Here is a 72,089-nt window from a genome sequence, read left to right on the forward strand (position 1 = left end):
ATTTATCAAATAAAAAATACTTCATAGTAAAGAAAAAAATGTTATAGCAAATTATCATCTATGAACATTTCAGGAAGATCTATGTTACCTAAAGTCATTCTATAATTTTATTTATATCTTTTGTGGAATTCACATCTTTTTTTTTTCTTACAGCAAACATAACACTGTAGGCCACAAGAAGCTGCAGTACTATTATTGTTTAATTAGCAGCAAATTAATATTTTAAATTTGGGAATCTGGCAATAAATAGCCTGCTTTTTGGATGTGAATGTTTTAAAATGTGGTATCACTGCAGCTTCATAATGTGATTGCTATTTTACAGAGTTTGTACACACACACACACAGAAATAGGATCTTTGTCTATATTTTATACAAATACAACAGTAGTTTGTGAATACATTTTAAGTACATGATATACATGATAAGCCACTTGATTTCCCAATATAACAGAATAGTAATTTTAAATGCAATAAAAATATACAAAATTCAGTCTGGAATGCAGATATTTTTCTTTTCTATTTTGATTCAAAATTTTACCATTAGAACATTTTTTAGAGTACTAGTCCAAACACTTTTTCGTTAACTAAAAAATACAATTTCAGCAGTCCAGCTTATGTTCAGGCACGACGTAATCCACTTCCTAATGGATTCCCAGTTTTTCTTAAATTCAAAGGGCTGTTAGTAACGTACAGCATGTTCTTCACTCTACACCCCATTTTCAAGCCCACTGTCCATTCTGAGTTACAGTCACCTTGTGGACAAAAGCTGGGTTTGTTCTGGTAACATTTGCACATCCAAGATCTCCTTTTGCAAGTGCACATGAATACACTGTGGTGGTGTAAAAGCTTGTTAATGACAAATTAAGTCACAGTATAAAAATATATTGTACACCTTTACACCTAATGTAGTCCTTTTCCTATGGATAAAAAAAATACAACTGAACAAGACAGAGAAGTTTGTAGCACCATGAAGAGTTGTATCCCAAGTTACATTAGCAGCATGATCCAATATAATATGGAAGGAGTGTTTCTGAGAAGATAAGACATTCATTCTGGTTTGTCTGTACCACTGAAGCTTATGTAATGAAGTGTTTTATACATTAGCAATAGTTCTGTCTGTTTCATTTCTAGACCTAGATAATTTATCAAATGACATTGCCTTCCACCCTCAGAGGGTTAATAAACCTTGTAGAAGGGCTTAATGGCATCCTAAGTGTGCTATTACCAAGGTTAGCATTGTCTTGTTTTATATGACCTAAAAGGAACTCTCTATGGGCTTTTAATCACAAACTTACATGATTGTGGACTGATGTAATCAACACATATGATCTGTGTTGTAGCTCTGGCAGTTTAAACAAGACACACACAACTCAGGCACTCATTTGTCAGAGGAAACAGTCTGCCATTGCTAATGACAAATACTCAACATTTAAAAGATCTCCTCCGATGTCACATGGATCTCAGTAGGCTAGAAGCAACTTGGGTGAACTGGTATTCTTTAACTTACAGACTGGGAAGACAGTGTGCTTTGAGACACGTAAACCTTGTAAAAAAATAAACCATTGTAAAACCTTATGAAAAGACACACACTGATTCTGTGCAATATAGCAAATTGATAAGAAAACACTGTAAAAATGTACCTGTTTAAAATACCATCTACCATTTTTGTACACAAAGCATTATATATCAAAGGCCTACATATATATCATCTAATGGCACTTGAAACAAATTATAAGTCTTAAAATAAAAGGCATACCTATAAGAAAGTTTCTGTAAAGGCTTAGATTCATTTTGAAAGTGCTATATCTTGTAATATGTGTAGTATAGAGGTTGACCAAGCTCTATTTAAAAAAATATTGGCCTATAATAAGTGTATTGCTCACTAGATGAATGATCCTGAAAATATGTACTCTATAACATTCATTATTAGCTTAATAAAGCAATCAGCTCTGGCTCATGTTTCAGTCAGTATATGGTTTTTAAAAACCGCTACTGTCCAAATTAACACAATATATCACTATATTCCACAAATGACTAAGAAAAATAAAGCACAAGCAACAAATAGGCAAACGTACACAGCTTGAAACACTAAACGAAATAAAAAAAGTTGCACACAGAGTGGTGCATGGTCAGCCAGGAAAATCAAAATTAAAAAAATGAACTTGATAACAGGATTTTAAAACAAAAGTTTAAGTGACCAGTTACTATACAAAGATGGTAGGTATTTGAATAAACGAACGGATAATATTGCTTACAGTGCCAAGATGCTTCCACTTACACTTCTGTGACTGGTGACCTAGTTTGTACATACATGTGGAAGTCAAACTGAATGAGGTTCAATATCTTGTCTGAGGTCCAAATTCTATACTAATAGGCTTTTATTTAATGTTAATACCCTCCCCCCCGCCCCCCGTTTCTTCCCCAAGCTAAGGCACTACCAGAAATGTCAAGAATGATGATTCTGGGCACTAAAGAATCAAAACAGCCTTGGCAATAACTATTTTTAATCATGACTACTTCAAATAAAAGCAAATGACAATTTCCTAAAAAAAAGCCAATTACGTGTTATATCCTTAATAGAATATCGTGCAATTAAACAAACTTGCCTCATCTTTAACAGAAATTCTATCAAAAAGGGTTTAGTGACCACTTCAGTCAATCTAAAAAAAAAATTAGCTGATTTCTCTTTTACTGTGAAGTGCTATTTCAAATCTGTGGGGCAACAAGAGGCAGAAAGGTATAATTAAGAAAATTAAGACTCCACAATTTTAATTCTGTTGCCCTGAAGATGACTGTTTGAATTCTATGTCAGTGAGAATTAGGAAAAAAAGTAGTATATATAAATATACATATATGGAGCCATTCCCCACTTCCAAAATGCTCTATTTCATAAATCCAGGTACTCCCTTTTTCTTTTTAATTAGCAGTAAAATACAGCCTATTGAAGGCCAACGTCACAATTCACTTATTTGACTTCTTAAGCAAAATTTAGGCAGAACAAAGTAGTGCTTTCACACTTGCCATTTGTGATATCTATTTAAAAATAGGTTTTCTATGTACTTGTGCTCTGTCACCAAATTTCTCTTTTCCTTTTTTTTAAAATGGTGATTAAAGCAATATTGAACACTAATCATTCAACTGAAGATTTAGGTAAGCAATCTGTTTCATAGAAACTAAAGAAAGCAGTAATGAAGCAGAGCAAAAGCCTACTTTCCATGTAATATTCTCCTAATCAAAAGCTTAGGAGCAGTTTGAAAATTTTTTAAATGTATTTAATGTATTTCCTTATTAACATATATAATTTTAATGCCTTTGGAACACACTTTTTTAATAAAATGTAATTTTTCATAATAAAATTTAAATACATAAGTATAAAAACTACTGCTCCTAAGATTAAAAAAATAGGAGCATGATAAAATATCAGGAGCCAAAGCTCCTTCAGAGAGCAACTTTGATTCTATGAAGTGCGATAAACTTGTGTGTGTGTGTGTGTGTGTATGTATATATATATATAAAATATAATATATATAGTGAAACCCCCATTTACATTACAATTTACATTTTCTTCACAAATTATACTACTCCCAAATATTTTAAATAATGTATTACGATCAGTAATCTGCACTCATTTTTCAAATGCTTGGTAAACATTGCAATCTGCAGTGATAAATGGCCCTACCAAAGGGAAAGAAGCTCCATATAGGGCTAATGAGTGCTCAGAAATATTTTTTCTTTCTTTTTTTTCTTAGGAGAATATACTCTTCTATAAATCTCTCTGTTTTGTTCCTACCCCAACAGATGGAGTCCAAAAATAAGGTGTTAACAAGTGCTTAATAGGTAAATTTCCTAGGTTGATGTCCAAATGATCCTTGAAAAAATATAACTGGATCTCTCAACAGATGATGGTGGTTATCAAACTGAGGAAAGCCTATCACTATTTTCTTTAGTGAATACAATATTGATTGCTGTTTTCATATTAAGATAATATGTGCTTTATTTTACTTTGTCTACAAAATTCAACTGATTTCCAACATATCTCCCATTTCCTAGAGATGTGTAAAGGTGGGGTTTTACTGTATATTTTTTTAGTTCTGTAAAACGCTGCAGTAATTCCTCAAATAGTTTTCTAATGCATTTAAGTTTCAAATTCTCCATTTGAAAATAACCAGGGAAAGCTAGATTCAAACTGAATAAGAATACATCATAGGAGCAAGACTGCTGTTTTTGTCTTCTGCTTCTGGCTCTTAAGAGAAAAATATATCAAATTCAGCAAGAAGTGATGGAAGTGATATGGTTTTACTTTACTCCTAAAGGCTCCAGTTTTCAACCCTGGCAACACCAGACATGATCCCTAGACAAATTCCCAGCTTTCATGAATGCTTTACATCTACCTTCCTGCTTAAGCATCTGTCACTCTCAGAGGCTGAGAGGAATATATCCCAGTCCACTCTGGGATTAATGTATCTACTGCCCACAGTTCCACAATGGCTCTAGATTCTGGAGTAACTGTGGACCAATGAGCAAATAAAATTGCTGGTGTGCCTGAGCCACCCTCTGGCTGGGAAAGGTGGAAAAGATTAGAGAGCTGTCTATATACTGATGCTGAAGATTCCAATGTTATAAACTAGTATTATCAAAAGGAAAGATAGTAAAAGGTTAAAAAGGCTTAAACACAGCAAAATCCCTTGTGTACTAATTAAGGGCCAACTATCAATATAGAATGCTATATTACCTTACTAAGAGCTGCTTTTTGCTACAAATACTGGCGCTTTGTGTTTAAGTTTTGTTTCTCTTATTATGTTCATAATATTGTAGCAAATACTTTAGTCAGACAATAGCAAGTCTTCAAAATAGCTATTGATCTGAGTTATAAAATATCTAGGAAACATCTGTTAGCTCCCAAACTGTATTTAAAAACATTTGATTATGGATCCATTTAGTGGCTAGTAAAAAATTTAAAACTGAGTTATTCACACAGATTTTAAGAAATTTACATTCTACTGTAGATTTTTTAAAAAATGAGCCAAATGTCAAAAGGTAAAGCCATTGTTATTGGGAAAAAGTAAAAATTTTAAGGTCTAAAATAATTTGAATATGGGATTTGTAAAACTTTATTAATAATAATGGCTTTTCTATATGGAAAAAAAGCTTTTAGACTCTGGCAACTGGCAGTGAATCAGGATAAAATACCCAGGTAAACATAACTGTACATGAATGGTTCTAAAACTCATTGAAGAAGCTAGTTTCTATTTTATACTGGCTTAATGAAACCTGGTATTATACAATAGCAGAAAATTTCATATTGTCTTAAAGGAGGCACTACAAGTAAAATGGTCACCTAAGGCAGGACTATACATACATTTCTGTACTAAGTCCACGTCCCAGAATCCTACTGAAAAGCCTGATGGAAACGTGGCAGGGTGGTACTTGTGCTTAGGCTACTGGTGAAGGCAGCTGAAAGTGAGTGCAAAGACCCAAGACCTATAGCGTTTGCAGGATCCTGAAGATCCTGTGATTGTGAGGGGATCTGGGAAACAGAAGAATGTGCTTCATCCTGGGAATAGCTCATTCCAAGGCTGCCCACCGATATGGGGTTATAGGGTGGACCATTTAATGGTATGAAATTAAACAACTGAGAAAAATCCAACGCTGGTGTGTTGAGGGGGTCACTGATAGAGATAGAACTTTTCGACAGGGAAAGGTCTCCTGCACCATCATCTAGGGACCCACTCTGTGGGTCCAACCCTAGCTTAGATGATGATGCTTGAGAATCCTGGGATGAAGAGGGCATGCCTCCTTGTAATTCCATCAGGTAACTCTCAATTTCCCCCTTTAATGGCTGATCTTTTTCAGGAATAGAAATTGCATATGAGGTAGAACTGAATGGATATTTGAAAGAAAGGTGGTGAGAAGGGTGAACAGTATCCATATCTATTGGGCATGTCATTCCCAAAGGTAAAGTTGTGATCATTTGGTGGGCAGATCCCGAGCTCTGCATGGACTGAAATGGAGTGTTATAGAGGTTTAGCTGCAAAGTGTTTGTGAATGGCTTTGATAACAGTTCACTGGAGGGTAAGGACATGACTGGAAGGAGCTCATCTTTTATAGGCACAGACACATTACAGGTAAATGGATCCAGGAAATCTACTGGTTCGGTTTTGACCTTCAGAAGCTCTTGATTGTGACTCTTCTTCATATGTCGAGTCAGGTGATCCTTTCTTCCAAATCTCTGTGCACAGTACTGACAGAGGAAGTCCTTTCTTCCTGTGTGCACTACCATGTGTCTCCGGACATCCTTCCGGGTGTAGAACCTGCGATCACAATGCTCGCACTGGTGCTTTTTTTCTTTCACCCCCCCGGATGACTTGCCTGCATGAGATTTAAGGTGCTCCAGAAGCACTCCTGTGCTTTCGAAAGTCTGCAAACATACCTTGCAGGTAAGGTCACCGCTGGTTGCGGCATGCAAGGCCAAGTGCCGTTTAAACCCAAGCTTGGTATTATAGTTCTTGCCACATTCTTCACACTTGAATGTCTCTTTGTTGGGGTCATGGGTGTGAAGGTGATTCTTTAAATGATCTTTCCGGTGAAACATTTTCTCACAATAATTACACTTGTGGCTTTTCTCAGGAGAGTGGGTAGCCATGTGCCTTTAAACACAGATATATTCTGTTAGTGATTATCACAACAAAATCGGTATGTATTCAGTTTTCAAATGGGCAACTAAACTATCATGCTAATATAGAACTCCCTTAGTAACAGAAATTGCTTAACTTAGTATGAACCATGAGAACAGTTAATATCATCTAAATACTGCAAAACTTGAGCCATTTAAGTTGCCACATTAGTTTTCTGCTGGTTCTTAGCTAACATTACAGAAACAAATGAACAACACTGAACATACTCACGTAAATGTCCATACCCTTTTCTTGTCGCAATTTCTTTCTACAAATGGAAATTCTACTCTCATTAAGCATTTTATTTAAAAAAAAACAAATCAAAGACATTAATACATAAAAGTATGTGACTTAGAATACTAAGAACTAACTAAAGTCTAATCTACTTAACATTAACTCTGCAAATCAGCTGAGAAATGTGTATACAGATACATACGCTTACAATGGCTTCAAATGGCCAACAAAAGAGAAAATATAATCTGAAAGACAAATAGAGTGTAATACCTTTGTAATTTGTACTTAGAAACAAAGGCCTTGGTGCAGTCCTGTTGTGTGCACTTGTAGGGCCTCTCTCCTGTGTGAGAGTAGGAGTGAACCTTTAATTTCTCAACACTGTTAAAGGCCTTGTCACACAGTTGGCAAGGAAAGTTTTTTCTTGGTTTGGTTTCACCACGCTTACGTTTCCCTGAAGGGACTTTCTGGGTATCTCTTACTTCTGACAAATCACCAGGAATGACAGTGGCCATCGCAGCCTAAACCAGGCCTTCTTGTTGGACACTGGGAACTGCCCAACTCCACTAAATGATATAGGTTTAGGTGGCTTCTCAAGTTTCATGTGGTCGTAAAAGAAAGCAAAAAGGGACTGGAAAAAAAAATAAGAAACAACTAGTTTGTAACTAAACTCCATTTTTAAAAAAAATTATTTGCTAAGTGATGCTTTTGAATTAAAAAAGAAACCATAAAATGGATTCAGCTGGTCCAATGTAATATCTGTAGGTTTCTTTATATTAGTCAAAACACATATAAATGCATTGCTCAGAATGAACAGTTTATACATACCCTGAAATTCCACCTGACAATGCTGTACTTAGGTATAGCAGTAGCAGTTTCAGAAATTCTCAGGAAGCATCAAAATATTATTCTAAAAGTGGCATTATTAAGCTTTCATTTTTCACAAAGAGAACATAAATCTGACTAAAATATAAAAATGTTTCAGAAAGTATTTTGTCTAAAAACCATAGTAATCCATGCATATAACTAGCCATATTGCATATTATATGAAAAACACTATAGCACTGAAAACTTAATCATTAAGTCCATGAAAGTACTTAAGACAAGACACTACAGGCCTCAAAGAGCTGAATGTACCACCTAAAGTACAAATTTAGTCTTTGTAGCACTGTATTCACACTGCCAAAGATCTCTGAATCCAGAGTAGATTGATTTGTCTACATAACAAATATACATTATTATTATTACTACTATTATTTGTTGGTCCTGGGACTTGAACTCAGGGACTGGGCACTGTCCCTGAGCTTCTTTTGCTCAAGGCCAACACTCTACCACTAGAGCCACAGCGCCACTTCCAGCTTCTTTTGTTAATGTGATACTGAGGAATCAAACCCAGGGCTTCATGCATGCTAGCAAGCACTCTACCACTGAGCACATTCCCAGCCCCAACAAATATACATTCTTGAAATTGTAAAAGCTTTCGATGGCATATTCAATGAAGGGCATGGCTAATATTTGATGAAGGGCATGGTTACTTATCTTGGAGGAAGAATATGCTTAACTTTTCTCAACTTTTTTTTTTTTTGGTCAGTTGTGGAGCTTGAACTCTGGGCCTGGGTCCTGTCCCTCAGCTCTTCAGTTCAAGGCTAGCACCTACCACTTGAGCCACAGCCACTTCTGGTTTTCTGGTGGTTAATTGGAGATAAGATTGTCATGGACTTTTCCTGCCTAGGCTGGCTTTAAATCACAATCCTCAGATCTCAGTCACCCAAGTAGCTAGGATTACAGGTGTAAAGCCACTGGTACCCATTTTTAATACCATAGAAAATGATTACATTCACTGGGTACTCTACAGTTGGTAGATAAGCCAATGCAAATAAGAGCTGGGGAGGAGGAATTAGCCTTTGAGTGCGAGACACCTTTTTTTTTTTTTTGGTCGGTCATGGGGCTTGAACTCTGGGCCTGGGTGCTCTCCCTCAGCTATTCAGCTCAAGTCTAGGGCCCTACCACCTGAGCCACAGTGCCACTTCCATAAGACACCTTTTGGGACTTCTCACTGTAAACAATATCTATGCAATCAGATGGGTAAAAAATTATGTGAGAGTTTCAATTCATTATTTGTGCTGTTAAAAAAGAATGAAATGTTTACCTTGTACCATGCAATGAGAAGGTCTTTTTTCATTTAAATAAAAAAGTTAAAACCTACATAAAGGAGAGATAAATAAAAACTATCAACTCTACTTCTCAGACTACAGAAAGCAACTCTCCAAAGATTCAATTGTTCCTCAAGGTAGTTTAGTGAGGTACTATCAAGAGACAACAGAAATGACAACATCTACAACCTCTTTTAAAAAGATCTGATCTTTTAACTGAAAACTTGAATATGGACAAATGACTTTTATTAATTAATTAACTGAAGTTTCATCCTATCATATACTTAAAAAAGGAAAGCCAACTCCCTTATCTCACTTGTGTTCTGGTTTTAGACTGACACTTGCCTTTACAAGCTAGGTCTAGACCCAATGTTGGAAATGAACTACACAACTTGGGGAGGGAAGCTGATAGGGGAAAAAGTGGGAAAGAATGAGGGAGGACGTGACACAGTTAAAAAAGAAATATACTAATTACCTGGCTAACTAAACCCTCTGTATATCACCTTTACAATAATTTTTTTTTTTTTTTTTGGTCAGTCCTGGGGCTTGAATTTTGGGCTTGGGCGCTGTCCTTGCACTCTTCAGCTCAAGCGCTCTACTGCTTGAGCCACAGTGCCACTTCCAGTTTTCCTAGTGGTTTACTGGAGATAAGTCTAATGTACTTTCCTGCCCGGTCTAGCTTTGAACTGCGATCCTCAGATCTCAGCCTCCTGAGTAGCTAGGATTACAGGCGTGAGCCACCGGCGCCCGGCTACAATAAAATTTTAAAGATTAAATAAATAAAAATAAAAGTTAGGTCTATTACCCTCACTTTTACAGATTCCCGTTTTACTTTTGTAGGAGCTCTAAATAGCTACATTTTCATGAAATTTAAGTGTATGTTACAGTAAGTCCTCATATTTTAATGTAGAGGCTGTCTCTAAACAGACAAAATTCAGCAATGATCTGCTAATTGACTACAGTAGTAAAGCACAAGGGTTAAGTTAATCAAGTATTCTTTTTTCTTTATTAGGCCTGCATTGTCCTCCTTGCAGCTTAAAAGTGACAACAGATACTGCCTATGCTAATCATAAAATCTAAAACACCAAATGATTCTTTCTTTCTACTATCCCCCAAGAAAGATCAAACCTGTATTTAATTTCCCTTGCCTTATTTTGTAATCTAAACAACACAGAGCTGTTGCTACAGTCTAGCAATCCTTACCACAATGCTTAAGTATATTCTTGGCAGGTATTGCAGGTAACAAAAGTGTGGCTCTGAGAAGCCCCAGTTGAACAAATGTGTACAATATGGGTGGGAGCACTTTGGCTTTAGATTTTCTGAATCTCAGACCTGTCCTCTTCCTATTCTCTCATTCAGAAGAAAGCTTCTTTGCTTCTCTCACAAATCAGATCTGAACAGCTATTTTGCTGTAATTAGTAATAACTATATTCTACATTCTTTCATGGCAGGAAAAAATAACTTCCATTATTTTATTTCCTAACAAGATGTTTTCACTTACCTATGTAGATTATGTGCAAATTAATCATGTTCCAGTTGAAGAATGAAAGTATCTAAATCCTTGTATACAACTAAAAGCTGATACAAATTCTAACTGTTGTAGTTGTTACAAAATCTAATTGTGATGCAAAGAATTCAATTAAGAAAAATAACTTTGGTGTTTGAGAAAAAAAGTATTAAACTTGCACCATGAAGCAATATACAAACATTTGACTGTGCTAAATTGGTGATACTCAATATGGAATAACAAATGAATTATCTTTGTATGTACATACTGAGCAATGAAGAATTGCACTGATTTCAAATATTACACTTTTCTAAGACCAGCTGAAAGTTTTTCATGGCTGATAATATCTTTTTAATCATCATTACATTACACAACTCAAATCAGTTAGCATAGGTGCATTTAAAACTATAGGATTAATATAAGGTTGTGAATGCAATATCTAATAAAAGACCATATTCACAATATGTATCAACCAAATACTTCAAAAGTGCATGCACAGAATTACAGTGATTTTTGTTCAGTACATACCTGATTACAGATGGTAAAAGCCTCAGACTCTGATCTTAGCCAGTCCCATTTACTCTTCGTGGAAGAGAGTAGAATCCAATCCTTCCCATTTTGGCTGACCTATGGGGGGAAAAAAAGAATGGACTATACTCTAAATGGAAGGAACATGTAAATGATAGAAAATAAAGCATGGAGGAGTTGCAGTTTCATGACACATGCTTACATTCCATACTCCACCGGAGTCATGCATTACTTTTCACCAACTGCACATGTTTATTAGTCCTAAGCAGTTTTACATGAATAAATAAATGCAGAAATTAAAAGCAAAATAGCATTACCTAGATCAATGGCAATTTGTGATGCTGAATGACTCCTCATTTCTCAAGTTCAACGTAATTAAAAAATACTTAATTGGCGTGCTATTAGGGTTACGTTTGTAAATAAAACTGATCAAAGTGATATTAAATTTTAATATTATGGGAGAGATAACTCAGTTTTCTGTAAGAGAGTACATTTGGAACTATACCAAAGTACCATCATCTATGTCCTATAACAGTGCTTTCACCCATATTGCACACATTTGTGCAACTGGGGCTTCTCAGAGCCACACTTTTGTTATCTGCAGTACCTGCCAATTTATACTTAAGAACTGTGGTAAGGATTGCTGGAATGTAGCAGCAGCTCTGTGTTGTTTAGATTACAAAATAAGGCAAGGGAAATTAAATACAGGTTTGATCTTTCTTGAGGGATAGTAGAAAGAAAGAATCATTTTGATTTTTAAGATCACAATTTTAAAGTATTTTAAAAATGCTTACTATCAGTATCTTTAGTAGACTAAAAGTACACATACAAAAGTGTGTTAATAATTCAAACAAGTAAATGGTCAAAAGACATCTAAAATGATTATAGAAGGGTACGGAGATGAGTAGATTCTAAGTATTTGGATACTATTGGGGCTTGCTTGGGCCTTTCCACTGGGCTGCTACTTAAGCCATAGTTCCAGCCCAGTTCTGAGAATTTTAAAAGTAACTTACAAAAACTTGAGAGGGGTAAGTAAAATAGCTAAAGTACAAAAACGATATGTCAATCACAGATTAAGTAAAAATAACTTTGAAATTCAAAATACCAAAATATGTTTACTTGAAACAAAATATTCAAATACTTTCAGATTTTGTAATATATATTACAAAATAAAATATTTAGTAGACATTCAAGCACCATTACAAAAATACCAAAAATATATGTGAAATCAGCATTATTCTCATAGTTTAAAAGATAAGAAAAATTAAAATTTAGACCAATGGAAGTTAAGAAGGTAAAGCAAAAGCTCCATTCTTTTGTAAAGCATAGGACATGCATAACATGGAAGAACTGAATTCTGCACATCAAAATTGCAAAATAATAAAATTAACTTTTAAAATACTTACTTGCTTATGGTACATACTGAGTATGGTGGGATAGTTAGGAATATGAAAGACCATTTTCTGTATTGTTATTTTAATACAAATAATATATCTTAGAAGTACAGTGCATTTTTGTCTCTACTGTCTTTCCTGAACTCAATAAATCTGGAAGGTGGAAACATTTATCATCACTGTCAAAATTTGATGGCATATACATGATAAGAAAGGGAATTATGCCAAACTCAATCTTCTATTTCATTTTTATTCAATTGTATTCTATGAAAAGGCTATGTCAGCAAACCAATGTGAAAGTGGATAAATGTTGTCATACTCAAAGAATCAGAAGAGGGATAAATGCCAATTTTCTTTATTAGAGTTGTCAAATAAAAGCTCCAAAAGGAAATAAAATTAAGATCCAAAAAAACAGCTTACTATTAAAAACTGTGAAAATAAACTAGAATATCTGAGTGGATAAATATTTTAGAAACAAATATAAAAGCAACCAGTAAATAACAAATTTATATATATTTTCTTATCTACCTAATATCAACTTATTAGATCTTAAATATATTCATGAAATATTCCTCATTGCTAACTATTCAATAGCAACTTATAATAAAAATGCTTTAATATCCTAAGTATTTCAGTAGTCATGTATTATATATCTTGTTTTAAGATAACTCCAATAGTCAACAAGTTAATGCTGCTATATATCTTATTATAATCTAAAATAATAAAGTTGTTATTTTAATTTATCTTCAAATATGCCACCCAACTTATGCTTAATTTCCCTACATTCAACCTATTTTGAATTCTTACTAGATGCCAAATTAATAATTTCAAAGAATTATTTCCTAAAACAAAGGAAACCAGAAACTGATTAGAATTAATCATTATTTAGATAAAATAAACATATAAAATATATGTAGAGCTTGTATTTATATAATCTTAAATTGTGTGTGTGTGTGTGTGTGTGTGTGTGTGTGTGTGTGTGTGTGTGTGTGTGTGTGTGTGTTGGTATTGACAAACTCAGGACCTTGCATTCTTTTTTTTTTTTTTTTTTGTCAGTAGTGGGACTTGAACTCTGGACCTGGGCGCTGTCCCTCAGCTCTTCAGTTCAAGGCTAGCACTCTACCACTTGAGCCATAGTGCCACTTCCAGTTTTCTGAATGGCTTATTGGAGATAAAGAGTCTCACAGACTTTCCTGCCCCGGCTGGCTTTGAACCATGATCCTCAAATCTCAGCCTCCTGAGTAGCCACCAGCGCCTGACATGGACCTTGCATTCTCGCTTGGCTTTGCACTTGAAACTGGTGTTCTACCACTTAAGCTACACCTCCACTTCCAGCTTTTGCTGGTGAATTGGAATTAAGAGTCTCAAAGAGTTATTTGCCTGGGCTGGCTTTGAACTGTGATCCTTACATCTCAGAGTCTTGAGTAGCTAGAATTATAAGCATGAGCCATCGAGGCCCACCTTTCTATGAATTCTTATAGGTTCAAGAAAAACTTCAAAAAAGTTACTTGAATTATTGTTCTAAAAGTCAATAATAAAATTTATACTCATTATTTTCTACTTTTTTGGAAAACTTGTTAAAAGTTTTGTTTCTCAAGTGATGAGATTTCTTCTTTGCCTTGGTATAAAGAACTATGAAGGATGGTAGAAAATACATTTTAAATTGCTCTAAAATGAGCCAAACATCAGGATGTAAGCCGGTAATCCTAGCACTCTGGAAGCTGAGATAGAGAGATCAAAGGTTTAAGGCCAGCAGGGGATTTTATAAGCAAGACAAAGGAAAGAGATAGAGAAAAAAGATGAAGGGAAGGAGAGAAGGAGGAGGAGAAAGAAGAAAGGAAGGCGTTTTCTAAGATGAAATAGTGTCTTCAGAATGTGCTTCCAGTTTCTGTTCTGATAACAGAACAGGCTTTCTCCCTTATTCCAGTGTGACTTTAACTACACAAAACAGTAATTAGAGGGAATATTCTAAGTTCATGCACACAGGCTTATTTTCCTGTGTTTTACATTGTTTTTCTGCCTGAGTCACTATTTTATGTTGAAAAAATTTTAATACAGCTGGGCAACAGTGGTTTATGGCTGTAATCCTAGCTACTCAGAAGACTAAGATCTGAGGATTGTGGTTCAAAGCCAGCCTAGGCAAGAAGATCCATGAGACTCTTACCTCCAATTAACCACCAGAAAACCAAAAGTGGCTCTGTGGCTCAAGTGGTAGAGCACTAGTCTTGAGCTAAAGAGCTCAGGGACAGTGCCCAGGCCCAGAGTTCAAGCCCCATGATCGACCAGAAAAATAAGTTAATATAATTTTATTGTTATCATTATTAAGATGTTGTACAGAGGGGTTACCATTTCCTAAGTCAGATAATAAGTACATTTCTTTTTTGGACAATGTCACTTTCCCCCAGTTTCCCCCTCCTATCTCTGCCCACAAATTGCATAGCTCATTTCCCATACAGTGTATACTGAATACCATGATTTCATTTGTTCACTCTTTTTCCCTCTCTTGTAGTGTGCCCTTTGTCCCCCTTAAAAACAAAACAAAACAAAGAGCCCAAAGCAAAAACAAACAACACCAATACCACTACCTCAATTAAAAGAAAACAACAAACAACCACCTGTGCTTCCATTTCCTGGAATTTGTTGCAATAAATAGTATTTTGTATGTTCAGAGTAGTTATGCCTTTGGATTCCTCCCCTATAAATATCATTCTTTAGACTGCTGAGTCTCTATTTTAGAATAACAAGCAAAAATAATCATATCAGAAGGTCTACTAAAACTAATTTTTATGAGATGCCAGGCAAAGAACAAGACCATATTGAAATCTCTTCTATATTATAACTTCCATAGCTCTGATGGTTACTTTGCTAACAGCTGTGAATTTGTGCAATACTTACCTGTATTAGTAACTCCTTTATATTTAAAAGTCAAAACAGATTTTGCTAAGGGCAAATGCTATCAATCATCAAAGCTTTATTCTCCCTTATACTAATCATAAAACACCATTAGAAAACATTTCAGAAAAAAATGTCAACATTTGTCCAGAATATTTTCCAAAGAGAAATACAGAGTAAATAGGTAGATTACAAAAGTAAACTTACCAGTTGTCAACATTTTAATCTATATGAAATACTAAAAGAATTTTGAGTAACAGCAACTGCAATAATAAAAATCTGTTTAAAGTATTTATTTACTTCAAAAATAAGCATTCTTGGATCTTATTTTTAAGGAATTAAGTAGCAAGAGTACATAACATTAATGGTGCCTCATTTCTAATAAAAATTTCCAAAGTGAAAACATGTATGGTACCGACATGGGTATTTGGCATGAAGCAGGAAAAATGGTGAAATGTCTGGAAGGGGCTGCTTATCCCTACTGAGAAGGGCAAGGAGCCAGAGTGCTCACCAAGAAGCAGGAAGCAGAGATGTGCAACTAACTCACCTGATTTAAAGTAGGTCCTGAGAGAACTCAGTTAATAACTGGAATATGGAAAACCACAACACTTATTTTCCTTCACTAGATGTAATAGTTACAGATATCAATACAGAGATACCTTTAAAAAATACTGTATTTGATATTTTCAATTTATTTTAAGCAGTTCACTAAAATGTACTTCTAAGATGATCTTGAAATTTGCTACAAAATTAACATGGTTTTTTTAAGAAATGGCTTATGTTCAATAATATAAAGACATGAAGGGAAAGCTAATGTATTTATTTTAAAGAATAATTTGGAAAATACTGACAATTTTCAAAGCTGTAATTCCAGCATTAAAAAAAATCCCATTATCAGTTCTGTTATTCATCTATCTGGTTATGAGGTTCCTTTTCAAGGCCATGAGTTCTTTAGAGGGCTCAGCTAGATAAACAGACACCTGATGAAGACAGAAGAGTCACACATGTGATCTTCCAATTCAGAAGAATTTTCCTCTTATTTATTTCATGGAGCAAAAATGGCAGGTCAAGTTATGGAGTTTTTTCTTCTTTATAAAGCTCTCTCTTAATGATCTGTAACTTAGAAGCTAATATTTCCTTTTAAGTTTAGTGTGTGGAGGAGATGGGTGGGTTTCTCTATGATTGAAAGTTTTTATGAAAATAAAAACTGAAAACCACAGATGAAAACAATGGAATATTTTCATTTTCTTCATAGAGGGTAATGAGTATTTGGAAATAGGAGAGGAATTGTACAAAACAGAAGCAATGATGCTCGAGAGTGGCGAAGGCAGCACTGTGCAAAGAACTTACGACTATAATAATTTAAAGTAAGATTTTCTTTGCTTCAAAACATATATGAAACATCTCCAAAACACTCTGACTTAGCTATTTCTATGAAATAGGTCACTTTCAGGTCATATTTCCCAAACTGTTGTAAGCTCTTTGTCTTATTACCAGTAACCATTTAAGGTTCTGGGGTTACAACAAAGATATCTGATATCAACTATAAAAATGTCAACAGTGAAGGACCTTAAAGATTTGGAAGGAATTCCATCATTCTTGAGTAACTTCTTAATGCTATTAAAATCACAGATTCCTCTGTACAATGTAAGCTAATTAATTTTTAAAATCAGATACACAATAATACAGATTTTATGTATAAACTCTTAAGTACCCATACTTTAGCTGTAAATTCAAATAAAAAGATAGGAGTTAGAGCTAAGAGAAGTGCTAAAGAAAGGAAGCTCTACTTTTACAAAAGCTCAAGCAGAGAATCAGTTTTAAGCCATCTCAAAGTACTATGTACTTCAAATATGGGCTCGTGTTATATATAAGAAGGTATAAATGTGTAATGCGTGTGCTAGTGCTAAAACATACAACTTCAGTCATACTAACAATGCAATGAAAACCGAATCTGCTCTTGGATTAGACACTGCACAGGTCATGAAACCTGTCCTCTCTATTATGCCTATGTGGCTGTCCAGAATAAAATCACAATGAAAACCATTTCAATCCATTCCTAAATACTTGAAGGTCAGAAACTGTCAAGAGTAGGCACTCTTCTGTCTCCAGAGACTCCCTGTGTCCAAGGAGAAGAGGTCTCCAAAGGATCTTTTGAGCATGAAGAAACCTGTTGGGTACTTAGCAGACCTATATTTCTGGAACATTTCTGCCTTTAAATGTTCTGTTCCAATAATTCTTTAAGCACATGTAACTTATTTTGATAATGACTGGTATAAAAACAAACAGCAAAGTTCTATGGGAAGGGAAAATGAAGTAAAATTCTAATATATTTTTTTCTGAGGTCCTGGGATTTGCACTCAAAGCCCAGTCCTTGATTGGTCTACCACTTCAAGACTTTCAAGTGGCTTGCCACTTGAACCAGATCTCAAGCTCTTTTTTTTGCAGTTATTTTGAAGAAGTCCAGCAAACTTTTATGTCTGGACTAGCCTGAAGCAGCATTCATCTAGATCTCAGTCCCTTGAGTAGCTAGGCTCATAGGTGTAAGCAACCAGTACCTGGTAAAATTCTATTTTTTTCTCTTTCTCTCTCTCTCTTTTTTTTTTGGTCGGCTGTGGGGTCTGAACTCTGGGCCTGGGTGCTGTCCCTCAGCTCTTCAGCTCAAGGTGGACGCTCTACTACTTGAGCCACAGCGCCACTTCTGGCTTTTTCTGCTTATGTGGTGCTGAGGAATCAAACCCAGGGCCTCATGCATGCAAGGCAAGCACTCTACCATTGAGCCACCTTCCCAGCCAAAATTCTATTTCTTTTTAAATTGTGAACATACTGTACAGAGGGGTTACAATTACATGGGCAAGATAATGAGTACATTTCCTATCAAGCATTGTAGCCTCCTCCTTTGTTTACACTTCACATCCCTTCCCAGCCTCCCCCCGCCTCCTAAAATTCTATTTTTTAAAAGGGGATATCCTTCATGTGAAATTAAAATGTGAGATGACACTGACAATAGCAAAGAATAATTTTTTTAACATTCACAGGTATAGGAGGACCAAAAAGGAGAAAATGTGCATAAGTGGATTTGGCTTAAATGAATGTTTCCGTTTTTTCTAGCTACTAAAAAGTAGCTTCCTTAAAAATATTTAAAACTCTATAATGAAGTAGAAAATCTCTAATTCAAAACACTGACATCTTCTATTAAATTTCTTTCTAGCATACAAATTTACGCTAACTTGATTTTTATCACCATAGAATAGTGTACTTATTAGAAAACTTTAGCTAGATTAATTTATGCACCTTTAAGTGTTAGTTAAAAGATCTGTTCATGAATACTAGCTTTTATCCCAAGTCCTCCTTTTCCCTGTCTGCTGTAAATGGAGAGTTTAGAAATTTGAGTCCATGCCCTGGGTCCAGAAACAGCCACAATTGTTTCTTCCAGTCTCTCTGGCCTAGGGCTTGTAGTCCTGGCCTCTAAACCCCAACCCTGTGTTTGAAATCCTGTTGACAACTTACCTGGTACAAATAGGTATGTGCCTGGACTTCCAAGTATTGCTAAAGCTGTTCTGTGTCATTGAGCTACATCTGCATACAAGTAAGGAAATTTAGATGCATGCATATGTACATCCTTTCCTCAGTAACACAAGCAAATATTCTTGTTGAAATGTGTTCCTTATTGTAGTACCTGCCCCATCCCAAGAATCTAATGTTCCAGTTAATAAGATTGTTCCCAGCACAGTTGGCAACTAGGATATTCTACAACTCTATAAGATTCAGGAAAAACAGAACTTAAGAGTCTATCTAGGGAAGAGGAACAAATAAACTTTTACATTAGCTATGTAGTTTGTCAGTGAGGATTGACATCCTTGTCTTCTATTAGGTTGTACCTATTACTGAGTCCTGTTGATTATAATGACCCTAAGTGGTATGCTTGTCCAAGCTTTTAATGTTATCTCTTACATTAGTTAGGAACTAGAATAACTGATCACTTTGAGACTCATGTCTTATAAGGTCAAAATCCACCTACCTGAGGCTCTAACTCTAGCCAAGGCAATCTTATTAATTAGACCATCACAGAATGAAGCATTCTGGGTGCCAAATATAGCCAAGGCAGCACCAAGAGGCAACCTAGAAAGAAAAGAAGACAATTAGAAATTGTAAAAGTTAGGCTCAATCTCGTTAATAGCATATGAACCAAAAATTGTTTAGTACTATTCTTTGTGTATGTCATTTATTATTTACACTTTATCTTTATTGAAAAATCGATCTTATATTCTGTTAGAAACAAATGTGAAGCAAGGTATTTATGGTTTACATTAAAAAAAGTAAACACACCAATCTCTAATTCATATTCTTCTCCCCTGAATCACAGTCATCTAATTATTGATATTTTCATTGAGTAAAATATGACTCCAAGTTTACTGCCATTTCTAAAACTGGCCATTTTCTTCTTATATTCTAAACAGTTTTCAGTGAAGTCTGAGGAAAATTCTATTTCTTCTGAGTGCTTCTTTGGTTTCTCTATTTAAAGAGAATTCTTAAAGAGAAGGCAGAAGAAACTGAGTACAATTCATGTGCTCTTGTCTTTATGACAGGACTAAGATTACTTTCACATGAATTCCCAGTGTCTTTTTATTCATGCAACTTGTGAAGACTGACCTCTATGGGCATGGTTAAGACAGAATAAGAATGCCAGGAGCTCTATGCAGAAAATCATCTGCTTTATGTCCCTAAGCCAGAAGGCCAATGTTTAGTCATACAGTTACCACTCTATCAAGATAACTATCTGACATGGATATAATAAATATTACTGATGTTTACCATATACAGTATTAATTTGAATACCAAGGGTACTGACAGACATGATCTCCACTTTCTGGGAGTTGCTTCAGAATGCACAAAAGTGATCATGTTAAGAAATGTATCTGTTAAGTAAAAATAAAAACTTCCATTAGGAGGTACTAGTAATGATTAGTGTGAAATCAACAATTAGAAACAAATACACACACATACACATATAAACACATGCTGGTAAAAAGAAGTACCACAGAAGTGCAAGAAAAAGTAGTATGGACTTTTTTGTCTTTAAGAATGTACGGTTAAGAAAGGAAAAAGGAAAAGGAAAAAGAAGAAAGGATAAAATAGAGTGGCTGTGGAGGTTGAAAGCCAGAATTCAGTGGTTAGAATTATAAGCTCTGTGATAAGCCTCTGTTACAGTGTAGTATAATGAAGTTTAAACACTTCATAAGAACTCAAATGAGAAAATAACTCTGAGAACAAGAAATACTTGGGAAGGTAAGTGGAGAGAAGGGACAATGGGGAGAGATTATTTCTTTTAAGGGGACACAGAAGATACATGCTTCCAATAGTCCAAAGCTAAGGTGAAAACAAAAAAGTTTTCTAGAAAAAATTCCAATTATATGCTTTGCAAAATAACAAAGAGGAATTAGGGTTAATTAATTAGGAGGAAGGACAACAAAGATAGTAACGTAGCCTGCCCTTAAAGAAAGATTCAAACCAAATTACTGGTTAACTCACCTGAATGCCAATAACTGTCACTATGAGACACAAAACTAGGTCACTCCAAGATAAGGAAAAGGTGGGAAATACGACAACAGACTCCAAAACTACTAAGAGCTAGAGAACAGACCTACAATTCTTACCTAGTGGTCTCCATGTAGGCATGAAGACACTAAAATTCCCTAAGAAAGAGAACTGGTTGGGATAGTGAGGGAATGGGAGAAAGAGACGATCGAGGAATGAGGGAATGGAGAACATGTGAAAGAGAAAAGCTAGAAGCCAGATGATGAGGAAATAATTTTCAGCAGGAGGTTACTTTCTTTCAGAATTTTGTACCTGATGAAAAGAGAATAATTAAAGGTAGAGTGATAGCTAAAGAAAAAGTCAGGATCCCAGGTAAAGAGGAGGAGACAATGTGCCTGTGCTGAGGTGGTTTTGGAGCAGAGTGCAGCTGTCAGAGGAAGCAGGCGGAGATGGACACGGAGAGGAGAGCGAGATGCTGGTCTTCAATAAGAAAAGAGGCTTCGCTACTGATGCACAAGGGAGATTATCTATCTACCTAGATATTTATCTTGCCATAAAATAGAAAAGGAAGGAAGATGACCAAATACACTCTATAAAGCTAGTATCACTCTTATATACAAGTTGGACAAGGACACAATGAAAACCAAAAATTATGTTTATTTCCTTGATGAACACAGATACAAAAATTTCAATAATACTTGCAAATGTAACACAACATTAAAATGATCATCAGAAAGATTTTTTTAATTTTAGATATTCAAGGATCTTCAACACATGCAAATCAATACTTATTACAGCACATAAACAGCATAACAAAATCTGCTATCTCAACGTATTCAGAAAAAGCCTTTGACAACATTCAAGGTTCCTTCATGATAAAAGCTTTGAAGAAACTAGTAACAGAAAGAATGGACCTTAATATAATAAAGTTTATGAAACCCTTTCCTTTAAAGTAGGATGGAGACAGTGTCTGCTCACTCCACTGTCATTCAAATTAGGGCTTAAACTCCCAGACGAGCAATAAGGCAAGAGAAAAAAATTAAAGCGATACAAACTAAAGGGACAAGTCAATTTATCCTTATTTGAATATGTTATGATCCTCTACATAAAAGATTCTACCAAAAAACTCTTAGATCTGATAAAGACTTTTGACAAAGTAGAGTAGTGGCAAACATAGAAAAAAAATCAACATCCAAAAACATAAATACCAACAATTCACAGGCTGAGAAACAAATCAGTAAAACAACCTCATTTACAATATTCCCCAAAAAACAAACAATAAACAAAAGTAGGAAGAAATGTCACTAAGGTGGTGGGAAAACCTATATAATGAAAATTATAAAACACTGAAGAAAGAAGGCATTAAAAGATGGAAAGACCTCCTGTGTTTATGAATTAGTACAAAAAATATTGTAAAAAGGGCTACACTACTGAAAGCAATCTACAAATTCAATGCAATCTCCACCAAAATTAAAATGCATTTTTCATAGAAACGGAAAAATCATCTAAAAAATTCGTATGGAAGCACAAAGACCCAAATAATCTAAGTGATCCAGAACCAAAAAAACAATTTTGGATGTATCATAATTCTTGACTTCAAGTTATATTATAGAACCATAATAACAAAAATAGCACAAAGACCAATGGCGTAGGCAAAAACAATTCAAAATAAGCCTATACAGCTACAACCATCTGGCTTTTTTTTTTTTTTGCCAGTCCTGGGGCTTGAACTCAGGGTCTGGGCACTGTCCCTGAGCTTCTTTTGCTCAAGGTTAGCACTCTACCACTTGATCCACACACAGCACCATTTCCAGCTTTTTCTGTTTGTGTGGTACCGAGAATCAAACCCAGGGCTTCAGGCATGCTAGGCAAGCACTCTACCACTAAGCCACATTCCCAGCCCTACCATCTGACTCTTACTAAAGGCACAAAAAACATTATTAGTGAAAAGATAGTCCTTTCAAAAATGGTGCTAGAAAAACTGGATATCTACATGTCGAAGACAGAGGCTAGATCTGTATTTCTCATCCAGTACAACAATTAATTTAAAATGAATCAAAACCTTAATGTAAGGCCTGAAACTTGTTAACTACTAGAGGGAAAATACTAGAAGAAATAGGAATAGGAAATGACTTTCTGAATAGCACTCTCATTGTTCAAGAAATAAAAGCAAGAACTGACAAATGGGATTGCGTCAAATTAAAAAGCTTCTGTACATCAAAGAAACTATTACTAGAATGAAGAGATGGTACACAGAAAGGCAGAAAAACCTTTGCCAGCTTTTCATTAAAGGATTAACATCCTGAATATATGTTCAACATTCTTAGCCATAAAGGAAACAACACTAGGATGCCATCTTAACCCAGTGAGAATGACAACCATCAAGAAAGCAAACACACAAATGAGGGAGATAAATGGGGTAAGGGGATTATATACGGTTGATGGGAATGTCAATTAGTGCAACCACTATGGAAATCAATATGGAGGTTCTAATAACAATAACAAAAAAGAACTACCATATGCTCCTGCTCTAACACTCTTAAGTATATATAACATACAACAGAAATAGTTGCATGCACATATTTGTTACAGCACTAATTCATAATAGCTAAGCTATGGAATCATCCCAGGTGCCTGACAAATGATGAATGGAGGATGTAATAGACATACACAGTGAGGACTATTCAATCATGAAGAACGAGCCAGATACCAGTGGCTCACCTGTAATCCTAACTACTCAGGAGTCTGAGATCTTAGGATCACAGTCCAAAGGCAGTCTAGGCAAGCAAGAAAGTCTGAGACTCTTATTTCCAATAAAATACTAAAAAAAAAAAAAGTGGAAGTGGAGCTGTGGCTCAAATGGTAGAGTGCTAGCCTTCAGCAAAAGAAGCTCAAGGACAGTATTTAGGACCTGAGTTCAAGCTCCAGGACCAGTACAAAAAAAAAAGAAAGAAAAAAGACAAGAAAGAATGAAATAGTATTGTTGGAAGAAAATTGATCAAACTCAAGATCATCGGGTTGAGATAATCCAAGATGAGAAAGATTTGTTCAGGAATATAGACAATAATAATAAAATGACAAAGAAAGACTGGGGGCTAGCAGGAGGTTAGGAAGGAAAAGGAGGGTAAATTAGGTCAAAATAAACACACACATACACATACATTTCACTTGCAGGAAAACAACATAATAAAACCCACAAAATACTGAGGGGAAGGAGGCTTAGCAACAGTAGAATCAGATGGGGAAAATTTGCATGTATGTAAACATTATATGCATGTATGTAAACATTATAATAAATTTTCGCTGTACAACTAGTTTGTCTAATAAAAAATTTAAGAAAAACCTCTAAAATTCCTTATAAGGAGAATGATTCAAAATGACTAAAATCCCTCCTCATTTTAGGGAGGGGAACAAGATATAAGGCATAACAGCTTAAATGTGAGTTGCCTTCACCCCTTACTAGGAAGGAAACCTATCTAGGCAGTTTGAGAGCCACATTCTCAGCTGTTAAACTTGGAGGAAGTCAATGCAAGTCACCTGTTGCTTAAGACATATCATACTACATGACTTAAAGGCTCCAGGAATACTTTCTACTGGAACTGAGACTTGCAGATAATAAATAGTTCTGGGGTAAGTTCCATTTATCAAATACCAAAGAAAGTTCCTACTGAAGAATTTGAATTCAATCTGTCAAAGCCCTTTGACTTGTGATTTTACTTTATATTTTTTAATTTTTCTTCACAGCTGTGCGAGTGTGCCCATATAACCTTTAATTAACTTTTTATACCATATTTAATACATTACATGAGCTATTCAACACTTTCATAAAATTAGTTTGTGTTAGGTGATTCTACCCAATGTAGACTAATGTAAGTAGGAATTCTGAGCATACTTAAGGACTTGAATTCATGCATTTGAATGCAAAGGATGAAGCTCTACCAACTGAGCTATTCTTTTTTTTTTTTTTTTTTTTCCTGGTCAGTCGTGGGGCTTGAACTTTGGGCTTGGACACTGTCCCTGCGCTCTTCAGCTCAAGGTGAGCACTCTACCACTTGAGCCACAGCGCCACTTCCAGTTTTCTAGTGGTTTATTGGAGATAAGAGTCTCACAGACTTTCCTGCCCCGGCTGGCTTTGAACCACAATCCTCAGATCTCAGCCTCCTGAGTAGCTAGGATTACAGGCATGAGTCACTGGTGCCTGGCTCCACCTGAGCTATTTTTCCAGCTCCTGTACTTCTTTTATTTTACACTCATGCTTAAACTGTTTCTAATCCATGTGAAATTCTAACTAATTTATATTAGGTCCACCTTGTCAAAATATGACTTTAAACACCAATGCAGCAAATGTCAAACTTATCTATAGCACCAATAACAATTTCTAACTTATTTTCTTTTGCTTTAAGTAATTTTGCTGGCATTGATAATAAAGAAATGAATGATAAAGTTGAAGATATACATTTCCAATTTATTTGTCTGTGCAATATTAGACAGAATCTTTGGTCTTTTTGAACCCTAATATGTTTAACTAAAGAGAACACAACCAATTCTTGGCTATGCAACTAGGAAATAGGGGAGCAGGCCATAGAAAAACATGATTAAAACAGAACTAGTCACTGCTTATTAAGTTGATAATTTAAAAACTCTATGGACTATCCATATTGGATATGAAAGAAAAAAATGACTTCAGAAGTAAGAAGAAATAGCAAAGGAGCTCTTGTTTCTGGCAACAAAGTTTTCAGTCCCAGTGAATGGCCAGAACCAGCTGCGCTATGTTACAGCAGGGATCTTGGCTTTCATTGCCCATTTCTGCATACCCAATACCCAGAACCTGAATGTGCATCAAAGGTACTCAGTGTCTGTTGAATAGAAGGAAGAACAGAAGAAGAAAAGGTCAGGGAGCTTTCTATCTTGTTGAGCTGCTGGATCTGTGGAAGAAAATGGTGGCCCAATCTATTTGATTACCTTTTTGAGTGATCAGAAGTTCTGATTGACAGAACACTTGAAATTTGAAAATTATCCTGAATTCTCACTGAGATACGTTCTTTTTTTTTTTTTTTTACTTGGCCCACTCTCACTAGATACCAGGAGGCTGCAGTCACTGTGCCACCTTGTGGTCATGTCTAGAAAGTTCGCTTTCTTCAATAGACGTAGCTGCACAAAGACACGGTAAATGAGCTTTAAGAACAAATTTAAAGACAACAAATATCTGCCCTAGATATATCACTAAATATCAAAGTATCTTGGAGAATACAACTTCTACCATCAAGAAGCCTGTAGTCTATTAGGACAGGTATCCCAAAACAATGTTTATTATTGAAAACCTAAACTAGAAGGTAAAAAATGCCAGAAATTAAGTACAGGCTAGGTATAATGAAAACTCACAAAAAGAAAAGGTTCTTCTAAGCTTCAGAGAAGAGGAGGAAGAGCCAAATGAACCGAGTAGAGGGAGGTGAGGAATTCAGTCATGCAAGTGAGGATGGAGAGTTGGATAGCGGGTGGCAAACACAACAGCAGAGCAGGGCAAAGATGGGGGTGTGCAGACCAAGGGAGGAATTAGGACTCCCTTGGTTGAAGCTGATGGTGTCCTAAAAAAGGAGTGGCGAGTGTGGCTGTGGAAAACCAGGCTGGGAGAAAAGACATTGTTAGAGGTCCACTTCTTTTTCAAGTTTTAGCAAAGGGATAGTTTGCCCAGCTATAAAATGAGGTAATCAATATCCACTGATTTGTTTAGAGTAGAAAACGGTATTGGGTATAAAGCACATACTACAGAGAGTAACATTTAGTAAGAAGTTTACCAGTGTTAAGCAATACTCAGTAAGGTGACAATCTTGAAGAAGGAATGAAGGCTTGAAAAGAGTGAGAGATGGGATGCTGTCGACAAGTGGTAGAGCACTGACTTAGCATGCACGAGGCTCCAGGTTAGATCCTCAGCACACACACACACACACACACACACACACACACACACACACACACACACACACACACACACACACACACACACACACACACACACACACACACACACACACACACACACACACTAAAGAGCAGGGTTAGCGGAAGAAAATGTGGTCTGAGGCTAAGACATGCGACATCACAGAAGTGTGGAGAAGGAGCCAAGAGTGGGGGGAAAAAGAGGAGCCCCACTGCTCAGAGTAGACAGAGCAGGGATGTTGGTAGAAAGGAGACCTTGAGAAGTTGTTCTGCCTTGGGAGCAGAATAAAGGAAATATGTGAAGGAGAAGACAGCAATCTGGATAAACTGCGCCTGCTTGGTTTAGGTACAGACAAGCTTTTGGTAATATTGGAAAGCACTGTCTAAGGTGAACTAGCACAGAGTCTGGAGGAAGGAGTGTCACGGGACAGTCTGGAAGAACTAAGTACTCCTGTCTCTTAGAACGCTGTCCATCAAAGGAGAAGGTATAGAAGGGAGAGAGCTGTCACTATTTTTCTTTGAAAGATGGCAGATATACAACATGTGTAATTGCCGCTAGGATAGATCAAGTGGAGAGGGAAATGCAGGTTAATGGATTAGAGAAGATGGGGCACATAGTACAAGAATGGAAAGGGGGAAGACCAGGATGGTGCAGATGCTGAACTCAAGAATATTAACTGCCACAGATAGTAAATAATTTGCTTCAGAGAGGAGATGACACATGACAATGACATACTAAGCATGAATAGGTGTTGACCAGTGGACAAAAAGAGGTGAAGAGAAGGAGCAAGGGCAAGAAGGGAAAATAGAATGATAAGAGCCTGGTGCTATAGTGGCAAAAGGACAGGACAGAATGTCCTCAACACACTGAGTAAGCTAGCTGGAGCTAGACTCACTGACCTACTTTACCCAGGCTACTTCCACATTACCCAGCAATCTTACTGTTTCCCAGTCATCTTGAGGTCCAAGCAAAAGGTGGGCTGGAGGTGTGGCTCACGTGGAAGACTGCCAGCCTAGTAAGTGGAAGGTCCTTAAGTTGAAACTCCAATGACAAGACAAAAAAAAGAGAGCAAAAATAGCAAGGAGAGGGGACATATTTCAGGGTGGAGAGAAGTGAGGTAACTATCAAGGGTAGTGGATGGAGTTGAACGAACTACGGCACTAGCCAGAGCCAGCTTGTGGGTAGCAAACAAGACCAGAGGGAACCCACAGAGCAAAAGAGAGATGTGAAAGTTTAAAGTATGATGAGCAGAGGTAAAGGTTACAGGCTGTGATTTGTAAGGACCATTTAGAGTTCATATTCACAGGGTGAATATTCTTTCCAAGCAATGATGGTATGCTGTAAAGCATTACGTGAATGTGAGGTATTTTTAGTATGTACTGTTATTTCAGCGCATCTTGATTATGACTTGGGAATAGTCCTAATGCTTTAGATTTCTCAACTGACATCTCTCAGATGGCTGAGGTGCCAATTTGATCTTTTTAAAAATTTTTTAAAGAAAAGTGACTTGTTGGGTGATTACCCAGAGTATATACTTATCTGCTTTGTAACATCTAATTATTTCATTTCAGAAGGGATGTTTTTCCCCTCACCATGAACTTATAATATTAATATAAAATATCAAAGTCAACGATCATAAAGATGGAGGAGGAAACACAGAAAGGAGGAACACAGGTTCTAAAGAACCAAAGCTGAAGTTGCAAATCCACATACACCATGAACTTTTTATTGAAGTATGTATAGTGCACCTCTAGTACTAGTATCTGAGAGAAGATGATTAGGTTAGTACTGGTATAGGGAAGGTTAGCAGCTCTGGATTAAAGGAAAATGTAATGACAGAGGCAAGAGGTAACTACTAAGAAGGGAAAACCTATGAAAAGTAGCACAGAAAAGATAAATAAAAAAAGCTTTAGACAATTGGCAAGGTTTCTTTAGGTGACTGTGGCCTATACTGGGGAAGTTTAAGAAATAGGAACCCCTAGGTGCCACTAGTGACTGCAAGTCTTTCTTGGTGATCCACATGGCCATACAACTACCAAGACAAACAAAACAAAACAAAAAGGGTGTCTTTCTGCCGACTCATTTTACAACTGGGGAAACAAAGAGGCACATAAAGGTTTATGCCTGAAAAAAAACAACAACAGATGCACATAAAGGTTTATGCACAAAGCATTCATCATTGCATTAAGAGTGGGAACAACCTCCACGGTCAATAATAAATAATCTGGTGGTTATCCACATGAATTTAGCTATTGAGAAATCTAAGGAAGTACAGGGGAAGCAATCCTTCTACAACACCAAGTTTTTAAAAAGTAGGATAGAGAATAATGATTTCAATTCTGTTTTTACAAGTACTACACGCTTCTAAGGAGAAAAGGAAATATTTATTATTTTATGTGTATTTCAAATGGGAATCATAATATGGCACCAGAAATAGAATACTATATAGCCATAGTAATACAGTAATAATTATATTCATTTACTATATTCATGTCGATGGCCTCTTGATTGCTTGCTTATGTATCTTAATTCAGTATTTACTTCTTCTATGTTTTTTCCCACTTCCTCATTCAAGAAGAATATAACATATTGAGAAGCAAAGAAGCAGAAATTCTATCTTTTGGGTGGGACGGGGGAGGAGTGGATACTAGAGTTTGAACTTGGGGCTCTGTGCTTGCTAATCAGACACTAATAACATTTGAGACAAACTCCCAGTCCCAGAACCTGAACCTTACATAAGGAGGCCAAGGCTCTAATTGTTCATGTCTTTAATTGTAACCATTCAGGAGGCAGAAATTGGGAGGATAACTGTTCAAGATAGCCTGAGGGAAAAGTTCATGAAACCTGCATTTCTTTCAAGAGCTGGGTGTGCTGGCACATGTTGCCCCTCCCCCACTACAGCAGAATATATAAAGAGGAGGATCATGGTGCATGGAAGCCCAGGCAGAAAGGTCTAGAAGTATGGCTCAAGTAGTAAAGCCCCATGTTCAACATGCTACATTGCCAAAAAGTTCATGTATAATATTCAGCAAATGTTAAGACACTGGGGGAAAAATAAGAAGCAATAACTTGTGGGGTCAACAAAGACTTAAGGGAAACATCTACTAATTGTTCAGTATAAATTTTATTATACTGGAATCATGCAATTGCTTAAAAAAAGGATACAACCATGAAGATATTAGATATTGACAATGTTAAGGAATTTTACTTTGGGGGGGATGTAAAATAATTACCTTGTGAAGTCTGCACTTTTTGAAAATACTATATAATATCTATTATATATTCATTCATACATATACATAATACATAGGGCATGAAATAATTTGCACATCAAAATGATCCACAGGAAAGGGATGTACATGGGTTGTGGCATAGTCAACATACGATTGTCCATTGAGGTGATACTGGTTATGGATATGAGTAGTCCTTCTCCTATTCTGTTATTATATATCTTCAAAATATTCCATAATAAGACATTAAAATTTATCTCTACAGGCAGCACTATACTTAATCCTACACAGTAAATATGCATGTAATTGTATTACAAACTTTGTGGGTGCTCAATAAAAACTGGGTGACAGTTGAAGAGACAGACATAATTTACTTACAAGTATATGATGCTTACAACTTTTGGGAAACAGACATGATCATTTTAAACACTTTGACACTGCTGCAAAGGTCACAGGCTAGTCACCAATATACCACTCTATTGAAGCCAAACAGTGTTTTAACAGAGTAACAAATAATTTTACTAGCTGTTGCCTTTGTCAATATATAAATTATTTTTAGCAACAAATATTCTTCAGAAGAATTTTAACTTTTAGGCTGGCTAGCAGTCATTTTGTATACAATGACTGGGTGATTTTTTTTTTTTATGACTGGGTGATTTTTAACTCTAGTAAGAATGAGGGATAAATGAGTGTAGAAAGATTAAAGAGCTATTGTCAGGCCATGGGGTTCCCATTCTGTGAGAAGAGCAGGTAGACAGAAGGGCATGTAGACAGAACACCACTTGCTGGACTTGGCAGTAGTGTGTGTGCATGCATGTGCATACATGGGTGTGTATGTATGAAGAGGCTTTTGCCAAGCAGGACCCTGACCAAAGCCACTTTGGAATGGAGAGGTGATACAGAAGCCTGAACTGATGTGGTTGGGAAAGGAGCCAAGGATATGAAAGGCTGCAGAAGAAAGGAAATGGCTGGACAGAGATGGCAGAGCCAAGCAAAGACTATGAACCACCATGGTCTGGAATCCTCACTAAAGACATGAAGCCAGTGGGGTTGAACATGATTCCATATTCAGTGGGACAGGAAAAGAGATGATGAGCCTTGGGCAGGAGGCTGAGCTTCTCAGCAGTCAAAAAAAGAGAGGATGGACTACAAATACGGCTGGTGGTCATGGGACTGCAGACAGTGCATATCTGATGGACTCAATAGTCTCAGTGAATGTGGGCTAAAGTGACCTAGTATATTAGAGAATTGAGTTCTATGAGAAAATGATTACAACCATTATCATATTTTGCTAGAATGTCATAGTACAGACAGAATTATTTAGAAAACAAAAGCCTTTTGTGTACTTCAATGGACCAGGTACCATGCTGAGATTTTCTTTCATATATTATCTCATTTAACACCTAGCTTCTTAAATTCTCCATGTCTCACTATTTTCTTGGGTCAGCCACAGAACCCATTTTAGGATTTGGGAAGAACAACTGTTTAAGTGCTCTGAGCTGCAAATATGGAGTAAACACTGGTCATGTCATAGAAGGGAGGTAAAATGCCTCATTCACTAGATCAGTAACCTGTACTCTTCACTCAGAAGCCAGCTGTCATCCTTGGACTATCCATCTTTCCCTTCACATACACACGCGCACACACACACACACACACACACACACACACACACACACACACACACACACACACACGTATATATATATACACATATATGTGTGTGTCCTCTCCTCCTTTCATCTCTCCTTTCTTCTGAAATAATATCAACATAAAAAGAATTCACCTCCTGGACAGTCTCCCCAGATGTGCCTGCCTCCCCACTCCCACTGTGTTTGGGTCTCTGTGTGCTTCTCTTAAGAGACTTTGGGTTTCACCTGCCTCTGGGCATACTGGGGGTGTGTGCTTCCTCTTCTTCATGTATGTGTTCTCCTGGGACATATATGCTTATCTCTGTAGCCCCCATGACAATGCTTGCTGTTGCTGAGGGTCGGCTTCTTCCTGGTGGCTGTCAGGTACATGTGTACGTGTTGGGAAGGTCTTAGCTATCAAGAGCAGAGGTCAGTGGGGAGCAGACAAGAACAGGCTCCTAGCCATTGCTGTTTGTCTTGTACTTCACAAGTGACAAGGTCCAAAGGGCCCAAAATCCAGGCTTGTTCTTGTTGACCTCTTAGGCTCAATGCTTTCTTGGGACATCTCCTGGAAGAGTAACTTTAATCACATGGCCACTAAGTGCTGTTCCATGACTGCTTAGCCCCCATTTGCCACAATCAACCTAGAGTACCCCTGAAAATAGAAAACCCTGCTTCTGAGGCATTTACTATGTGCCCAGTTCTCAGAGAAATCAGGGAGCACATGGCTCCTATCCATGTCATCTCAGCAAGAAAGCTGGAAAAGTGCTCCTGAGCAGGTGAGGGGTACCTGTGCATGCAAGGCAGTGTCATCACAGCTGAGTGAAGCAGGCTGGGGCTCCTACAGGTGCAAAAAGTGACCACATATGGGGACACATGTCAGAGATCACTGACTCCAGAGAGCTTTACTTCTCAAGGGTGCTATTCTCAGGGGAGGGGATACTTTTCAGGTGCTTGAACCCTTGAGTCACAAGCAGACAACAGCAGGATGAGGACAGTAAAATAAGAACAGAGGTAGAAGCCAGGAGTCCCACTGCAGTCCCAAAGAAGGCATAAGATATCCAGCTCACTGGTCAGTTCCTATCTAGCACTCTCTGACTCCAATGTACTGAGTATTGCTCCTTATGACAGAGAAACATCCTTCTAGATTTCTCCTGGCTTGCTCCTTAAGGTTTAGGCCTCTACACAAAGATTCCTTCGGGGCAGGGTGAAATACCTCACTTGAGTGGTTGAAATACAAGAAGCATGGTTTGATTTCAGCATGGACAAAAAGTCAGAGAGACCCCATCTCAAAAAACAAGGCAGGTATGGTGCTATATATCTATATCTATATCTATCTATCTATCTATCTATCTATCTATCTATCTATCTATCTATCTATCTATCTATCTATCTATCTATCTATCTATCTATCTAAATTACTAGGAAGTAGTTACTAGGAGAGTCATGGTACAAGGCCAGTCCAAGTAAAAGCTTAATCTAAAAAAAAAAAATTAAAGTAAAAAGCACTTGGAACATGGCTCTACTAGGCACCTATCTAAGCAAACGCAAACACAGACCCCAAGTTCAAACCCCAATACTGAAAAAAAATCCTTTGTGAAGAGGTGTTCTCTATTTATTGTTTCTAAGGATCTGTTCTTCCTGGCCTTCCACACTCATCATTTGTATTACTTCTTACTGCCTTCCTATCACCTGTCACAAGCTGAAGGAACTCTGCTTGTTGACCTCCTCTGCTTACTGAAGGTGGGATTTGGCTCAGTACCTGACTCAATGGGTCTGCTGAATGTGTGAGAGATGGGAGGAAAGGTACAGACACAGAGGTGTTAATGTAAGTAGAAAAAGAGGCCCAAAGGACCAAGACAGAGGTAGAGACATAGACTTCATTAGCATGAAACTTTAATTCAAAAGACAAGAAACTAGTACTCTGGGAGTATATATAAAGAGGGGGAGAAGAACAGAGAAGTCTGTGAATCCTAGGAAATGCCAACATGCCAGTGACCAAGGACAGGTGGGAGAATTGTTGGCATCAGAACAAAGTGCAAAGGAAGTGTCAAACAACTGCAGAAAGTAGAAAAGCAAGAGAGGCTGGAGTTTGCAAAGCTGTGAAATACTGCAGATCAGTTGCACAGGGACAGAATTGAAAAGACACCACTGGATTTGGCTCCTAGAGGCTGTACATGGGTGTTCTATTCCAGTGCAGGCTCACATGACTGGCAAGATGGTTAGAGAAATGGCAGAGGAGGGAAACAGATGCACACAGTCTGTTCTCTCACGTAGTTTGGCACTGATGAAGAGAAAGATATTTGAGGAGGGAATGGGATGAATGCAAAGGTTTGAGTTTTGTTTTTTTGTTTGGATGTGAGGAGAAGATTTGAGCATACTTTGCAGGCAGAGAGGAAGGAATGGGAAATTCCAGGATGGGAGGGGTAACCCAAATGGGGCAGGTGGCTCAGCTGTCCCAGAGCATAACTGCTATGTACTATCTCAACCAGACCAACTCAGGCACCTGGACTCCCAAAGATGGGCTGGGCATCACAATGGAGGAGGCAAAAAACACCTGGAGGGAAGCTGTGCTGGGGTTCCCCCAGGGTGCTCTGGGATCAAGGCAAGACATCTGGCTTGTGGGTGGAGCAAAAAGGGCGTCAGAAGAAGGTTAAGCATTGAAAACTGGTTGGTAAATTAGGAATGAGGCCAAGCTGGAATCTCAGTGGGTAGATTTCTCAACAGAACAAAAATCCTCAGTGTGGCATTCAAGACCTGATATGTTGTGTAGCCCTTGTCTCTTCTAGCCCTTTTACCATCTTTCTGTTCACTGGCACTCCAACACTCTGTTGCAGGCCAGAACTCCACATATACTGTGCATGGGAGGGTCACGTATCCTTACTTCCCATCCCCTTGCTCTAGACCCATCCCCTCTGTGTCTAATTCCTTTTTTCTGTGCGGACAGTGTCTACAAAACAAGTATTGAACTTACAAGTGAAGTTACAAGTGAATATAGATGAGGTGGCTTTGGGACGTAACTGAGTTCTAGAGCCACTCATAACATCACTGGCTGGACAGAAGGTTTTAGGGATGCTGAGCGTCACTCAGGTGGCTTTAGCAAAGAGGCACTTGATAAATAAATGTCTAGCACTTGCTCATCCATCTTCTTGTATCCAAACAGCTACAATGCCTTCTTTAACACATAGTGTAACCTTCTCAGGCTGCCATTCAAGGCTTTCCCCACCAAGCCTCAGTATGTGGGTCTCATCTTTTCCTTAAAAGTTATAATCTCTGGTCTGACTGGTCATGGTGGCCACAGACAAGAAGCACATTTTTGCTTTCTAACCTCTGTTGAATGTCACCCTATGTCATCTTCTCTTCTTTCTGTTATTCCTAATTCAGGCCTTTATCAAATCTCATCTCAAATTCCACCTCTCCTTCATTGAATTTCTGTAGTTACTTTCTATACCAGTCACTGGCATTCTAAAGCTTACTGTTTTGTGCTTTCTCTTGTACATTATCCCATTGTCCAAAAGACAATTTGAAAGGCAAGGAAAACGTTGAAGACCAATTAGGTACCCTCAAAGAATAACGTGGAACAATCTCCCTATTTCTGCCTCCACTTAGCACAGAAAAAAACTTTAAATAAATGGGATGCAAAGCAAAACCAAACCTCCTCTCTTTATGGAAGGCAACTGATTATTATTCTAAAGTAACAGTGATGTTCTCACAATTGGGCAGAGACAAGAAACGTGTTATGTTTTAAATCTGTTTTGTCTTAAACCATTCTGTAGGGTCTTCCCAACTCTTATAAGGCATTGGAAATAAAGATCTTGCTTTTGCTAGGCAGGCACCCTATCACTTGAGTCAGACCTCTAGGCCTTTTTGGCTTTATTTTCCAGCTAGGGTCTGTCATTTCATCACTGGGGCTGACCTACAATCCTACTAACAGAGCTGGGATTCCAGGCATGGAACACTACTCTGGCTTATTTATAAAGATGAGATTTCACTAACTTTTCACCAGGCTGGCATCCTCCTGATCTCTGTGTCTCCTAACTAGCTAGAATTGCAGGTGAGGGTTATCATGTCTCACAAGTTAACTTCACAAGCTCTTTTACACTGCTTTTTGAAAATAATGATAGCAGCTTTCCTACTGTCTTAAGGCTGCGTAAAGAAAAAATGAGGTGATGTAGATAACTTAAAAAACATTCTTGGGAGCTGGGAAGGTGGCTCAGTGGTAGAGTGCTTGCCTTGCATGCATGAGGCCCTGGGTTCAATTCCTCAGCATCATATATGCAAAAAGAAAAAAAGCCGGAAGTAGCGCTGTGGCTCAAGTGGTAGAGCGCTAGTCTTGAGCTGAAGAGCTGAGGGACAGTGCCCAGGCCCAGAGTTCAGGACCCACGACCAGACCCAAAAAACAAAAACAAAAAACAAAAAAAACAAAAAACATTCTTCCTCTTAAGGTGATACTTTAGTAGTTCTGATTCAAAATTTAATCACATTTCCCACATCTGTCAAGTTTAAAAAATTAAAGCAGTATTTGTATGTGTGAGACACATGAAGAAATCTGTAATTCGCCAAATCTATGAAGAGAATGACATGGATAACAAAATGAAGATCTTGAACTTAGAATTTTTATTTATTTATTTGGTGCTGGTCAGGGCCTGGGTGCTGTTCCTGAGCTTTTGTGCTCTAGGCTAATACTCTACCACAAGAGCCATACACCTGTACTTCAGGCTTTTTTTTGTTTGTTTTGGGTGCTTTAATTGGAGATAAACTCAAAACTCTCCTGCCTGGGCTGGCTTTGAAGCAAAATCTTCAGATCTCAGCCTTCTGAGTTGCTAGGATTAAAGGCATGAGTACGGGTGCCTGGCTTCAACTTGGAATTTTACAGTCATCAGAACAATACCATATACTATACTGATTTTTCCAATTCTCTGAGGTGGGAAGATCATCAATGGCATTTCAGTCTTAGAAGCCTAGCATCTAAAGTTAACTAAAATAAGCAATACTTTCAATTGCTACCATATAGAATTACATTGTTCGCTGAACTAAGCCATTCAAAAATTCAGGAAGAAATGCTGATTATTCTGAAGTCCAATGGCTTTGCTAGAAATGTTTTAAAACAAAAAAATAAAGCTATGGCCAGCTAAATTCCTTAGTATAAAATAAAGTTTAGGTTTATGTTTTTAACAATCTTCTTTAGCTTAGGGAGTTTATAAACATTTTTGCCAATTCCTTATGTATAGTTAAAAAATAAGTAGTCACCATTTTCTAACTTGAATCACTTACACAGAGTCAACTTTATGCTAAAAGTGTTTTTTTTTTTTAACAATTTACTTTACAGATATATTAGCCTCAACAAGTGCTAATGAATGAGTAGTTACCATCTCTGGTCAGCCCATTCTAAAGGCATTGTAAGTGGTAGCAGAGTTCCAGTTCCTGAACTCACAGATGCTTCTTGCATGCACATGTCTGTACCTCTGATCTCACAGACTTGCTGTGAGAATCAGGAGAGACTGCATAGGTGAAAGCAAAAACTGTCATATAGCTAAAGTATGTGCTGGCTGAAGCAGAGCATCAATATGCAAAGTGTTTTGGGAGATGTAATTTAAAAGTCATGTTGGCTAGTGGACAATTTAACCAATCAAGTTAAGTTTCCTTTTCTTTTAAGCAGAAACATTCGTATAGTCTCTTTCCCCTCCCCCACTCCTGAACTCATTTTTGGTTTTGTTTTTACCAGTAAGAACTTTTAAGTAAAACTTGGCTAAAATTTTTTTTAAAAGATAACATCTCTCACCTTTAAAAATTCAGAACTTCTAGCTTTCTTACTTGACCAATTTGAAATACATTTAATTAACTAGCCCAATTCTGCTTTATTTTAGTAAAATGATGTGAAGACAAACGTATTTAACCTTAAATTTTTCTAAATTTCAATTTTGCCAGTTGAATTCTGTACTCCTCAACTGTATGGTTTTTTTAAATAAAGATTAGCACAATATTAAATACAGAGGAAGAGCACAGTTTTGAGGTCGCTTCAGCATGCTCATTTTCCAGGAGTGGGTCTGCATGTTATCTATCGCCTGACAGGAAAGCACAGCAAATGAGTACAAGCAGCAGAGGCACTGCCATACACAGGGTGGCAGCACTGAGAGCAAAACAGATCCAAATACCAGGGACACTTAGGATGGCCAATGGAAGCACACAAGTCTGTCTGAAAGCTGGTAAGGAATAAAAAGTTCTTAGACTCACAGGTATTTTGGGTTGAATTGGTTGAAATTCCTTTTAATTCTGGCAGAGGTATCACGCCTTGTAGAAAAGCACTCTGAGTCACCTCTGAATAGGATCAATCACACTGTTTTCTTAAGCTGCTTTTTCTTCCTCTTCCTGCCCTGATCAGTAAAAAGTGAACTGAGTATGATTATTTAAGTACCACATCAGAGCTACTGCTTAAGCAAGCAATTGTATATCTAGTGCATATTTTAACAGGTTAACTGAAGCCTGATTAAAAATGTTCCCAGACAGGAATTTCTCCTAAGAATTACAGGATTTGGGAAACAGAAATACTCTCAAAAAATAAAAGTAGTTACAAAGTTATAAGTTTAAAAATAACTGTTCGAATTGAGTTACAGTGTCCAAATCAAAGGGCTTTTAAGGAAACTTAAAAAAAAGCTAAAATATCACTAAAATATTAAATACTTAGGACTCTGACTAAAAATTTCAAATAAAATATTCACCTGAGTCCCATGAATATACCAAGATCTTTGACACTGTTTTGATCACTTGAAAAAAAAATTATCTGTCACAGAAACTTTTACAGGGTGCCCCGATTTTGCCTGTGTTCACTATGTTTACAAACTTCAAGGCTTCAAGGTAGGTTCAGGTTCAAAAACAACTCTTGATGAAATTTATTTATATTTCAATAGTAAATCAAGTTAATCAGCTAGATAGCTAAGACTTCATTTTATGTCTAATTAAATTTATTATTTTATGGTTTGCATTCATTTTAATTGAGGCAAATAATTAATGGCAATACATTTTATACAGAGTGTGCTTTAAAGTGTGATATGTGCCAAACTGTTCCTGAAGAATATCTTAAACATTTTCCTTAGAAGAAACTGAAGGAAATCACACTAAACCCCAAATCAGATATATACTTTACACAGAACAGAGATGAATCCCTTTCCTGTCTGGTAGTCGCTCTGAGGATGCTCAAGTTTTATGAAGCAAGAAAAGCAAAAAAATGTATAAAACTAACTCCTGTCCTGAGCCCTGTACTCATACGCATTTCCCTTCCTTAAAACACTGAAAACACTTCCAAGGAAGAGTCAGTGGGTTCACTTCTACCACACTGGGTACAACCTACCTTATTATATGTCTAATTCTATTCTCATGTGAAAGTCATATGCATTTGCATAGTGATATTCAAATAAAACACTAATATTAGAAGAGAATCATAAATGAGGTTGAAATTTTACTCAATTACTCTTGAAAATAAAAAAATACTAAAACATGTGAAAAACATTTTTAGATTTAGCAAACAATTTTAAAGGAACAAGGAAAGCAAATTCACATATAAGCATTAGCTTAAAATCATATATGTTAATATTCATTTTAAGGTTATAATAAATAGGTTTTATTGAATACATAAACTTGACAACTCTCCTATATACTGCAAGTTTATAATAAATTTAATTTTAAGGTAGTAGAGCTAGATTCTCTTCTTTAGAATGAAACAGTTGAACATATCATATTTAGGAAACCCAAAAATCAATTTAAGAAAGTAAATTCACTCTTTCAAAAAATGGTATTTCATTTCACTGTCTATAGCTGATAAGAATACAACCTACTTATTACAGTTGATAAAAACACAACTTACTATAGCTGATAAAAACACAAACTATTTATTCTAAACTCTTTCAGGGTATGAGGAAAAGAAAAGTGGGCTGTATGTAATTCTAAACATAGGACATGTTTCTAGGTTCAATTTCTTAAAATTCTCCTGTCAAGAACAATTCTATCAACTTACTAATGTATCCTCAAGAAAACAAATTGATTCCAACAGTTTCTAATTTTGCCCTATAGTAAGAAGAGCTAAGTTTTCCATTCTTTAATTGATTTCTAGTATTCAGAAAAGTATGTTGCACTTTCTAATGTCTAACTAGTAATTTAAAAAAATACATATGTGTTTTAAAAAGTCAAGTGGCAGGTCCTTAATGGAAACATTTAATATGAGAATATCCTCTTATTTAGAAATTGAAAGATAGGAAATCATAAATAATCAATATATGTGCAATTCCAATACTGGTATAAGAAATAAGTCAAACAGATAACTGAAATTTGAAAATGAAGCTCTCTTTTCAAAATAGGTAGAGTTCAAGACGCTGAAATGTCCTATCACCCAGAAACTCTGAAAGATTCTGACATTTTAAAGAAAAGAAGCCTCTTGCATTCTTAAAATTATTTTTTAACATTAAAGACAACTTCTACTTCAGATCATAACATTTACAAGTTTAAATTCTGTTTCAGAAAGCCAACTAATTAGTAAAAAGAAAAAAGTCCTTTAATTAGGAACATTTACCTAAAAACTTTAAGAGCTTGGTTGAAGAAATGTTTTCATCTTCATCTTAGAAAAAGCATTTAAAGTTTATTAAGCCTATAAGAACTACCCAATTTGCCCTAAAAGTCTATAGAGTAAATTATTCTTACACTGAAAGTTGACTTCACTAACCTAAAGGAAACATTAAGCTTTCAGATAAACAATGAAGAAAACAGTTTTTAAGGCTCTCAGGACACTTCACAAACATATACATTTAAAATAATTTTTAAAATATTTTTTAAAAATAGCAGAAATGGCTTTTCTTAGTTTTTTTTAAAAAGAACATTAAATAATCCCTATAAATTACTTTTAGAAATTAATTTAGTTTAATCCAAATCTAAGAAGATAGGGAAGAAAGGCTTTGTGGATCTAATTTTTAAAGATTATTATAAATCTAACAATTTGCATTAAAAATATTCTCTGATAGTTCCTACCAAATTATCATTTTCACTTTTTTTAGTAAATTTGTATTTTTTGCAATATAGTTGGTTATTTCTTATCCACATAAGTTAAAATTTAGTCATAATTGTTATTTTATTCTGAAATTCTTATCTATCTAGTTCTATCTTTCTACTTTTACATTTTCATTGTTTAAAACTAATTTTTAAAAAGTATTGGAAATACTTTTTGCTCTCTCATACCTTTACATGTATAGATTGTCTGTTTTAAAATTAGGAAAAGATTCCACTTAAAAACAAGGTAAGGAACTATTTTAAACAAACTGCTTTACCTATTAACCTAGGATATAATTTCCAAAATTCACTCATTCTTCAGATGCTTAGACACTCTCAGGTAGTCATCTCAAATTCCCAACACACACTGTGGTTAGCTTTCATACCATGATCCTGTAGTAACTCTATTTATAAGATATCCAGGGACTCTTAAATACTAACTATTTTAGTGAAATATCACACCATTGTACATTTTAGAAATGAGATATTATTTGTTTTATATTTGGAAACGCATTTTTAAAAGAGAGTAAAATCCTTAAGAACCACAAACACCAATAATAGACAAAATCAGAAAACAAAAATACTCAAGTGTCCTTGGTAATTTCACACCACTGTGTCCTAGTCAATACCACCCTGGAAAAAGGAGGCAGGTACAAGTCTGTACACTAAGTAGAATGCAAACTCCAGGGCAATAGGCCAACCAACACAAAAATAAAAATAAAATTATGCATCTTGTAATAATTTCTGCTAGGCTTTCATACAGATATACTCCTCATAGCTTCAAATGTTAATAACTATACACCAGCACCTCTACAAAATACTGTGGTGTAAAAATTTCCATTTAATATCTTAAATTAAATTTAAAATTTAAATTTCCAAATAGGATATAAAAGTTGCCCTGACATAAAGGACAGCAATAACATAGTTGGCTTCTGGCTCAGGCATTTCAAAAAAAATTAAGAAATAAAATGAATACAAAAAAGCAAAAATTAGTTACCACTAAAGGATTCTCAGGGTAATACTAAAGTGAATTCCTCTGTCTGAATCTTAAAAACAAAGTCAACTTTACAGTTTATCAATCTGACGAAGCCTCCCCTCACATTTAACTTATTTGTAACTACTTTTCCAAGGTTATCTCAACACTCACTGATCAGTTAAATATGCTGCCTATATTAATTCCTGTTAAAATTAAAGAAATTAAAAGTTCATTTCTATTTTCTTAAGCAATGACTGATACAATTAACCAGTATTCAGTGCTTCAGAAAAGGTGTTTATCAGGTTCTTAAAACATTTTTAAAAATGGGACAATTTATAGCCCTTTCACCTGGAACATATTCACTATCTTAAATTTTACTGAATAGATTCACTTTTCTCCTTCTGAAACTTTACATTCCTTCAAAGAACTAAATAATTCAACACCTTACCAATAGAAAGAACAAAAATATATTTATTTTGTTACACAACTGCAAACACATCCAAGAGAAAACGTATTCAGGATGTCTAAGTAAAGTTATTTAACAAAACTTTTTTTTCTTTTATGTGCATCTGTGTGTTATATGTGTGCATCTGTGTATTAAACAAGTAATTTTTCACAAGTTAGTTTCTCAAATAACAGAATTCTAGATTAAAAACTATTAAAACATTCCTAGAAAGATTACCATTTTAATCACATAGTTTAAGACAAATGATTACTGAAACAAACTTCAAAGATAGCCATCGATATGTTTTAGTTGTCTGTCTTTTTAATTTTCAGTTAACACAGGAACACTACATCTAATTTAGAATACAGTATTTTAATCCTCCGAAAGGTAAATTTCCAGAACACCAAGCCAAAATATATATAGTAACAACCAGGATTATTTTTAAAATGAAGGAAAAATCCCTTTTATTTAATGATTAATATTAAAAGATCATTAAAATTTAAACTCTGAATAAAAAGCAAATTTGCTAATTCACTTAGCTATAAAATATCTGATTATCAAAATGTTTTTGTTACAATGAACATACAGATAGAGAATTTTATCAGTATTAGCCCAAATACATAAATCATCTTCCACAGCAATTAAACTTCATAGAATGTTGAAAAGCAAAACAGACATCTGAATTTCAAGTCAGAATTTCAATCTGTGAGATTCTCATTCTAAGTGAAGAATTTTGGGAGATCCAGATAAGGGTGCTCAATAGAAAGGACACCTAAGGCATTTATAAACCTCAATCAATTTAAATTGCATATTCTGCTGGGTCCTATGGAATAAGATTCTCTAAGAAATTATAGATTTTGTATATGTACCTCTGAGTCAGTGAATTTTCTAGTTCAGACATGTGGCTAATTGTGTTAAACCCAACATGAAGTTTTATGTCACTCTATGTGAATAACAAAAAAACAAAAACAAAAAAATCACATTATCAGCACTATAATTTAGGCTGATAATAAATGAATCATAAATTGAAGTTTCCAAATAACCTAAGTACACCTCAATTATTGAATACAAATGGAAGAACCATTTTGCTTCACTTTTACAGATACTGGGCTTATTGATATTAGCATTTGGCTTTTCAAAGTGGGAACTATTCAAGATCTAAAAATTTCATTAATCTTAAACACAAAACTTAATTCTGACTAATTATAGTCACTATAAAAGTCTTGAATATCTCTCTCTCTCTCTCTCTCTCTCTCTCTCTCTCTCTCTCTCTCTCTCTCTCTCACACACACACACACACACACACACACACACACACACACACACATCAATGAAAATGTGAGATGAACTCCAGAGCTTTTTAAGTACTGATGGAATTCTCTTAACCCCTAGACACACTGGGGGGGTTGGATGTCTGTCTCTTCTTCATTGATAACCTCTTTCCAATTAATTTTTATTTAACTGTGGTTCATGGCATTATTTTTTTAAGGAGTTCTTAGAAAGCTGCAATTGTTTCCAAAATCAGAAGCCAATCACAGATGATGTACTCAAATATAACAGACATAATATTGTTATGGAGGTATTTACAGACAAGTGTCCAAAGAGCTCACTTATGAACACCAGCTTACATACAATGGACTCTAAAATAATAATTTGTTTATATAGTATGCAAGAAAGTTTAGCAATTCAGCCCTAACTTTAATCCATTTCCTTAAGTCACAAAACAAAGGAAAACATTCATGAATTTCATATATCTGTGGAAAATGAACACAAGTTATTTCTAAGATTAGCCTTCATTTCAAGGGGGTACAACTAACAACGTACACATTACACATTTAAAACGTATTGTGGACATCTAAAACATAAAAGCTGATAGTAGTTTAAGATTAGTAAACATTTCCTCTGAAACAACACATATTCAAGTTAAAAGATGCAAACTGACAGGTCTCATGATTTAAAAATATTTCCATTTCAAAGGCGCAAAAGTTTCTGCAGATGTACAGGATGGGCTTTAAAAATGGACACATATGTCAACTTTTCCATGGTCTTGGTGTGTGTGTTCCCCCTTCCTCCCAATGTCTTCTGCTCACAATACTAAAGAATCTTCATCTCTCTGCCTGTATTTTCAACCAGAAGTCCTCAATACACAATCTAGCCAAATTGAATATTAGGTATTTTACAGCTTTTACAAAATGGCTGTAAAATCACATTATGGGCATACATAGCTCTTTGATCTCACTGCACAGAATTCATAACTGTTCAATAATGCTATACCATTACACCACACACCTTAAACTATTTCCATTTTTCCACAATTCCTTCCAAAATCAGCTTCCAAAGCAATGTAACATGAAAAGTTCCTGGGAGGGCTGGTTCCACAAAAAGAACCCTTTTGGATACACACTAACCTATACACATGCCCATCTTCTACTTAGTTTGTTTCTCCCTCCTCTCCCTCCATCACTCCTAAAGGTGGGTGCACTTGAGTAATGGAAAGAGAAAGCCTTTCCATCACCACACCCTCTCAGCTCCTTTGCCTTTGGTCCTCAGACAGGGAGTCTGTGTAGGTGATGAAAATGCCAAGAAAAGAGAAGCTGTCCCTTTAAAATGCCCTGCTAGGTCCCATATCCCACGTGGAACCAACATCAGCAGCACTTTCCCATTTAACATCCATGTGAAGCCAGAAGCACCATCCTTTTAGAGAGAGAAAACCAGAAAACCTCAGCTTAACATTCCTTAGTGAGCATGCACAGGTGAAAGCAGTGTCAGGAAGGGAGAAGACCCAGCAACTCCCCACCCCTCCCCAAAAGGTACACCAGCCTTGCCCTCCAGTCTCTCAGGGCTACCTCCCTTCTCAACCCCTCCTCTGGAGAGCCCTGCTGAAAGAAAGGAGGGAGCCACGAACAAAACCTGAAGCCTAAATGCGACGAAAATGCCAACGAAAGCCCCAGTGGTTTATTCTTCCAACCACACATATTAACTCTATTAAGAAAATGGCATCACTTTTTTTTTCGACCCCAAAGGAAAATAAATAAATAAATAAATAGCCCCCGAACCTCGCGAAGAACATGAAAAGGCAGAGATAAAATAGCAAATATGGTGTTTATCTTATCTCAGATCAGTCCCCATTACCAATAAGTTTAGCAGTTTCTGCACTACCACCTCCCCCTCCCTCCCCTGCCTTCTCTCGCATCGGATTTTCACGTTTTCTCATTGTCGGTGGAGTTATAAAAGGCTTTTGCCCTCCGAAAGTTTTAAAAAAATAAATAAATATTAACTCCTTGGTCCCTGCAAAGTCCAAACGGACTTCAGAGGAAAGGCGGTTCACACTTTTACCTCTGGCGAGAAAAGGGGGAGCATCCCGGATTTTTAGGGATTTTTTGCGATTTTTTAACAATTTTTATTTGGTTATATGCCTGAGTTCTCCCTCCATTTTGGTTGTTTATGATACTGACAACAAGCTGTCCCTGCTCTGTGCCGATCTCCTGCTTTCATTTAGCACCCCCTCCCCCTCCCCCCCGCAGCCACACACCCCGGGCTCACACCTCCCTGCAGACCCCGAACCCCGACCCCAGCTCGCCCACCTGAGCGGAGGGCAAAGCAAAACCCCACCAAATTCATTTCTCCAGAAAAGAAGAAGGAGAAAAAAAAAACTCTTTTGGAAAAAAAAAAAAAAGAGGGGGCAAAGTTACCCCAAGTCACTCAAAGTGCCCCCCAAATATTGCCGGCCGCGGGTCTCCGCTAGGCCCTTTGGGACGGGACCACCCCCCGGGATGTTTTGGTGGAAAATGCGGAGACTTTACTCTCAAAACTGAATTTATATTAATTTTTCCCTTATTTTTCGGGTCTCTAATGTCTTCCGCTCTCGCTGCTGCCGCAGCCGCTGTCACAATATTCACAGCACCAGAGAAGAGGAGGAGGAGGAGGAGGAGGAGGAGGAGGAGGACGAGGAGGAGGTGGAGGAGGTGGAGGAGGAGGGGGAGGAGGTGGTGGTGGAGGAGCAGGAGGAGCAGGAGGAGGAGGTGGAAGAGCAGGAGGAGGAGGAGGAGGACGAGGAGGAGGAGGACGAAGAGGAGGACGAGGAGGAGGTGGTGTTGGTGTTGGTGTTGGTGGTGTTGGTGCTGGTGTTGGTGCTGGTGGTGGTGGTGGTGGTAGTGAAGAGGAGGTGGAGGAGGAGGAGGTGGAGGAGGAGGACGAGGAGGAGGACGAGGAGGAGGAGGAGGAGGAAGAAGAGGAGGAGGAGGAGGAGGAGGAGGAGGAGGAAAACTTTTCAAACTTTCCAGACCCTGAATAAAGGGTGTTCTTCTTCTTCTTTTTTTTTTTTTTTCCCACCGACCTCACCTTCGGGTCCCCAGCCGCATCGCCCCCCGCCTGTCAGAGGCGACCGCGGGAGTCCCCGCAGCCCCGGGGAATTATTTCCATTTTATTTTGTATTATTATTTTCCTCTCTGGGGTCCGGAGCAGGGGCTGAAAGCAGCACAAACTTTTCCTCCCGCTGCCGCCGCCGCGGCTCCTCTGCCCCCTCGGCCAGTCCCATAATTTAAATAACCCTGATATTTCTCCCGCTAAACGCCTCTCCGCCGCCCCGAACCCCGGGAGAACTCACCGCGGGGCTTTAACATCCTCCCTCCGGCCCGTCCGCCGCCTTTACACCGCCCGCGGAATTTCTAATAATTTTTTTCTCATATTTCGGGCTGGACGCGGCGGGCCTGGAAATTGTTTCCTTACGCCTCTTTCCAGCAGCCATTGTAGTGTATGCGCTGCCCCTGCAGCCCAACTTGCAGCTGCCGCTGCCGCTGCCGCCGCCGCCGCCGACGTCGCGCCCACCGCCGCCTCCCCCGGCCTGTTCGGCCGCCGCCCCCGCCTCCCGCCAGCCCGCCCTCGGCCCCCTCCCACCCGCCACTCAGCCCGCCTCCTTCCGCGCGCTCCTCCCTGGATCCGGCCACTCAGCGCCGCCGCCGCCGGGCTCCGGCTCTCCCATTGGTCCAGTGTGCCGCCTGTCAGAACGAAGTGTTAAGAGGTAGCCCTTCGGCGGGGGGCGCGGCGGGGCGGGGGAGGAGGCGGGGCCACTCCGCCAACCCCGCCCACTCCTCCCGCCCCGGCCCTGCTCCCTCCAACTAGGGGCGGGGCAAGACCCGCCCGCCCCTGACCCGCAGAGTCTGGCGCGTCTGTCAGTCTGACGGCGCCGCGCGCCGATTGGTCGAGTTGTCGCTGGGGAGCGGGGGCAGCAAGTTGGGGTGCGCACTACTTAAGGTCCTGCTGCGTGAGCCATTGACGTGTTTGGAGCTGGAGACGGCCTGGGTTCTGGGGAGGCAGCGGCCCGAGGTGAGTGGTCCTATGCCTCTCCCTCTGCGTAGGCTGAAGGGAAGCGGGGAGAGTGGGGCACGCCTGGGTGGCCGCGGGGCTGGATCCACTTCTGCAGCCCCTGGCCGCTCCCGCCCGGCCTCGCCGCCGCTCGGGCTCCTTCCCGCGACTCCTTCTCTGGCCACCCAGGTCTGCTCGTTCGGCCGGGGCCGGCCGAAGTAGGTGACCTCTGCCGGGCCCGGACACCCCAGCCCTTTGCATTCGCCTCCATCTCCAGCTTTTGGAGCGCGATGGCCTGCCCTCCCCCCCGTCCCTCCCCTCCCCCGGTTTCCTCATTCTCCGAAGCCCCCGGCTCCTCTTGGTCGCTGAGCGAAGCCAGGTGTGCTCACCTGTGCCCGTCGTCCAGATTGGACATCGATGGGCAGCTCTGCAGACTCTGCTCTAACCTCCCCGCCCCCTCTGGTTCGCACCCTTGACTTCCTGCCCCTGGCCTCTGCACCCAGACAGTGGGGTTTACAGCTTGGTGTGTTTCGTTGCTCCATTTAGGAGTCGCAGACCCTGCTTAGGCTCTGACCAGCCAGCCTCAGGCATGCCTGGATGTGTTCTCAGTAACGTTTCCCTTCCCCCTCTCCTTTCAAAACTGCTTGCAGAGTCGGGGGGCATGGACAACCGTACGAAAAATCCAGAGCTACACAGGCGATCAGTTTGCTCCTAGGATGATGTCGTGTGCTTTTTACTGCCCTTCCCTCAAATCTTTGGCTTTCTTTCTGGTAGTCCTCTTGCAAGTAGTTGAACCTTGTAACATTTGCTTAGTGCAGTACCTTCAAAAAGAAAGCAGATAAGGCCTCTCTAGCCAAGCACTCAAACTTGTTCTTCAGACCAGTTCCTCTCTGTTAATTGCCATTTCCTCTTCGTGTCTGGTACTACGTAGGAATTCAGGCAAAGGAGGTGACATTCGGAAGTCCACACTTAGAGTAACTTTTCCTGAGACACTGGAAGGAAAAGAAAATGCAATGTGAATCAACTCAAACAGTGAATCTGATCCAGTGTAGGTGATGGTACCAGGATGTCATTTTTGAAGACTTGATGATGATAAGGAAATACAGAGTAGAATACTTTGATGTAAAGCAAGCTATTTAAATTCTGTGTCGGATTGTTGTCGAGCTTTTTCCACTCAAAATGTATGAACAGAGAGGCAGAGTTCTGTGTTATCACATCGCAAGATAAATGTGAAAGAGAAGGCTGTGAGTTATTCCCGAAAGAGTCAAGTCTACAGAAAAAAAATTTGTGGAGACAAAGAAGCTTCTATGTTTAATAGAACAGCATTTTGGATTTCCTTTTTTTTTTTTTTTTGTCAAGATATTTCTGTTGGCTAGATTTGGTCATGTTTTAATGAAACTCGTAAGATATTTGGTAATCACTAGAAGTTAAAGGATCCCAAGGATAACCAAACCCTGTTCTTCTTTGCCCTCTTGTAACCCCACAGGGTCTCCCTCTGTGGCTCAAGCTGGAGTTGAACTGGAGTACCTCCTGCTTCTGCTTTGCAAGTGTTTGGATTACAGTCCTGCACTACATCACCTGGCTTAACCAAACTTTTTTCTGTCCCTTTTTTGAGAAGGTTTTTTTTTTTTCCTCTGTGTGGTCCTATCTTGCACAAGGAAAAGTGAACCCACTTCGTATAAAAATCCTGTTTATCTCCTTATATCATCCAATTTGTTGTGTGTGTGTGTGGGGGGGTGTGCGCGTGTGTTGCCTGTTCCTCTCTTCTGGGGTTTGAACTTAGGGTCTTTAGCTCAGCTTCTTGCTTATGACTGTTTCTACCCCTTGAACCATTCTCTGCTCTGGTTTTTTATTAGTTAAATGGGAGATAGGTGTCTCCCAGACTTTTCTACTGGGCTAGCTTCGAACCATGATCTCTTCCTGAATAGCTAGGATTCCAAGTTTGAACTATAGTTATACCCTATAGTACATTTTTTTTTTTTTTAGTTCAGAGTTTTGTAGGATGTATTACATTATTTTGGTGGATTCTCCTTTGATTTTTAGAAAGACGAATGATTAACCTAGAATATGATTTGGGCTAAATCAAGTCCTTAAGTTTATTTCAGAACTTTCAAAAGTAGTATAAGTGGTTCATCTTTAGAGGATACCAGTATATTTAAACAAAAACAAAATATCACTTTGAAATAGCCTATTATGACTGTTGGTTTTTAAAATGTTTCTTTTAGTTCTGTGACATCTCTTTGATGATAAAAGTAATATGAATTTTAGTTGAGCTTCATACTGGAGAGTAATTGTCCTGGAATATAGTTGATATACTTATTTCATGAATATATAATTTGATAATTAATTGGGTCTTAGGGAACTGGTGATCTAAAACAAAAGAAAACCCATCTGGCTTTTTGGTATATTGGCTGCCCTATGGGTGGCTACAGAGTAACTGCTCTGGTACTTTAGTTGATGAATGTTTTGGTTAAAGTCGGGCTTCCTAATAAATTGTTCTTTCCTTCTTTGTACATTATTAATTTTCGTTGGTATGTTTTGTTATTTAAGAAGTGAGGAAAAAATAAGTTCAGTAGCTCCCATTGAATACGGCCTGTTTTGGCACTGTGACAATCAATACAAAGGAGAAACACATCGGAGTTTTTATTGTTGTTGGTACTGGGGTTTGATCTCAAGGACTCGAGATTGCTAGGCAGTTACTCTCACTTGAGCCATGCCTCCAGACATTTTTTTGCATTTTCCTCTATCACTGGCTTGGGCTGCACAATTCTACTACGTATGGCCTTGTAAGTAGCTGCAGTTACAAACTTGAGCCAATGTGCCACACCCTCCAAGTCTTTCATTTCCAAGTAGGGGATAATGAAGTTCCTCTCTAGATGAGTATTATATCAAAATTCAATTTTCAAGTATTGGTGGGTCTAATGAGATTTATTTTCTGTCATTCCCTGCCTAACTGCTTTTTTCTCTGTACCTTCAGTAAGAAAACGTAGAATGCCCCTGGTGACAAAGCGACTGAGAGATCCCGACATAAATCCTTGCTTGCTGGTAGGAAGGTTTGCTTTTCATTTTCTTGAGTATTAAGTTGGAAAGAGAAGAAGAGGAAGAAGACCAAAAAAAAAACCATAAAAAAACAAAAAACCAACAATAAACCAAGCTTCCAAAAAAAAAAAAAAACCCAACAACAAACCAGGCTTCCATCTAATTTTGTGGGCATCTGTTTCCTGCAGTTGTTGAATAAAGTTATTTCTGTACAAAAAAGTATTCTTGGTCACTGTATTTTATTTCACTAGAGCATTTAAATGTGCATAATACGGCTAGCAAAGTCTTTTTTCTTTAATTTTGTTTATTTGTAAAAATGCAGCATTTAATTGCTAATGGGAAAATAGGCATATGTAACACTGAAGAAAATCTTTTGTTGAAGTAGAGAATGCTGGAAGGTAGCACATTTTTCAATTGCCATTGAATTTATGGTTTTCATAGTATTTCTTTGTGTTCTCCAGACAGCCTGGCTGAATATAAAAGGACTGACAATAGAATTAGCTTTGAAATTAAGGTTATCTGATAGCTTATAAATAAATCTTTTGGTGAAATAACAACTTCTTACTTGTACTAATATGGTATGCCTTACAATGCTTTACTGTGGCTTTGAATCATACAACTGCTGTGAAAAATTGTAGTTCTTGATTCTGTATGCATTTTTTTTTAATGCATACATCCATAGGGCTAGCAGAGTGGTTCAAGTGGGAATACCTTCCTAGCTAGAACAGACCCTGAGTTCATACCTAAGATTACGAAAATTATATTCATTGAACATTTGTTGTATTAGAACATTTTTTAACAACTTGAAGTAGCATGTCACTTAGATTTGTGAAGCAAGAGGTTGTCTAAAACAGCCTCTCACAATCGCTTTCACTTTGAAATTTGTCATTTAGTCTACTTCCAGGTCAGATAGCTTAAGTATAATTTCCAAATGGCATCTACCCCTTTTTAAACTGGTAACTCTGAGTTGTTGCACTTTGGTTTTGAAGTAACATGAGTGGTAACTATAAAGTTGCTTAATTTTAGTGTACTTAACTTGCATAATAAAGCTTAAAATGCATTGAAGTGAATGTTAATTTCAGTTGCCTTGATGTAAATCGTTTAGCAATTTCCTTAGACTCTCAAGATCATCATTAAGATCAAACATCAAGTAAAACAAAAATTTGGAAAAACCAGAACTGTACTATGAGTCAGGAGACTGGCTTTTTTTGTTGTTGTTGCAGGTACTGGGGTTTGGACTCAGTCTCATGCTGTCACATAGGTGTTTTTTGTTTTGTTTGCTCAAGGCCAGTGCTATACCACTTGAGGCATGCCTCCAGTCCTGGCTTTTGTTTTGGTTAAGATCTTACCCAAGTATCAAGAATTGTAAGCTAGGATTCTGATTCTAGCTGTGCAGCAATTATTTTAACTGTATTATTTAATTTTCAGCTTTTGGATCAAATGATCACAGCCAATACTTTTGTTCAAACTTCCATGATATTTAGAAAACTGGCCCAAACTGTAAAAAGAAAGATGTATGCCCAAGCAGAATGGGTTCTGAAGTAGTTGGCTAGATAATTCAGTTTTTATTAGTGTACTGATTATAAAATGAACAAAAATGGGAGGAAACAACTTCAGCAGTTTTTGTTTGGGGTATTTTTTAGACCATGTTCTAACTTTTAAATGATCACTCATTTGATATCTTTAAGGAATCTGATGCTTCTACAAGATGTATGGATGAGAATAACTATGACAAGGAAAGGTGTTCCAGTTACTTCTTGAGATACAAAAACTGCCGGAAATTCTGGGTAAGCCTAGTTTGGTAAACTTTGTGGACTGACAATCTTGTCCCAGTGATGACCACCAGGAGTCTTCACATTACCCTCTTAGTTATGGTATTTCAGTCCCTTGTTTTGTTTTCTCACCCTATTCTGGGGTATAAAAAGCAATTTTAATATAGGTAACTATCTGCAGCCCTAAAACAGTAGCTGTGTTATAAATTAGTTTTAAATTAGTTATAAATTAGTTTTCCTAAAGATGGACAGAATGTATAACTTATCCTGCTAGGACACATCGTACTAGACTGCCATTTCTGCCTCCTTTCCTATTGTCATGTATGGCAAGCAAAATAATCCCATTTTCTTAAGACATTGCTATATAATTTCTGTTTGCGTAAGCACTGACAGAATCCAGCTACTTGCTGTATGGACTGTTGATTTCACTTAACAGTTGTGTGATAGCATGTATGTGTATGCATGCACACATGCATAAACAGATGTCTCTATCTCAGTTACTGTTAATGTATTTCTATGTGAACAATCCTTCTATAAGTGTTAATACTTTGAAAATTGTTATCTGGAGTCTCAGGTTCAGATTAGTCTAACTTGGCTTTCACAGTTTTTCTTGAGGAAGCAGAGTGCATTATTGACAAATGATTAGCATTTAATAAATGACTAATTTTGCTTTGTTTGTTATGTTTATACACAGAATTCTGTCATGATTCATAGAAGACAGAATGGAGTGAAGCCACCCATGCCTACAGCAGCAGAAAGAGATGAAATTTTGGGAGCAATGGGAAAGATGCCTTACTGACTGTTTACATTAAAAATATTTATTTAACTAGGACTGATGAATATTTTCCACAAATGATTGCCATAATCTTCTAAGAAGGATCTTAAGTTCTGTGTTAGCCCAGAGTCCTTGTTTGTTCTCAGTGCTACAACAGTGCTTTACTTCCTAGAGGTAAGGGAGGACTGGGAAGGTCTTGAAAGAAAATTGAGGTCTGGACAAATGAAGACTTAATGGGACTGGGAGAAAGGCAGTGGTTCTAAGAAAATAAAGTAATTCAAGTATCTATTTAAAGTGGGTGGAAGTATCGTGGAAAGAAGACTGGGAAGGTGAGTTGCAGATAGATGTGTGTGTGTGTGAGCCTTAAACCCAGGCTCTACCCTAAAATTTCTTTCCTCCACTCACTTATCTAAGTAAGATTAGTACTTTCCCTGGGGGAAAATGAGTGAAGGGAAGTTCTCTTTAAGATATATGAAAAAGAACTAGCTGGAAAGGTGGCTCAGTGGTAGAGCGCTTGCCTTGCATGCCTGAGGCCCTGGGTTCGATTCCTCAGTACCACATAAGCAAAAAGAAAAAAGCCGGAAGTGGCGCTGTGGCTCAAGTGGTAGAGCTCTAGCCTTGAGCTGAAGAGCTGAGGACAGCGCCCAGGCCCAGAGTTCAGGCCCCACAACCGGACCCCCCCCCCCAAAAAAAAAAAAGAAAAAGAACTAGTGTTCTATCTTTGAGGAGAGGCTTAGGTACAGAATCTGAGACTGAAATTGCCTGGAGTGATAGTAGTGAATACTCTTAAAAATAGGATTTCAATTGCAGGATGAGATGGACAAGGAAGGAAGCAGGGGTTCGTCAGGCAAACGCTACACTGGAATGAGAAAAGCATAATTTTTCTTTATGATGTAAAACAATGAGAATACTCTATGGGAGCTGTAGTGTAGCTTGTGTAAGTGTTGTGTAAGTGTTCTCCTATACTCACTGCCACTTCAAATTGAATTGTTTCATTTATAAGATACAGTATTTAATAAAATTTAATGAGTTCTACAAAGCTAATGAAAACAAGTTACTATATCCTTTTGTATCACCTGGATCAAGAGCATAGTTTCAATGGCTCTAGACAATGAATTATTGGAGTAAAATATCTAGCTCAGAAGTTTTTTTAACCATATCATCTTCCTTGCTAGATGCAATTACATTTGAATAAAAATGGATGATGGTGAAGATTATTATTATTTCTACTACTATTTGCCAGTCTTGGAGCTTGAACTCAGGGCCTGGGCACTGTCCCTGAGCTGTTTTTCCCTCAAGGCTAGCATTCTACCACTTGAGCCACAGTGCCACTTCTGGCTTCTTCTGTTTATGTGGTACTCAGGGATTGAACCCAAAGCTTCATGCATGCTAGGCAAGCACTCTACTACTAAGCCACATTCCCAGCCCAAAATGGATTATTTTTAAAATGCTCTTGATTACAGTAAAAAACAAAGGATAAGTTAAAATTGGATCCTGAAATGATTATGTGAGAAATATTTCATTTTTGTGTCACTTTTGTGAGTGTACATACCAGGATCAGCACTCTTCCTGTAGTTATTTGTCTTGACTGAATTTTTAAATTTATTTTCCACAAATTGTATTATTGCCAAGCACAGCAGACACAGATATGAATGCCTGCCTTACTGCCTTGTGTGTGGGCATTCATGAATCCTTGGATGAATACTTCAGAGTTGAGTTGCTGGGTTGTGTTGTGACTATTTAACCTTTTTGGGGATCTGATTATGTTTTCTAGTGTGGCTGTGCTGTTCAATTCCCATCTGCAGTGTATGAGAGTTCTAGTTTCTCTACATCCGCAACATTTGGTATATGACTGAGTTGATAGTTACTCTACTGGATGTTAACTGTTCTCTCCATGTGGTTTTTGCTTTCCATTTCTTTGGTGGCTAAAAAACTTGGTTGGGTATCTTTTCATTTGTATATTAACTATTTGCATAACTTTGGGGAAATATCTGTTCTGATCCCTGACACATATTTTAATTGGGTCATTTTACTGGCTTATAGCAGTTCTTTATACTAGATAAAAGATACTGGATGTATGCTTAGCAAGAATTTTCTCCCATTCTATAGGTTGAATTTTCACTTTTTGGTGTGCTTTGAAGCAAATTTTTAAAATTTTGGTGAATGGGAAACATTAACCTGTAAAGTTGAAGATACATAGAGTATTAACCTTGCTGGTCATTAGTGCTTGATTTGAGCAAAAAAGCTCAGGCTCAGCATTCAGTTTCTTGAGTTCAAGCCTCAGAACTAGCAAACACACACACACACACTCACAAAATTTTAACTTCTCTCCAATGAAATACAAATTTCCCTTTTGCTTCTGGTGTCATGTATGAAGGCATTGCCTAACCCAAGGTAATGAGTATTTACAGCTCTTTTCCTGTAACAGTTTTGTGGATCTACTTTGAAAATGAGGTCAACCATTCATTTTGAGTTAATTTTTGCAGATAATCTGAGGTAGGAGTCCAACTTCATTTTGTACACCTGACTACCCATTTTCCCAGCAATCTTGAAAAAGAGTGTTCTTTCCTCCCATTGAATTAGCACCTTGTTTTAAATCAGTTCTATATGTGAGAATGTTTTTCTCTGAACTTCCCATTCCATGTCATTTGTACATGTCTACCCTTAGGCCAGAGCCATAATGTAGAGTGCTGTAGCTTTGTAGTGATGGCATAGCTCTTTGGTTTCTATGTATTTTCCATAATATTTTAAAAAATAATTTTTATTTTGTGCTATAATGTGGCTTGAACTTGGGGCCTGGGTGCTGTCTCCCAGCATTTTCATTCAATGCTGCTCAATTCTAAATTTGTCTTCAGTAATTCTCTAATTTCTAGTTAGTTGCTTTACTACCATAATAACTTTAAGGTAGAGTTCTTTTAATCTATGTTCAATCTTATTGCCCCACCTTTAGGTGGTGGCAGAGTCCCAAAGGTCTTCCTCATCATCACTGTTAAATAATTGTATTTCTCCAAGATTCTGCTTTGAGAGAAGTAACTTGTGTCAGAATGTGAGTGAATGATTGCTGGGAGAATTTAGTTGTGAGGCAAGATCTTATATGAACTTACCAAGTAGCAAAATACCTACGAGTCATTTTCACTATGTTCATGTTCACTTGTGGGAAGCATCTCATTCAGATTCTCAGCCAGATGGGGACACTGATGCCCTGGGACTGTCATACGTAAAAATCCTTTTGAGAATCGCTGTATTTCTAAGTTCCTGGGACATAAGCAAGTTATACCTATAATGACTTGTCTGCATCTAGTATGTGGTAAATAATCCCAAATGTGTGTTTCGGGGAGATGCTGGCTTTGAAAATTGAAAATTGTTCAGGCTCAAACAATGAGAAAGGGCAGACATTGTGCAATAAGTCTTTCTGGAAGCAGTCACTGTTGAAAAGAGTTTTCAAGGTTCCCATGCATATACAAGCATATCTGGATACATTTGCTTTGTGCCACAGAAGCATCATAGAGTAGGAGGCATATGGTACTTTTCTTTGTTCTCTTAATGAAGTTGTTTGGGGTTACTGTCTATCTGTGGTAATTAGATTTATCCCATCTCTGTCGATGGCTGCTGTTTCCATTGTTTGCTATACCATTATCCAATCAATCTCTTATGGATGGATATCCCGTTAACAAAGTTGTAACAGTCTTCTTTGTACCTGGATCTTTGTCCTGCATGATTTGTCTGTAAGATTTCTGTGCTTTAAATTTTACAGGTAATGGAAAATCAATGTCTCTCCAAAGAAGAAACATACCAATTTTTACTCCCATAAATCCTGTTTCTTTCCTGATACTCTTGGTCTCACTGGGTACTTCAATGTTTTAATCTTCACTAATCTGATGAGTGAAAAAATGGAACAAGTTGTTTATTAACTTTGCCCCCTTTTCTCATATAGATTGTTGGTGTGAATGAATTGGGAGTTTCTTGGAATATTAAAGAAATTACTTTTTTCCTTTGTATATACTGTATATTTTCCCAGTTCATCTTTTAGCTTTGTTACTGACTCCTTAAAAATGTTTCTTCTGGGTGTCATTGGCTCACACCTATAATCCTAGCCACTCAGGAGCCTGAGAGCTGGGGATCGTGGTTCAAAGCTAGCCCAGGCAGAAAAGTCCATGAGACTTTTTTTTTTTTTCTCTTTTTCTTTTTTTTGGTCGGTCATGGGGCTTGAACTCTGGGCCTGAGCGCTGTCCCTCAGCTCTTCAGCTCAAGGCGAGCGCTCTACCACTTGAGCTACAGTGCCACTTCCGGTTTTCTGGTGGTTTATTGGAGATAAGAGTCTCACGGTCTCTCCTGCCCGGGCTGGCTTTGAACCACGATCCTCAGATCTCAGCCTCCTGAGTAGCTAGGATTACAGGCATGAGCCACCAGCGCCCGGCTGTCCATGAGACTTTTATCTCTAATTAACTACCAAAAAAAAAAAAAAAAAGCCAAAAGTGGGTCTCTGGCCTTGAACAAAAAGCTCAGAGACAGCACCTAGGTCCTGAGTTCAAGCCCCAGTACTGGTGCACACACAAAAAATGTTTTATTTTCCTGTAATTAAATGGATTGATCTTTCTATTTATGCTTTCTGTAAAATATCAAATGCAGGCAACCCTAAGTACTGTTATATTTCAGTTCTACTGAATCAGCGTTTGCAAAGTGCCAATAATGGGCAAAGCTGTAACTAACTCTATAGAGGGGCATGGACAAAGATGTTACCATTCTGGCCTTGAGGAACTTTGCTGTGCTGCCAGGGAGAATGAAGTAGCACTGTAGCAGGAACAATAGCAAACTCAGAGGGTAAGTGGCCTTCATAAGTGCAAAGAAGCAAATACACGTGCCATGCCATTCTTTGGGAAGTCCTTACTAATTAAAGTCAGAATATGTGGAGGGAGGAGGCAGCAAGAGGAAACTAGAAAGGTAGAATGAGTTCAGAGTCTTGAGTGCTGTGCCTACTACTTTAATACTTTTTTTCTGAATGTAAGAGAAAGCTACAGAAGAATGGAATCCAATTTATGTTTAAGAATTCTGGAGCCAAGAGATGATTGAAAGGACTGTATGCCTGCCATTATTTAGCTGCTTTTCCAACTTCAGCCATTATCACACTCGAACTCCTTTTCTCTACCATAGCAAGGTAAATCTCTAAGATGCAAATGAAACAATTCCTTCCCTTGAGTTTCTCACTACCTGCCCATAATCTCATACTGCCCCAGTCCCTCTAAGAACTGGCATGTGAAGGTTGGAGCAAGTTTTAAGAAGAGATTCTCTTGGGGATGGGCCAGACTAGGCCCCTATCTTCATGATCTTATATTTCAGGAGCCAGACAGGAAAATACAGTACAGTACAGTATCTTCCTGCCACGCTCACCATTGTCAAGCACACTCCCTGTTTTCTGAACCTGAATGATCAGATCCATACGGCTTCCCTTCTCTCTCCTGTCCAATCTGGCTCAGCTCACATGTAATTTCTCTGAGGTATTCTGACATCCCTCTGTCAGGATTCATTGTGCCTCTTCATTTCATCATCTGTCTCTTCTGTAGCAATCACATCACATACTGTGTGTCCAGCTGGCTGGGGCACAGGCTCCGTACAATAAAATGGCTGGCTAGGTACATGACTCCATATGATAAAACTTAGGCAAATGAAGTCTGCTAAATGCACTTTTAATTTCTTGTCTTTTCTTTTGCAGGGGGAAAAAAAAGAGAATGAAATGTAAAGTCCAAATATTTCATTCTAAAAGAGAGGCAAACAGAGATGAGATAGTTTTGATTTTGATTATAAAGACAAGAATAGTTTCCATTGACAAGATTCAGTCTTGGGAGTGGTTTCTGCTGTTGTCAGCCAGCATTTGACAGCCCTAGGACTGTACAGAGCTGTATTTGTGAGGCCTGAAGCCAGGCTGCCTGCTGAGCGTTCAGTTCCTCGAAGCCTGTTGGATTTCTCTGTGTGGCTGGGCTTTTTGTCTGACAACTGGATGGTGCTATTAGACAATGAGATGCTCTGAAGATTGCTTTGAAACACCTGCTTTCCTCCAGGAAACCTTTTAAATGACATTTTAAAATGTTGGGGGGTAATATGTTCAGTGGTAGAGCACTTATCTAACAATGTGCAAAGATCCAGGTTCCATCCTCAGTATTACAAAAAGAAAAAAATCTACTTCCCTTCAAAAAGTTTATTCAGTCTACAATAATCACATAGGTCCTCACATTCAATTTCTCTGCTTCTTTTATTGTGTCTTTTATTTGTTTAGTGATCACAAAGAAAAAGGTTTGGGATCAAGTCAGGGTCCCTGTACTGGGAGTCTAACAAAATGAAAACAAAAACAGAAAAAAAGTTAAGGTTCATGTCAAAGCGCTGAATTTCAGTGCTCGTGGGCTGAGAGGAAGGAAGCTACTAGGAAGTTCAAGCAAGGGGAAGAGAGAAAATGATAGAGACCCTGAGAGTCTGAGAGAGGAGTCATTGAATTCTGGGCACTGGCTGTAGATTGAAGTGAATCCTGAAAAGTAAACAGTCATTCATAAAGAAAATAAAAGATTCCAGTGTGAGAATTAAACTAAAAGGCACCACTTAGTACACACAAGAAAACATAGCAGGATATAGAGCATTGCCTTTGGGTACGAGTATGCACTCCTTTTTACTACCTGGATGGTCTTGAGTGAATACTTCCTTTGGAGCATCTGTTTTTCTGTGAAATGTATACTTGGAAAGTTTTCCATGTGTTGAATGGATGCATATTGTTAATACCTGAGATGTGTGTATGTAAATCCTGGCTTGTTTGTAATAAGTCAGAGTCAGTGAATTCTTGATCAATACTGGTAAATTTATGACTTCATTTACAACAACTGTTTTATTTGACACTCCCTCTTAGCTTCCCCTCTAATAATAATAATATAATAATAATAATGATAATAATAATGCAGACATCACTACCAACAAAAGAATCTTGCTACAAAAAGCCAAACTTGATTATTCACTTATTTTACTCCTTTAAGAATTCCATTCTGTGACCTAGTCCAGAATGTTCTCTCATAATTTTCACTCATGCCTTACAACTAGCCTGGTTCCTTCATACAGAAGGATGAGTACAGGAAGATTATAAAAGAGAACTGAATGTCTTTAGTCACTGGGAAGAAGCAGTATTGTCCCCTTTTAGTGCATGGTACACACAACACCACTGACTGTTGACTAGATTGTCCCACTATTCCCTTCCCTTCCCTTCTCTCTCCTGCTCCCTCATCCCTCGTATCCTTCCTTAGCTCATCCAGTCTTGTTCCTGAAGTAACTTTTGAACTTCACACACAACATCCCTCTTTCCTGTCCCCCAGGCCTTAATGGGTATAGGTTTCCTTGACTAGGACACACAATTATATGTTAGTACTCATCATTTAGTCCCTGCCTTACATACAGAAGTTCTATCTATATCCTGCTCTAAGTTGCAAAAGCAGAGAGCACTTTCCTTGCATAGCACTTTGCAGTTTATAAATTATAGTGGGAAACCTGACCATATTTGAAACTCACTGTAGCCCAGTTAAGGAGTTAGTATTCCTTTGGTTGATTTACAGAGACCGGAGCAATTTGGATGACTGACAGGCATGTTGAAACTAGTAACCAGGTTGCTCCACCACTTTGCTCCTGATTGTCCCTCTCCTCATTTCCTGATCATTATTAGATTCCCATTCATTGAGTCTATTTGAGTTTGTAAACAAAAGGTTTCAGTTTGTAAACAGAAGGTCTTAGTGAATGAGAGCTATACTCTAAGAGGAAGTTACCAATTAACCAATTCCTTGGACGGAATAACTGATTATCTATGGAACCTTTGCACCCCAACTCTAGGAAGTTTGTGCAAAATGATTGGTTCCATGTACCTTGTTGACCTGCCCCATCCTCTGCTACTGAAGTAATTGTGAGAAATGACAGATGCTCTGTCAAGAAACAGTTAGGAAGAGTTCTTTGTAAGTTCCCAGGATAAGTAGCTTAGTTTGTCATTTGCTTGTACTATCTGGTTTCCTGACACATTTTTGGGCTGCTTAAAGACTTGAGGAGTTGTGGATCAAGGTGGGGGCGTTTTCAGCGTTATAGTACATAATCTTGGCAACAGTGTCATCTCATCTGTTTCTTTCACTTCAATGTATATGTCACCTTGTAGAACAGCATTCCAATCTCTTGACGACTTCTGTATATAATTCCCACTTTTGAAGAATGTCTTTCACAACCTTAATAGACTACACTTCTCTACCTCCTAGGGAAAAAAAAACCAAACTACCATCTCTATTGACACCTTCCTCCCATCCCCAACTCAGGCTGGGTTGTTCTTCCACAATCCTGCTCCATCTCAAGCCTTGTGCAGACTTGTGTGATGAGAAGTGTGTGGACGAGTATTTACATCAGTTATTACTGTCTCTTTGTTTTATCTTCCTGCTTATTTTATTTTTGGCTTTGGGGAATGGGAGGGAGAGTAAAAAACTGAGGGAAGAAGATAGAGTGTGGGAGGGAGATTATTAGTGGTTGGGAGGTGTGATTGGTCTCTGGTTTCACTGGCTAGATTTGTAATCCTGCTTTACTTCCTGAGTTTTGGATAAATTCCTTAAACATAAAATTTGTATATTCTGCAAGTACAGAATGCCAGTCTGAGAGAATTCTTGTGCATAGGATAGGATGATATTTGTGAAAAATGTAGCACAGTGACCTACTCGAGGCAGAGATCTGGAGGATTATGGAGGTATAAATAGGAGGATCATGAACCAAGTTGGCCTAGGCAAAAGTATGAAACCCTATTAGGAAAGTAACTAAGGAGAATAGGAATGGAGTTGTGGCTCAAATGGTAGAGTACTGTGAATTCAAATCCAAGTATCACATCTCTCTCTATATAGATCTATTCCATATCTGTCTGTCTGTCTGCCTGCCTGTCTACCTGCCTGCCTGCCTGTTGTCTATGCTCTTGTTGTTCTTTGAACTTGTCTTTGGAGAAAGAAATCTGGACTCGAACAACACATTTAAGTATGAAAAAAATCAAGACTCTGAAGTGTTTTTTACTTGCTAGAATAATAGATCAATATTATTTCATTCATGTGGTTGAACTCTAAAACAGCATCCTGGTCCTGAGTAAGAATCCTTTAGTGCTGAGTGGTTACAAGCCTAATTATAGTTATTTTAGGATCTAGATATCTCTAAGGGGAAGGGCTAGACAGCTCAATAATCTTCAAGAAGACATAGTAAGTTATTACAAAGATAGTCACAGCATTATGGTCATTTGTTTAAAGAGAGAGTTCCTTCAGAAACTTATGGTTAGGCTCTTGATACTTTTTTAAACAATAAAATTAGCAAGAATGGTTTTACTTAGAAGGAATGAATAACAAAAGGAGTGAATCATGATATAGTGAAGCTTAGGGCACTTTGAAGGATATGGATTAAGATGACCAAAGAGATGTGTTGAAATTAAATGTTTTGAACAATGCCAGATGTGGGAGGAAAAGAAAAAGGTAAAGAAAGAGAAGAGTGACATGGACAAAATTAGTCTAAAAAATATGCCGTAGTTTTGCACTTAGAAATGATCAGAACAATCAAGGAAAAAATTTGAGGTCAGCAAGTTGTGGATAATAACCTGAGTGTTAGGGAAGTATTATTTTTCACCACTTATTTGCATAGTAAATATTTATTTGATACTTGCTCTGTAATACACAGTCCTTTGAACTTGAGGTTTTTTATTGAACACAATAGGCAAAATGGTCTACCCACATGGAACTTAGATGAGAGGAGAAAGACAATTCACAATAATTACAACAAATGAACTAGATAGCACATGAAGACTATGTTAGGATCTTAATATGCTGTGAACACAAGGACCTATATGGCAAGATAAGAGTTGCTGGGTGTGGCTGCCTAGAGAGTTAGGGGCATGAAGTAAAGAGATACTGGAAGTGGTGTTTGGGTAGGGAAGTATTGAGTATGATAAAGATTAGGACAGCTAAATTCCCAGTAGCAAAGCTGCCACCCAAAAGGCAACTTTGCTTACAACTGTCTGATTTTGTTTTTCTCATGAACTTCTCTTGGATTTTAGAATGTGGAAGTAAGAGGTCATATGAGTCTCTGGAGGGCAGAGCCTTGAAGTAATGAAAATACACCTGAGAAGAGAGCAGTGTCCAAGCATTCCAGGGGGCCAGGCAGCAAAGGACACTAGAGATGTTAGGACAGTGAGTAGGTGCAATGTGCTTGAAAACCCTCCCCATCAAGGAGTGAGGAGGAGGAATACAGTCATATATAAAACTTGGAACTTGTAGAGTGCTAAACATCGTGAAAGAAAAAAATCCTATGAATCCCACAAGTGATTCCAAGATCCTAACTGAAAATCTCAATTAGTTACCTACTGCCGTGATGTGGACTTCTTACATGATTGCTTCAATTTGCTGCTCTTCTGCAAGATGTTGTACTACATACTCATGGTCAAGCTTGGAACTTTAGCCAGAGGGAACTTCTGGATTCTTTGTCTCTATGATCTTAAAAAAATGAGTCTATGGACACGGAGAAGTAAAATGGCAAAGCTGTATCGAAGAAAAAGATAAGCAGGGCTTCTACTAGATAGGAGGTGTCCCAAAGAAGGCCTGCTTGGGGTATGTTGTGCAGGAGTTAAGGTGTTTCTGGTAGAGAGCTATCATGATCCTTAAGATCATTGGATAGCCTGTTGTCCATATAAGTCCCCAGACCCAATAAGAGTGTCTATGTGTCCTTTAGCATCACTTTGATTGTATATCCATTCTGGCACACATCTCTGGGGACCAATTGGCCCATGTATAAGTCTTCCAGGAGCAATGATGTCCACACACCTGCCTTTGTGCCTGCTGAAGGTCATGGTGATGTGATATCTATGGTCCTAGCACACACACACACACACACACACACACACACACACACACACACACACACTATGACTATCTATAATGGAGGCAAGCCTACCAAAGAAACCCAAGTCTCAAACATGGAGGGTCATCTAATCCACAGGGAGAATTTGTCAACCTCTGGTCTGCTATTGAAAATCCATTCTGCTCTCTAATTCCCACCCCTGGCCCAGAAACCAATTCAGGTAAAGTGGAAAAATCTTGTAGCAAATTCAGAGACCTTCCCATGGCTATGGTCACCTCCAGTGTAATTTCAAAGTTTTTTTAAATTGTTGTTGTTTTGTTTTTATACACAAGAAACATGGAAAGCCATGACATGGGCAGGACTTGTCTGAAATAATGATGTAATTGAATATTTCTCCCTCAGATGCTGTAGGCTGGTGTTTGAAAGTTTAAAATAACAAAACAATACAGTTGTCTTTAGTATCCGTTGGATATTGTTTCCAGGATTTCTACCAATACCCAGGCTCTTGATGCTGAAGTGCTTTGTATAAACTGGCATAATGCTTGCATGTCGTCTGCACACTTCTTCCTGTAGGCTTCAAATCATCTCTAGATTATTTATAATTTTTATACAATGTAAACATAATAAGTATGTTATTTAGGGAATAATAACAAGAAAAAGAACCCGTACATGTTCAATACTGATGCAAATTACCTTTTTTTTTTGTGGGTGCTGATACTGGGTCTTAAACTCAGAGACCTGTGCTCTCACTTAGCTTCTACCACTGGAGCCACATTTTTCCTGTCAGCTTTTTGGTGGTTAATTGGAGATAAGAGTCACTCAGACTTTTCTGCCTAGGCTGGCTTCAAAACACAATCCTCAGATCTCAGCCTCCCAAGTAACTGGAATTACAGGCATGAGCACCAGCACCTGACCAGACACAAACTTTCTAAACGATATGTTCTATCTGTGCTTGGTGGAATTTTGGATACCACTTTTTGGGCTATGATACAAGCAGTGATGAATGGAATGAGTAATCTCAAATCACATCCATACAGCAATTTATCCCAGACAGGAAATTGCTCAAAAGAAATATACAAAGTGATGATCAAAATATTCTACAATATTCCACTCAAATTAAAACAATGGGGACAACTAGAAAGTATAGGGAAAGACAGTCTGTACTATCTTAATACCAACAGGCAAATATAGGATAAATGAATGAAAAACTGGCACTTCATATTTTTGCCATTTTTTTTCTCAATTTGGTGGTCATTTCCAACAGATTTTTCTGGGTACCAGAAAGAGGGTTGCAGGAGATGTAAGAAAATACAGGTGTAAGGCAGAAAGAAGCAGACAGCACCCAGGGGTACAGGAAGTATATTTACTTTTAATTTGAATCTAAACATTTTCCCAAAGGCAGTCAGGATTTCTTGGCTTGGCCCTACTACTCTGCTACAGGTTTCCATTGTTCCATAAGGTAGAAATAAGAAAATATTGTGTGGAATTGTGTTTTAATCTGGGCATTTTCCTTACTTGGGTGCAACACGTTAAAATGAAAATGTTGACTCTGATTCATTCTCAATAAATTCAATTCAGCATTCAGGTAGTATTGCTCAGTCAGCCAACTTAAGTACTTATTTTTAAAAGTGCATTTTTTACTTTAAACACTTCAATCCATTGTGGTTTATCATGTCAATATGTGCTTTGGAGAGCGTAGGACTCAGAGGAGCTGTTAAAATTCCTTCAAGCAGTCTGTGAAAGGCCTTGGTTGCAGACACCCAGTTCCCCTGGGCTCAGAAAACACACAGGGGCACCAACTCTTTCCTTAGGCAGACTCTGCCTAAGGAAAAAACTCTGCCCCCCCTGCAACCCAGCCCAAGCCCAGCCTTAATGGGGTCAATGGACCAATGAGCTAAATATGTTTTTCAGTGAGTACAGACAAAATCCCCAGACTAGAGTTTCTGTGGGTGAGTGAGCTCACACTGTGAAATAAGAACAACTTCAATTTGTATTGACTTTAATTAAAGTTCAATCCAACTTTTTCCTCATCTGAACTGCAAACACAATTTTGGAAGACAAAGCCGGGCAGATACTGAGAACCTTATTTTCGCAGACCAGGAAAATATAAAAAATTGCTAGGTACTAATGGTTTATGCTTGCAGTCCTAGCTACTCAGGAGGCTGAAATCTGAGGATTATACTTTGAAACCGGTCCAGGCAGGAGAGTCCATGAGAATTTTATCATCTCTAATTAGCAACGAAAAAGATGGAAGTAGAGCTTGCTGTTCAAGGGACAGACACTAGTCTTGAGTGAAAAAGCTAAAAAAACAGCACCCCGGCCCCGAGTTCAAACTGCAGTACTCTGACTCTCTCTCTGTCTCTCTGTCTCTCTGTCTCTCTGTCTCTCTCTCTCTCTCTCACACACACACACACCACTTCCACACCCCACACCCCACACCCCCATACACAATTTAATGGTATAATAAAACCTATTGAAATTGTTTTTAGGAAGTGGAAGGGAGGGAAAGGGAGAGAGTGATGGAGGGGTGTTGATCATGATACATTATTTACATATGTGGAAGTGTCACAATGAAACCCCTTTTACAACTGATGTATGCATTATACAACTATTTGTTATGTATAATTAAAAGCGCAGTGATGATCTAAGGGCACACCATTCTACTCAAAATGGTAAATGGGGGAACATTTAAAATAACTTCAGTTTGTCCTTGTTTCTACTTCCAAATCCAGTGCACAGCTGATATATAATAGTACCTATCAAGAACAAATTGACTTGAGGTAAGTACTTTAAAAATCATGTAAAGAGCATGAAATGAGGCCGGTGGAAATTTCTATTTAGACATATCAGATGGGGAAGAATGTTGAAAGGGGTGACATTGATCAAGATGCATTGTATTCATAAACTGCTTGTTGAATAGCAACTCCACCGTACAATTACTTAAAGAAATACATTTTAAAAAAAGAAATGGCAGGGATTGATGTTTTTATTATTACCCTTAAATGAGATATGCTATTGTTTTTTCCTAAATATTAAAAAAAGGAATACTTAGTATATGTCTAGGATAGTCCTAGCAGAGGATCATAAGAGCTCAGTAGCTATGTACATATGACCATATAAAATGATGCTAATTGGAATGAATTCCAAGATATAGAACAAGAAGGTTTTTGTTGTTGTTGTTTTTTCCCCATCTTGGGGCTTGACCTCAGGGCCTGGGTACTGTCCCTGAGCTTCTTTTGCTCCAGACCAGCACTCTACCACTGCCTGCTTTTTCTGTTCATGTGGTACTGAGGAATTGAACCTAGGGCTTTATGCATGCTAGGCAAGCAGTCTATCACTCGGCCACATTCCCAGCTTTGGTTTTGTTTTTAAATGCATGGTGTGAAGTTATTTCTTTTTTCTTTCATTCCCCCCCCCTTTTTTCCCCCATGTTGTCACTGTTTTTGATTTTGGTACCCTGTGTCTTGTATATACGTTGATCTGATTTGAGGAAGGAAAGGAGAACAAAATGGTGAGACAAAGGACAAAGGGTGAACCAGTGCAACATTGATACTCACAAGGCAATATGTTGGAAATGAACTTTACAACTTGGAGGGGAGGGGTGTGGTAGGGGGAGAAAAAGTGGGAGATAACAAGGGAGCGGGAAACAATGTTCAACAAGAAATGTACTCATTACCTTACATTACCTTACTTACCCTCTGATATCACCCTTATAATATATATAAAATAAAATTAAAGAATACACAGGAAAGAGTTTAAAAATTTCAAGTTGTTATTATAAAGATGATATACAGAGGAGTTAGTTACTTAAGTCAGGTAATGAGTACCTTTCATTTTGAACAATATCACCTTTCTCTTGCTCTCTTCCAGTAGGAAAGACTTAATTTTTTATTTCTAGTTCTGGGGCTTGACCTCTGGGCCTGGGCACTGTCCCTGAGCTTCTTTTAAGCTCAAGGCTAGAGCTCTACCACTTGAACCACAACATCACTTCTGGCTTTTTTTTTAGTAGTTTATTGGAGATAAGAGTCTCATTGACTTTCCTGTCCAGGCTGGCTTCGAACTGTGATAATCAGATCTTAGCCTCCTGAGTAGCTAGGATTATAGGTGTGAGCTACTGGCATCTGGCAGGAAAACCTTTTTAACAATCTAAATGGAAGAGCTTAAGAGGGGAAAAATATTTCCCCATCTAGAATATTTCTGGATGTTGTGCTCTTCCTTACACTGTTGAGAGAAGATGGGTGTTTGTATTGAGCTCCAGTCAGGATGGGAACTTTATTTCTGCCAAGAACATTTTTCAGAGGTATTCAGAATTAATAATTACAAGTTGTCTCACCAATAGACACGCATTATAACCACCATCGCTGCTGCTGCTGCTGCTGCTACGTAACTACTACCAATCATGGTCACTGATATTTTTCAGATGCTCACCAAGCAGCAACCACTGAGCCACACACTTGAAGTATACATTGCTTTTCCTTCTATTTATTCCTCAGAGTGACTCTCATGGAGAGTCATGCAGGAAAACTGCAACTTGAGGTTAAATAATATTTGCCCCTAGTCACATAATTAACATGGATTGGAGCCAGGATTTTTACTCAGTAATTTAACTTCAGATTTCCCCAGCCCACAAGTTATGTGGCGTCACCTCTGGACAGTTGCTGCTGCTATACTGGAAAACAAGGGGCTGAACAACTTAGTTCATGGTGCTGGGGGCTACTAGTCCAAGATTGAGGAGCTGAAACTTGTGAGGACCTAGTTGCTGCCTCATCCCATGGCATATGTGATCATTTCGTAACGTGGATAGACACAAGCTAAGTAGACAGATGATACTTGACTAATACAGGGTGGATACAAATGTGGTAGATGATAAGCAGATAACAAGGAAGATAAATGAAAGACATCTTCAAAAAATCAGAAACTCACTTCTATTATAACTAACTCATTCACATGATGATATGAATCTATTCTTTCCTTCCTTCTTTCGGTCTTTCTCTTTCTTTCTTTCTTTCTTTCTTTTTTTCTTTCTTTCTTTCTTCTCTTTTTCTTTCTCTCATTCTTTCTCTTTCTCCCCTCCCTCTCTCTTTTTCCTTGCTCTTTCTTTTTCCTTCCCTCCTTCCCTCCCTCTCTCTTTCTTTCTCTCTTTCCCTTCCTTCTTTCCTTCCTTCCTTCCTTCCTTCCTTTCATTCTTCCTTCCTTCCTTCCTTCCTTTCGTCCTTCCTTCCTTCCTTCCTTTCTTTCTTTCTTTCTTTCTTTCTTTCTTTCTTTCTTTCTTTCTTTCTTTCTTTCTTTCTTTCTTTCTTTCTTTCTTTCCTTCTTTTCTTCTTTCCTTCTCTTGCCTGCAGCTTGGACTCTGGACCAGGGTGTCTTTTAGCTTTTTTGCTCAAGGCTGGTGCTCTATCACTTGAGCTTTACTTTCAAATTTTTCATAGCTAATTGGGAATAAGAGTCTCAGACTTTTCTTCAAGGGCTGACTTCAAACTACAGTTCTCAGATCTCATATAATCCTAGTTTCTGGCTAATCATTTCCTAGTGATTCCACTTCTTAACATTGGGGATTAAGGTTCTAACTCATAGTTGGGAATCCTAGCTAAACTAGGAGACAGGTATCAAGAAGATTGCAGTTTGAGATCAACCCTGCCCCCCCCCAAAAAAAGACCCCATCTCAACAGAAAAAGCTGGATGAGGTAGTACATGCCTATTATATCAACATTAAATAGAGGATTGATGCCCAAGCTGCCCTGGGGAGAAAAAATAAGACTCTATTGCAAAAAGGACTAATGAACCAAATGCCAGTGGCTCATGCCTATAATCATAAATACTCAGGGGGCTGAGATCTAAAGATTGTGGTTTGAAGCCAGCCAGGGAAGAAAAGTCTGTGAGACTCTTATCTCCAATAAAATACCAAAAAAAAAAATGCTGGAACTGGCACTATGGCTCAAGTATTAGAGTACTAGCTTTGAGCAAAATAAACTCAGGGACAGCACCCAGACTCAAAGTTCAAGCCCTAGGACTGCAAAAAAAGGGGGGCAGTTAAAGGCATGGCTAACAAATGTGAGGCCTTCTTGATTTCAAACTCCAGTAATACCAAAAAAAAAAGAGAAAGATTTTAGCACATGGACTTTGAGAGGCATATACAAACTATAGGATCCTTATGGAATGTATATAGAAATAATAAATATATTATTATCCAACTTGTTTTTACGGAACCATGAAGGAGACTGGCGTAGATGAAGTGCTTTGCCTACTCTTGCACAATCAGCATGGCATAGAACAGGGGCATAGAGTCACATGGTCTGATTGCCAAAAACGACAAATGGAACCTCACAATTCTATGTCCCCTTCCCTTGAATGAGCCCAGACATGAAATGATAGGTCTTTCTTCTCCAGAACAAGCTCTTGCACCTTACATATGTTTATTTTATATACCTTTATAAGCTTTTTTGTCTGTTGTATCTTTTTAAAAATTTTATTGTCAAAGTGAGGTACATAGGGGTTATAGTTACATACAGAAGGCAGTGAGGACATTTGTTGTCAAACATTTTTACCCCCTCCCTCATTTTTTCTCCCACTTTCCCTTTCCCAATCATTGCCCCCAAGTTGTAAAGTTATTTCCAACATACTGTCTTGTGAGTATCAATGTTTATAAGCTTTTAAATACAAACTCCAAGTCAAGAATTCTCAACCATTGAATTGACGATGAAACACATCTATTTAATCAGAACGTGCTGGATGACAAAGAGTTTGGAAGACCTGACTAAGTCTAGAGTCCCATCCTGGCGATGATGGATGCTGTTTGGGTGGCTGTCTCTCAGAATCCCAAGATTTTGGAGAAAGTATCTCCTCACAGAGTGAGTGACTTGCAAACACTTTGTTCTCAGCTCACCACCAGCAGGGTCGTGGGAAGACCCTATGTGGAGCAGAAGATGGCTTACTGCTGTACTCACAGAGCTGTGTTACTATGCTCATTCATGGCAGACACACAGTCCAATGGAAGCTGCTCTCACCGTGATAGATAGCAAAGGTGCTTTGACTGCTGCCAATAGCTCTAGCGAAGGGGATTGTCTTCCACCACCAGGGTACTCTTAACTTTCTCTTCTCTATGTGGGAAACTTCAGAGGAAGGATTGAGTGTTGAATATCCTGTGAGGAATGGCTATTTGCCTTGGCATTTACTTTGAATTTAGAGCATGCACAAGGTGCTGGAAAGGCAACAGGGTTCCTAACTTTCCAAATAATACTTTAATGCAAACAAAAGCCCTGGGAAAACTATGTGGTCTTGATCTCCTACTACCATTACACAGAAATAAAAATAAAAGAGAATACATGAATGGTTGTGTCTGAAGAGCTTCCTGTGACTATTTACCAGGCCTGCTTTAACACAGGGCCTTGAGCTCTATCAGGAGTCAGAGGGTGTCCATCTTGGATTCCCCCTCCCAAGAGAAAGGGACTTTGTTTCTGCAGGGATCTCATGGCCTACCTAAGCTGGAAGGCTGTCTCAGCCTGACGCATGAGTAGGGATAAAATGTGTGAATCAATGCCAGAGATAAGATACTGCCATGGCTTAGAGCGCAGCCCCAGAGACCAGCCTATAGAAGGTTGGCGGTGTGGCTCAGTTTATAGAGTGCCAGCCAATGAACAAAGTGTCAGGTATGGAGTTCCAGTCTCAGTCTTGAAGAAAAAAAAGCAAGCAAGCAAGCAAGAAGGGTTCTGTGGATGAGCTTCATGGCATTGAGAAATACAGCCAGATGTCCTAGGAATGAAGTCATGGTACAGCATTCTGTGTGATCTTTGACAAGCCACGCAACCAGCCTGGTCCTCACTTTTCTCAGGTTGGACTCGTTTATCAACCCATCTCTGACTATTCTTGGATACTTTGATCTCTGGTCTAGACCTGTCAACCATGTTTTCAGAATCATTGATCTAGTAACCTAAAAAACTCACTGTACTTCACTTCCCAAGCTACTGAGTATAAAGGAAGCAGGGCTTACTCACTGAGAAATGTCTCTGACTATTTAATTACAGCATTTGGGGATGTGTCACTCAACCATAGCTGGTTCAAGTCATGGTCAACTGTTTTATTAAGTCATTTATCATCTTTCAAAACGTATACTCTGTAATTCTATTCTACCAGTTTGTGTGAGGAAAGTCTGTCC

At 38.0% G+C, this 72,089-nt stretch overlaps 2 protein-coding genes across 8 annotated transcripts; one reads left to right on the top strand and one right to left on the bottom strand.

Moving 5' to 3' along the window:
- Positions 1 to 5,050: 5,050 nt before the first annotated feature.
- Positions 5,051 to 46,915, bottom strand: Plag1 (PLAG1 zinc finger). 6 transcript variants are annotated; one of them, XM_069991773.1, is made up of 7 exons: positions 46,776 to 46,915; positions 37,950 to 38,089; positions 19,400 to 19,500; positions 11,093 to 11,191; positions 7,353 to 7,535; positions 7,178 to 7,247; positions 5,051 to 6,646 (listed from the first exon to the last, which is right to left on the bottom strand). In XM_069991773.1, exons 5-7 carry the CDS (start codon positions 7,417 to 7,419, stop codon positions 5,389 to 5,391), a joined length of 1,395 nt encoding a protein of 464 aa, XP_069847874.1. In that variant the 5' UTR covers positions 7,420 to 7,535; positions 11,093 to 11,191; positions 19,400 to 19,500; positions 37,950 to 38,089; positions 46,776 to 46,915; the 3' UTR covers positions 5,051 to 5,388. The 6 variants fall into 6 exon arrangements, with proteins under 6 accessions (XP_069847874.1, XP_069847871.1, XP_069847872.1 ...); XM_069991770.1 differs by having other exon boundaries at positions 7,178 to 7,535; XM_069991771.1 differs by lacking the exon at positions 37,950 to 38,089 and having other exon boundaries at positions 7,178 to 7,535.
- A 490-nt stretch (positions 46,916 to 47,405) lies between these two features.
- Chchd7 (coiled-coil-helix-coiled-coil-helix domain containing 7) lies at positions 47,406 to 53,116 on the top strand. 2 transcript variants are annotated; one of them, XM_069990754.1, is made up of 4 exons: positions 47,406 to 47,494; positions 50,451 to 50,518; positions 52,201 to 52,299; positions 52,979 to 53,116. In XM_069990754.1, exons 2-4 carry the CDS (start codon positions 50,465 to 50,467, stop codon positions 53,081 to 53,083), a joined length of 258 nt encoding a protein of 85 aa, XP_069846855.1. In that variant the 5' UTR covers positions 47,406 to 47,494; positions 50,451 to 50,464; the 3' UTR covers positions 53,084 to 53,116. The 2 variants fall into 2 exon arrangements, with proteins under 2 accessions (XP_069846855.1, XP_069846856.1); XM_069990755.1 differs by lacking the exon at positions 47,406 to 47,494 and having other exon boundaries at positions 50,450 to 50,518.
- The last annotated feature ends 18,973 nt before the right edge of the window (positions 53,117 to 72,089 follow it).

The sequence above is a fragment of the Dipodomys merriami genome, unplaced genomic scaffold, assembly GCF_024711535.1.
Source record: "Dipodomys merriami isolate MVZ:Mamm:240054 unplaced genomic scaffold, mDipMer1.0.p SCAF_4, whole genome shotgun sequence".
Lineage (NCBI taxonomy): Eukaryota > Metazoa > Chordata > Mammalia > Rodentia > Heteromyidae > Dipodomys > Dipodomys merriami.

Coding starts and splice junctions, on each gene's coding strand:
- Plag1 (XM_069991771.1), bottom strand. CDS start 7,419: ATGGCCACTGTCATTCCTGGTGATTTGTCAGAAGTAAGAGATACCCAG. Junction 6,647..7,177: donor TCTAAGTACAAATTACAAAG/GTATTACACTCT, acceptor CTGTGTTTAAAG/GCACATGGCTACCCACTCTC.
- Chchd7 (XM_069990754.1), top strand. CDS start 50,465: ATGCCCCTGGTGACAAAGCGACTGAGAGATCCCGACATAAATCCTTGC. Junction 50,519..52,200: donor ACATAAATCCTTGCTTGCTG/GTAGGAAGGTTT, acceptor GATATCTTTAAG/GAATCTGATGCTTCTACAAG. Junction 52,300..52,978: donor AAAACTGCCGGAAATTCTGG/GTAAGCCTAGTT, acceptor GTTTATACACAG/AATTCTGTCATGATTCATAG.